The sequence below is a fragment of the Rattus norvegicus genome, chromosome X (assembly GCF_021556685.1).
Source record: "Rattus norvegicus strain SHRSP/BbbUtx chromosome X, alternate assembly SHRSP_T2T, whole genome shotgun sequence".
Lineage (NCBI taxonomy): Eukaryota > Metazoa > Chordata > Mammalia > Rodentia > Muridae > Rattus > Rattus norvegicus.
The window spans coordinates 155530569-155602657 of record NC_141554.1 but is presented as its reverse complement, the minus strand read 5'-3'; positions in this window follow the sequence as shown (position 1 = coordinate 155602657).

Below are 72089 nucleotides of genomic sequence, written 5' to 3'. Positions count from 1 at the left end.
AAATAACAGTACACAAGCTTTATAGCTTGATGTGTTTGGAATTTTCTGGTAAGTTGGGGATTTCCTGGGAACTAGTAAGTACCAATCTAAAACTTTATATCACAAAAATTTGAGAGAGAAGGCAATCTAAATAGAATTAATCTCTGATGTCCACATAGGAGATTTTAGGATGCTTTGGCAGGATTATATCTAAGTTTTATGGTGCTTTCTTTTTTCTGTTCACTTTTGTATATTTTCTTTGCTAAATTATCCTCTTGTTATTTACTTGTGAAATCAGGAAATTTTGTTAGTTGCTATGTTTCCACTAGTTATTAATAGAACAATCCCACATTGTTGGTAATATTTGCAGGATTACATTGATATCTCTTTCTGTTTAATTACCAGAATATTAAACTCTCATTTCTAGATTCAACATTAGTAACATCAAAGTTGTACCCCAGTGACATACTTCCTCCAAGGCCAGACTTCTTAATGTATCCTAACAGCATTCCTAACTGACGACCAACTATTCCAATACTGGAAACGATGGAAAGGATTCTCATTGAAACTACCGTATTCCACTATCTGTTCCGCATAGGCTTATAGCTATATCATAAGGCAAAATGAATGTAGTCTAATTTCAAAAGTCCATATAATCTTTTAAAGCCTCAACAGTATTTAAAAGTCTAAAATGTCTCTGAGACACAAAGAAATCATTTAATTGTAACCCCCTTTTAAATTAAAAAGCAAATTATATTCATCCAAGGCACAATTTTCAAAAAAGGTACATTATTTCAAAAGGGAGGAATAGAGGCATAGTAAGGAAAAAAAACAAAACAAAAAAAACCAAAGCAAGATCAAAACCCAGCAGGAAAATCATCAAATCCTGTGACTCCATGTCTGGTGTCAAAAATTTAGATATTCCACAATGCACATTTCTTTTTGTCTGGTCGTGTTTAACTCTCTGAGTGCAGCTCTTCTTGGCAGGTATCTCATGGTTATGACACCTCCAATATGTCAGGGTCTCCCGTGTATTTCAAGCTTCACTTCCAGAACTTCACACAACATTTTCTCAAGGTCTTCCTGGAGGGATGCACTTACCACACATGTAGATTAGCCATAGTTGCTTTATGAAACCACAGAGGAAGAATCCACTATCTCCCTTACTCTTGTATACTTATACAAAGTCAGTCTAAAGTCAGTACCGTATTGATGATATCATCAAGTTTAGATGCAAGCCTATGCTGGAACCAGTCACCCTTGAAAAACCTCAGTAGCAGTTTGTGCTTGTGGATTTATAGCAGCAGAAATGTTCTTGGGCCTTTCCTTTTCCAAAATTTGAAGCTTGGATTGGTGTAGTCTTTTTTGGGGGTACCTTTCTGCTTTCTAAGTTCCAGATCAGGTTTCCCCCTAATCTCATCTCTTTCAGCTCAAGCCTTTGCTGAAAAAGTAACTTTCTGGTGCTCCTCTTCTCTCCAAACTATACATTTAAAGTTTCTTTGTACTATTTGGTTTTTATTCATTGCAGACATACCCAAGAATGATTATTAACAACCATGTGAACTCAATATTAAACTACCTTGAAATTTTCTTCACCAAAGAAATTAGTCCGTTAATTTAAAATTTAGCCTCAGATAAGTTCTGAGACAAAATATCTAAAAACATAAATAAATAAATAAATAAATAAATAAATAAATAAATAAATAAATAAATAAATAAATAAATAAAAAACCCAGCCACATTCTTAGCCAAAATATCACAAGAAAGGTTCCCTCTAAAACTTTTTGAGCTGGGCCTTCACAGTCTACATAGCTATTAACACTACTGCCTTCTAAGATCCTACTATAATGGCCCATTAAGCTGTGATTATATCATTTAATTACTTTTATAGTTGAGAGTCACAAAGCTATTCACATACCTTCAAAAATCTTCATGGTCCGTTCTTTCACAATAGCCTACTTCCTGGTACCAATTTCTGTATTACTTACTTTTTTCTGTGATAAAACACCATTAGTAAGAGAACTTATATAAGCAAGAGTTTATTTCCAGAGGGATTAGAGTCTATTACCATCATGGACAGGAAGTACAGCAGAAGCTGGGCATTGCAATTGGAGAAGCAAAATGAGAGAACTCACACTACAAGAAAAAAGTAGAGAGGGTGAACTGGGAGTATCTTGAGGTTTTCGAAACCTGAAAACCCACCTCTACACATACTTCCTCTAGAAAATCCACACCTCCCAAGCCTACCCTAACTTTACCCCAACTGGCATTCTTAAATTCAAACATTTGAGTTTATGAGAGACATTCTCATGCAAACTACCACAATAAACCTCCATTATTTTCTCTTTAGCTTTTATAATTTCATACATGAATATTCATAGTTACTGTCTTAGGGCTTACAGATTCAGAGGTTCAGTCCATTAACATCAAGGGAGGAGCATGGCAGCATCAAGGCAGGCATAGTTCAGGAGAAGCTGAGAGTTCTACATCTTCAATTGAAGGTTGCTAACAGAATACTGGCTTCCAGGCAGCTAAAGTGAAGGTCTTAAAGCCCACACCCACTGTGACACACTTCCTCCAGCAACGCCACACCTAATCCAACGGGACCACACATTTGTTTCCCATCTTTATTAACTTGAGTATTTCTTTCTTTCTTTTTTTTTTTTTTATTAACTTGAGTATTTCTTATATACATTTCGAGTATTATTCCCTTTCCCGGTTTCCGGGCAAACATCCCCCTCCCCCTTCCCCTTCCTTATGGGTGTTCCCCTCCCAACCCTCTCCCCATTGCCGCCCTCCCCCCATAGACTAGTTCACTGGGGGTTCAGTCTTAGCAGGACCCAGGGCTTCCCCTTCCACTGGTGCTCTTACTAGGATATTCATTGCTACCTATGGGGTCAGAGTCCAGGGTCAGTCCATGTATAGTCTTTGGGTAGTGGCTTAGTCCCTGGAAGCTCTGGTTGCTTAGCATTGTTGCATTTCTGACAGTGGCTAGACTGTCCTATAAGCCTGTGTGTCAGGAGTGCTGTAGACCTGTTTTCCTCTCTTTCAGTCAGTTATGGGGACAGAGTGTTCTGCTTTCGGGCGTGTAGTTTTCCTCTCTACAGGTCTTCAGCTGTTCCTGTGGGCCTGTGTCTTGAGTTCACCAGGCAGCTTTCTTGCAGCAGAAAAGTTGGTCTTACCTGTGGTCCCGAGGCTCAGGTTCGCTCGTGGGGTGCTGCCCAGGGGCTCTCTGCAGCGGCAGCAACCAGGAAGACCTGTGCCGCCCCTTCCGGGAGCTTCAGTGCACCAGGGTTCCAGATGGTCTTTGGCTTTTTCCTCTGGCGTCCGAGATGTGTGTGCAGGGAGCAGTCTCTTCTGGTTTCCCAGGCTTGTCTGCCTCTCTGAAGGTTTAGCTCTCCCTCCCACGGGATTTGGGTGCAGAGAACTGTTTATCCCGTCTGTTTAACTTGAGTATTTCTTATTTACATTTCGATTGTTATTCCCTTTCCAGGATTCCAGGCCAACATCCCCCTAACCCCTCCCCTTCCATTTCTACAAGGGTGCTCCCCTCCCCATCCTTCCCTCATTACTACCCTCCCCTCAACAATCACGTTCACTGGGGGTTCAGTCTAGGTAAGACCAAGGGCTTCCCCTTCCACTGGTGCCCTTACTAGGATATTCATTGCTACCTATGAGGTTGGAGCCCAGGGTCAGTCCATGTATAGTCTTTGGGTAGTGGCTTAGTCCCTGGAAGCTCTGGTTGCTTAGCATTGTTGTACACATGGGGTCTCAAGCCCCTTCAAGCTCTTCCAGTCCTTTCTCTGATTCCTTCAACAGGAGTCCCGTTCTCAGATCAGTGGTTTGCTGCTGGCATTCACCTGTGTATTTGCTGTATTCTGGCTGTGTCTCTCAGGAGAGATCTACATCCGGTTCCTGTCAGCCTGCATTTCTTTGCTTCATCCATCTTATCTAATTGGGTGGCTGTATATGTGTGGGCCACATGTGGGGCAGGCTCTGAATGGGTGTTCCTTCTGCCTCTGTTCTACACTTTGCCTCCCTATTAGCTCCCAAGGGTATTCTTGTTCCCCTTTTAAAGAAGGAGTGAAGCATTCACATTTTGGTCATCCTTCTTGAATTTCATGTATTCTGTGCATCTAGGGTAATTCAAGCATTTGGGTTAATAGCCAATTATAAATGAGTGCATACCATCTGTGTTTTTCTGTGATTGGGTTACCTCGCTCAGGATGATATTTTCCAACTCCATTCATTTGTCTATGAATTTCATGAAGTCATTGTTTTTGATAGCTGAGTAATATTCCATTGTGTAGATGTACCACATTTCTGTATCCATTCCTCTGTTGAAGGGCATCTGGGTTCTTTCCAGCTTCTGGCTATTATAAATAAGGCTGCTATGAACATAGTGGAGCACGTGTCCTTGTTATATGTTGGAGCATCTTTTGGTATATGCCCAAAAGAGGTATAGCTGGGTCCTCAGGTAGTTCAATGTCCAGCTTTCTGAGGAACCTCCAGACTGATTTCCAGAATGGTTGTACCAGTCTGCAATACCACCAACAATGGAGGGGTGTTCTTCTTTCTCCACATCCTAACCAGCATTTGCTGTCACCTGAGTTTTTGACCTCAGCCATACTCACTGGTGTGAGGTGAAGTCTCAGGGTTGTTTTGATTTACATTTCCCTTATGATAAAAGATGTTGAACATTTCTTTAAGTGTTTCTCAGCCATTTGGCATTCCTCTGCTGTGAATTCTTTGTTTAGCTCTGAACCCCATTTTTTAATAGTGGTATTTGTCCCCCTGTGGTCTAACTTCTTGAGTTCTTTGTAAATTTTGGATATAATCCCTCTATCAGTTGAAGGATTAGTAAAGATCTTTTCCCAATCTGTTGGTTGCCATTTTGTCCTAACAACAGTGTCCTTTGCCTTACAGAAGCTTTGCAGTTTTATGAGATTCCAATTGTCTATTCTTGATCTTAGCCCATAAGCCATTGGTGTTTAGTTCAGGAAATTTTCTCCAGTGGCCATGTGTTCAAGATGCTTCACCACTTTTTCTTCTATTAGTTTGAATGTATCTGGTTTGATGTGGAGGTCCTTGATCCACTTGGACTTAAGCTTTGTACAGGGTGATAAGCATGGATCGATCTGCATTCTTCTACATGCTGACCTCCAGTAGAACCAGCACCATTTGCTGAAAATGCTATCTTTTTTCCATTGGATGGTTTTGGCTCCTTTGTCAAAAACCAAGTGACCATAGGTGTGTTGGTTCATTTCTGGGTCTTCAATTCTATTCCACTGGTCTATCTCTCTATACCATGCAGTTTTTATCACTATTGCTCTGTAATACTGCTTGAGTTCAGGGATAGTGATTCCCCCTGAAGTCCTTTTATTGTTGAGGATAGCTTTAGCTATCCTGGGTTTTTTGTTATTCCAGATGAATTTGCAAATTGTTCTGTCTAACTCTCTGAAGATTTGGATTGGTTTTTTGATGGGGCTTGCCTTCAATCTGTAGATCGCTTTTGGTAAAATGGCCATTTTTACTATATTAATCCTGCCAATCCATGAGCATGGGAGATCTTTCCATCTTCTGAGGTCTTCTTCAATTTCTTTCTTCACAGGCTTGAAATTCTTATCATACAGATCTTTCACTTGCTTGGTTAAAGTCACACCGAGGTATTTCATATTATTTGGGGCTATTATGAAGGGTGTCATTTCCCTAATTTCTTTCTCATCTTGTTTCTCTTTTGTGTAGAGGAAGGCTACTGATTTATTTGAGTTAATTTTATACCCAACCACTTTGCTGAAGGTGTTTATCAGGTTTAGTAGTTCTCTGGTGGAACTTTTGGGATCACTTAAATATACTATCATATCATCTGCAAATAGTGATATTTTGACTTCTTCTTTTCCAATCTGTATCCCCTTGATCTCCTTTTGTTGTCTGATTGCTCTGGCTAGAACTTCAAGAATTATATTGACTAAGTAGGGAGAGGGTGGGCAGCCTTGTCTAGTCCCTGATTTTAGTGGGATTGCTTCAAGTTTCTCTCCACTTAGTTTAATGTTAGCAACTGGTTTGCTGTATATGGCTTTTACTATGTTTAGGTATGGGCCTTGAATTCCTATTCTTTCCGGGACTTTTATCATGAAGGGGTGTTGAATTTTGTCAAATGCTTTCTCAGCATCTAATGAAATGATCATGTGGTTTTTATCTTTCAATTTGTTTATATAGTGTATTATGTTGATGGTTTTCCGTGTATTAAACCATCCCTGCATCCCTTCGATGAAGCCTACTTGATCATAATGGATGATTGTTTGAAGTGTTCTTGGATTCAGTTTGCAAACATTTTATTGTGTACTTTTGCATCAATATTCATAAGGGAAATTGGTCTGAAGTTCTCTTTCTTTGTTGGGTCTTTGTGTGGTTTAGGTATAAGAGTAATTGTGGCTTCATAGAAGGAATTCGGTAGTGCTCCATCTGTTTCAATTTTGTGGAATAATTTGGATAATATTGGTATGAGGTCTTCTATGAAGGTCTGATAGAATTCTGCACTAAACCTGTCTGGACCTGGGCTCTTTTTGGTTGGGAGACCTTTAATGACTGCTTCTATTTCTTTAGGAGTTATGTGATTGTTTAAATGGTTTATCTGTTCCATATTTAAGTTCAGTACCTGTTATCTGTCTAGGAAATTGTCCATTTCCTGTAGATTTTCAAGTTTTGATGAATATAGGCTTTTGTAGTAGAATCTTATGACCTTTTGAATTTCCTCTGATTCTGTTGTTATGTCTCCCTTTTCATTTCTGATTTTGTTAATTTGGACAGACTCTCTGTGTTTTCTCATTAGTCTGGCTAAGGGTCTATCTATCTTGTTGATTTTCTCAAAGAACCACCTTTTGGTTCTTTTGAGTATTTGTATAGTCCTTTTTGTTTCTATTTGGTTGATTTCAGCTCTGAGTTTGATTATTTCCTGCCTTCTACTCCTCCTGGGTGTATTTGCTTCTTTTTGTTCTAGAGCTTTTAGGTGTGCTGTCAAGCTGCTGACATATGCTCTTTCCTGTTTCTTTCTGCAGGCACTCAGCGCTATGAGTTTTCCTCTTAGCACAGCTTTCATTGTGTCCCATAAGTTTGAGTATGTTGTATCTTCATTTTCATTAAATTCTAAAAAGTTTTTAATTTCTTTCTTTATTTCTTCCTTGACCAGGTTATCATTGAGTAGAGCATTGTTCAATTTCCACGTATATGTGGGCATTCTTCCCTTATTGTTATTGAAGACCAGTTTTAGGCCGTGGTGGTCCGATAGCACGCATGGGATTATTTCTATCTTTCTGTACCTGTTGAGGCCCGTTTTTTGACCAATTATATGGTCAATTTTGGAGAAAGTACCATGAGGAGCTGAGAAGAAGGTATATCCTTTTGCTTTAGGATAGAATGTTCTATAAATATCCGTTAAGTCCATTTGGCTCATGACTTCTCTTAGTCTGTCGACATCACTGTTTAATTTCTGTTTCCATGATCTGTCCGTTGATGAGAGTGGGGTGTTGAAATCTCCCACTATTATTGTGTGAGGTGCAATGTGTGTTTTGAGCTTTAGTAAGGTTTCTTTTACATATGTAGTTGCCCTTGTATTTGGGGCATAGATATTTAGGATTGAGAGTTCATCTTGGTGGATTTTTCCTTTGATGAATATGAAGTGTCCTTCCTTATCTTTTTTGATGACTTTTAGTTGGAAATTGATTTTATTTGATATTAGAATGGCTACTCGAGCTTGCTTCTTCTGACCATTTGCTTGGAAAGTTGTTTTCCAGCCTTTCACTCTGAGGTAGTGTCTGTCTTTGTCTCTGAGGTGTGTTTCCTGTAGGCAGCAGAATGCAGGGTCCTCGTTGCGTATCCAGTTTGTTAATCTATGTCTTTTTATTGGGGAGTTGAGGCCATTGATATTGAGAGATATTAAGGAATAGTGATTATTGTTTCCCTTTATATTCATATTTGGATGTGAGGTTATGTTTGTGTGCTTTCATTCTCTTTGTTTTGTTGCCAAGACGATTAGTTTCTTGCTTCTTCTAGGGTATAGCTTGCCTCCTTATGTTGGGCTTTACCATTTATTATCCTTTGTAGTGCTGGATTTGTAGAAAGATATTGTGTAAATTTGGTTTTGTCATGGAATATCTTGATTTCTCCACATATGTTAATTGAGAGTTTTGCTGGATACAGTAACCTGGGCTGGCATTTGTGTTCTCTTAGGGTCTGTATGACATCAGTCCAGGATCTTCTGACCTTCATAGTTTCTGGCGAGAAGTCTGGTGTGATTCTGATAGGTCTCCCTTTATATGTTACTTGACCTTTTTCCCTTACTGCTTTTAATATTCTTTCTTTATTTTGAGCGTTTGGTGTTTTGACAATTATGTGACAGGAGGTGTTTCTTTTCTGGTCCAATCTATTTGGAGTTCTGTAGGCTTCTTGTATGTCTATGGGTATCTCTTTTTTTAGGTTAGGGAAGTTTTCTTCTATGATTTTGTTGAAGATATTTACTGGTCCTTTGAGCTGGGAGTCTTCACTCTCTGCTATACCTATTATCCTTAGGTTTGATCTTCTCATTGAGTCCTGGATTTCCTGTATGTTTTGGACCAGTAGCTTTTTCCGCTTTACATTATCTTTGACAGTTGAGTCAATGATTTCTATGGAATCTTCTGCTCCTGAGATTCTCTCTTCCATCTCTTGTATTCTGTTGGTGAAGCTTGTATCTACAGCTCCTTGTCTCTTCTTTTGGTTTTCTATATCCAGGGTTGTTTCCATGTGTTCTTTCTTGATTGCTTCTATTTCCATTTTTAATTCCTTCAACTGTTTGATTGTGTTTTCCTGGAATTCTTTCAGGGATTTTTGCGATTCCTCTCTGTAGGCTTCTACTTGTTTATTAATGTTTTCCTGTGTTTCCCTAAGTGTGTTCATGTCTTTCTTGAAGTCCTCCAGCATCATGATCAAATATGATTTTGAAACTAGATCTTGCTTTTCTGGTGTGTTTGGATATTCCATGTTTGTTTTGATGGGAGAATTGGGCTCCGATGGTGCCATGTAGTCTTGGTTTCTATTGCTTGGGTTCCTGCGCTTGCCTCTCGCCATCAGATTATCTCTAGTGTTACTTTGTTCTGCTATTTCTGACAGTGGCTAGACTGTCCTATAAGCCTGTGTGTCAGGAGTGCTGTAGACCTGTTTTCCTCTCTTTCAGTCAGTTATGGGGACAGTGTGTTCTACTTTCGGGCGTGTAGTTTTTCCTCTCTACAGGTCTTCAGCTGTTCCTGTGGGCCTGTGTCTTGAGTTCACCAGGCAGCTTTCTTGCAGCAGAAAATTTGGTCTTACCTGTGGTCCCGAGGCTCAGGTTCGCTCGTGGGGTGCTGCCCAGGGGCTCTCTGCAGGGGCAGCAACCAGGAAGACCTGTGCCGCCCCTTCCGGGAGCTTCAGTGCACCAGGGTTCCAGATGGTCTTTGGCTTTTTCCTCTGGCGTCCGAGATGTGTGTGCAGGGAGCAGTCTCTTCTGGTTTCCCAGGCTTGTCTGCCTCTCTGAAGGTTTAGCTCTCCCTCCCACGGGATTTGGGTGCAGAGAACTGTTTATCCGGTCTGTTTCTTTCAGGTTCAGGCGGTGTCTCAGGCAGGTGTCCTGCTGCTCCTGGGCCCTCCCCCACGGGAGCCCAGAGGCCTTATACAGTTTCCTCTTGGGCCAGGGATGTGGGCGGGGGTGAGCAGAGTTGGTGGTCTCTTCCGCTCTGCAGCCTCAGGAGTGCCCACCTGACCAGGCGGTTGGGTCTCTCTCTCACCGGGTCTGGGAGCAGAGAGCTCCATAGTCTTTTCTAAGAGTGTGGGTATTCACCCTCTGAGAGGAGTATTCTAGGTTAGTACCAGTTTCTTTTCTCCATCTACTATGTTCAAACACATGATTTCTCAAGCAATAAAGTCTTATTGTCACATTCTGGGAGGTATCCAAGGGCACTGTCAACAGCCTATATTGTTTAGGAGCGCTCTTAAATTACCTTGAGCAACAACCTGGGTTGCGATTTTCCTTACTAGGTGCTTGGGAGAAAAGTGAAGGGAGAAATGTTGTAATTAAATTATTGTAACTTTAAAAAAACCCTATTTTTAATGATGGTCTTAAACAATTTAACCTCCGTTTCAGTCCTCCATCCACCAGAGATAACAACAACAGCAATAATAATGATAATAATAATAATAATAAGATATAAGAAAATGTACCTTTTTAGAAAGGTTCTTTAGAGAAATTCCTATCTATTTTGTTTGAAAAAACGACAGTTCAATTCTTAAGTTAACAGTGACAACTCGATCTATTCTCAAACATTTCATAGATACATCAATAGTCCAATTCAATAGTAGAGAAAAAAATAAGTCAATAATGATGACACTGCCTAACAGAGACAGCTGAGCCTCAGCCTTGACCTGAGTCAACAGGTCAAGAGAAATGCCAAGAATAGTTTTCAGTCATACCTCTCTCAGGAAAATTAAGATCAACAAAGATGCAAGACCCACAGACATTATACAACTAATTCTATAACCAAGCAAACTCAGCCTCTGTTACTATTTATTGAGTCCTATTTGTACCCTCCAAACATCACATATCCTCCATGGGTCTTACATCAATGCATGTCTTGTTTCAACACGTACATCTATCTCAGCTGACAACTCTCAGAAGTGACAACACAAACTAGAACACACTACAAAAAGATTTTTGGTGCATTTCTCTCTAGAGTCCCAACAAATGCAGCTCAAATACACAATATATGGCAGACCAATACATACATATTGTTAACAAAAGGCTCTTCATCACATGTCCTTTCACGTGTTTACCTTTAAGAGAACATCCTTTCACTGCTGTCTACTGTAACTAAATGTTCCTTCAGGAGTCTGCCCCAGCAAAACACCATCTAATTGACTTTCAAAAAAAACCAACCAACCAAACAAACAAAAAAACAAAAACAAAAACCCTAAGTTTCCCCTTCAAATTATAGGCACCAAAATAAAAATAAACTTTTTATTAACCTTTTTCTTTTATGATTTCATACATGTATATAATGCTTTCTGATTATTCTTGCTACATTCTGTCTTATTTCTCTCACTCTGGTTATATCTCCATATTCTTTACAAGTTTGTTTCCCACTTTCATGTCTTTTGTTTTATATTGTAAACCACAGAGTTCACCAGGTCCATTTGCATGACTTTAGACTTGGAACTGCTCCACAGCATCCTGGTGGGCTTGTTTGTTCCCGCAAAACTGGAGACAATGTTTCCTTTTTTTTCAGACTATGTCCTTTTTTTTTCATACTATGTAAGTAACCATTAGTTCACACCAAAAGGAAGAGAGTCCCTGAATCTTTCTCCAATATCTGCCTGACTTATAAATCCATCTTTTGCAGGCCCATTACGGAGAGCAGATCCACTGTGAGTTCATGATTACATTTTACAACCCTTGTCCTTGTCTTCTGAGTCTTACAGTTTTCTGCCCTCCTTTTCTCAGTGTTCCCTGTACATTAGAGGAGACATAAATATCTTTTTAGTATTAGATCCTCAGCCATCACTTATTCTCTGCATATTTTTGTTATTTAACAAAGGTCTCACTATGTAGTCGACAAGAGTGGACTCAAATTTACAGAATTCTGCTTCTCTCTGCATCCCTAATGATGTGATGAAAGGCTGTACCATGATGCCCAAACATCATCAGTATCATGAACAGTCATGATTCTCTGTGTTTACTACTATTCGCTGAAAAGGTAGGCTTTTTGATCCTTCTGAGAATAGCATGTATCTATGGATATAAAGAAATAACTAGATATACGTTTCACCAAATTTACATTTAACAAAAATTGTATTACCTATTTCCACACTGCAGTCACTGTATCATTCTTAAGCATACATCCCTGGACCCTGAAGTTTACAGTAATATGCACATATTCCCTTCTGCGAAGTGGGCATCCAATCTAATCAGATCGTGGTTGGTTACAACCAGAACTGCCAGGCTAACACCTCTTGCCTTGAGGTTGGTATTGCAATTCAGAGGATTCACAACAGGTTAAGACCATTGATTCCTTTTTCTCCCTAGTAGTCTGCACAACATCTGAGAGTATGAAACCAGTGGGCGGATGCTTTTTAGATGAGCTCCAGCTTGTTTTTGCTATATCTTGCAACCAAGTCATGTGGTTTGTATAGTTGGTTTAGGTACCAGCTTCTAGAAAGCCAAACTGTGACATAGCAGGGATTAGGAAAAATTGGGTGAGTGTGTTTGGGTTCTGTTTTGAAAAACATTTAATTTCTTCTTCATGTATAAAGGAAAAATTTTATGACTCAAAATCCATATATTTTGGCCATTTAATCATTATGATGAATTAGGGATGTTAGCACTATTTCAAAGGTGACTTTTTTCCTATACAGTACATTCAGTAAAGTTTTCTTTTAGCAGACCATTATGCCAGACGTCCTACATATGTCCTACTCAGTATATTAAATACTGCTTATTTTTAAGAAACACAAAGCACATTTGGAAAGTCAGTAGCTTTTAGTCTTTACTTAATGTTTAATATTTACTAGTCATAATCTTATGATAGCAAGCCCTTGTCAATGTATGGGGTGATTTCATTGCTGGTAGGTGCATAATTTTATTAAGAAGAATAAGTCTGTGTCACCCCATTGATTTTTCGCTTCATTGCTTTGATTATGAAGCATCTTTCAATTGCTTACTATATTCAATATTATTTAAGGTTAACCATATATTATTTCAATTTCATAATGTTGTGCATGTCTAAATTTTATTTAGAATATTCCTGTATTCAAAAAAAATTAACGTAGCCAGTTCAGAGATTCAATACAATTCAGGACAGTTTCATGAAATGACAGCTGCAAAGGTTTCAAAATGTTTTAATTTGTATATGTAGACAACAATCTCACAAACATATTTCATTTGATATATATTACAACACTGCATCAACAAATTAAAAGGAACAAAGTGAACTCTGGTCACATTTGTAACTGTTGGAGGTTTTGCAACATCAAAATAAATCATGTCAATCAACAGCTTAGATTTTTCCTTTGGAATGTGATGGCAGCATATAACCGTGAGAATTAGCTCCACTCAGTCTTTCATACTCTGACTTCACAAAACAAAACAAAACAAAACAAAACAAAACAAAACAAAACAAAACAAAACGGGTCATAGGAACTGGTATGGAACCTTGATTCCCTTGACTCCCTTGAAGCTATTGATGCTAATAAACATAAAGGCTTGTTTTCTTCCCACCAACATACTTACTTACTCAGGATAAAGTTAGTTTACCTTTACAGAGATAACGAATCAATGTCATAAGAATTATATCCAGGTTTCCATTTCTGTGATGTCATCCTGTGCATGTGCAGCTACCTTCTGACCTTTAGTGTGCTGTTCCATGACTATTGAACATCAAATAATTCACAATAAGATACCCTTCTGCATAATGTTTCTTTCATAACTAATGATTTCTGTGTTAGCTAGAGACCTAGCACCATGTTTGAAGCCTGACTTTTTAAGTTTGGAGGCAAGGTGCTTAGATCTTTTAAATTTCCATCTTAATGGGCAGTTGGAGCTGAATCGTTGCTATAGTACTGGAATTTGTTGATGCTGGTAATGAGTTACACTGTGAACACCCATGAGAATGCAAGAGTTTTGCACTTACAGCATTGTTAGCTCTTTCTCCACCAATTACAGAAATATTTTCAATCAAATTGCATAGCTGTCTCTATCAAATTTTATACACACCAGGAAGCAAAGCATCCTAAAATAAAGTGGTGCTTTTTAAATATATATTCCTGGAATTCTGTCCTAATTTTGTAACCATTTAATTAATACCTGTAACAAAATTACTTTCAGGAGAAATGGATCTTAGATACCACTAGTTGTCTTAATTAAGATTACTTTTGCTGTGATGAAACACAATGACCATAGCAACTTGGGGAGGAAGGGGTTTATTTGACTTATATTTCCATATCCATATTCCATATATGTTCATCATGTAAGTCACCACTGAAATTCAAGTAGGGCAGGAACTCAGAGAAAGAACTTGGAGGCAGGAGCAGATGCTGAGGAGGTCATGGAGGATGATGCTTACTGGCTTCCTGCCCATGGCTTATTCAGCTTTCTCTCTTAAAGACCCCACCAGCCCAGGGTGACTTCACCCACAAAGGTTGAGCTCTCACTCATCAATCACTAATTAAAAAAGTGTATTATGGGCTTCCCTACAGTTCAATCTTTTTTTTTTTTTATTAACTTGAGTATTTCTTATTTACATTTCGAGTGTTATTCCCTTTCCCAGTTTCCGGGCAAACATCACCCTAATCCCTCCCCTCCCCTTCGTTATGGGTGTTCCCCTCCCCATCCTCCCCACATTGCCGCCCTCCCCGCAACAATCACGTTCACTGGGGGTTCAGTCTTAGCAGGACCCAGGGCTTCCCCTTCCACTGGTGATCTTACTAGAATATTCATTGCTACCTATGAGGTCAGAGTCCAGGGTCAGTCCATGTATAGTCTTTAGGTAGTGGCTTAGTCCCTGGAAGCTCTGGTTGCTTGGCATTGTTGTTCATAAGGGGTCTCGAACTCCTTGAAGCTCTTCCAGTTCTTTCTCTGATTCCTTCAACGGGGGTCCCATTCTCAGTTCAGTGGTTGGCTGCTGGCATTCGCCTATGTATTTGCTGTATTCTGGCTGTGTCTCTCAGGAGCGATCTACATCCTGCTCCTGTCGGCTTGCACTTCTTTGCTTCATCCATCTTGTCTAATTGGATGGCTGTATATGTATGGGCCACATGTGGGGCAGGCTCTGAATGGGTGTTCCTTCTGTGTCTGTTTTAATCTTTGCCCCTCTCTTCCCTGCCAAGGGTATTCTTGTTCCCCTTTTAAAGAAGAAGTGAAGCATTCACATTTTGATCATCCGTCTTGAGTTTCATTTGTTCTAGGTATCTAGGGTAATTCAAGCATTTGGGCTAATAGCCACTTATCAATGAGTGCATACCATGTATGTCTTTCTGTGAGTGGGTTACCTCACTCAGGATGATATTTTCCAGTTCCAACCATTTGCCTACGAATTTCATAAACTCGTTTTTGATAGCTGAGTAATATTCCATTGTGTAGATGTACCACATTTTCTGTATGCATTCCTCTGTTGAAGGGCATCTGGGTTCTTTCCATTTTCTGGCTATTATAAATAAGGCTGCTATGAACATAGTGGAGCACGTGTCTTTTTTATATGTTGGGGCATCTTTTGGGTTTATGCCCAAGGGAGGTATAGCTGAGTCCTCAGGCAGTTCAATGTCCGATTTTCTGAGGAACCTCCAGACTGATTTCCAGAATGGTTTTACCAGTCTGCAATCCCACCAACAATGGAGGAGTGTTCCTCTTTCTCCACATCCTCGCCAGCATTTGCTGTCACCTGAGTTTTTGATCTTAGCCATTCTCACTGGTGTGAGGTGAAATCTCAGGGTTGTTTTGATTTGCATTTCCCTTATGACTAAAGATGTTGAACATTTCTTTAGGTGTTTCTCAGCCATTCGGCATTCCTCAGCTGTGAATTCTTTGTTTAGCTCTGAACCCCATTTTTTAATAGGGTTATTTGTTTCCCTGCGGTCTAACTTTTTGAGTTCTTTGTATATTTTGGATATAAGGCCTCTATCTGTTGTAGGATTGGTAAGGATCTTTTCCCAATCTGTTGGTTGCCGTTTTGTCCTAACCACAGTGTTCTTTGCCTTATAGAAGCTTTGCAGTTTTATGAGATCCCATTTGTCGATTCTTGATCTTAGAGCATAAGCCATTGGTGTTTTGTTCAGGAAATTTTTTCCAGTGCCCATGTGTTCCAGATGCTTCCCTAGTTCTTCTTCTATTAGTTTGAGTGTATCTGGTTTGATGTGGAGCTCCTTTATCCCTTTGGACTTAAGCTTTGTACAGGGTGATAAACATGGATCGATCTGCATTCTTCTACATGTTGACCTCCAGTTGAACCAGCACCATTTGCTGAAAATGCTATCTTTTTTCCATTGGATGGTTTTGGCTCTTTTGTCAAAAATCAAGTGCCCATAGGTGTGTTGGTTCATTTCTGGGTCTTCAATTCTGTTCCATTGGTCTATCTGTCTGTCTCTGTACCAATATCATGCAGTTTTTATCACTATTGCTCTGTAATACTGCTTGAGTTCAGGGACAGTGATTCCTCCAGAAGTCCTTTTATTGTTCAGGATAGTTTTAGCTATCCTGGGTTTTTTGTTATTCCAGATGAATTTGGAAATTGTTCTGTCTAACTCTTTGAAGAATTGGATTGGTATTTTGATGGGGATTGCATTGAATCTGTAGATCGCTTTTGGTAGAATGGTCATTTTTACTATATTAATCCTGCCAATCCATGAGGATGGGAGATCTTTCCATTTTCTGAGGTCTTCTTCAATTTCTTTCTTCAGAGTCTTGAAGTTCTACAGATCTGAAGTTGTACAGATCTTTTACTTGCTTGGTTAAAGTCACACCGAGGTACTTTTATTATTTGGGTCTATTATGAAGGATGTCGTTTCCCTAATTTCTTTCTCGGCTTGTTTCTCTTCTGTGTAGAGGAAGGCTACTGATTTATTTGAGTTAATTTTATACCCAGCCACTTTGCTGAAGTTGTTTATCAGCTTTAGTAGTTCTCTGGTGGAACTTCTTAGTTGAGAATCTATTTTCTCAGAAGGCGTCAACTTGTTCCAAGTTGACATAATACTAGCCAGTACACTGTTCTAACTCCTCACATATGAATTTATGATTTTGTAGTTGAAGAGTCAAAAACTTTCAAATATTTTAGTACCAAGTAAATTAAAGAAATTTAAAGATGAAAGATAAACAAGTCAGAAACTATGGAAGAGTGCCTAGAGCCTCTATTAAGAATTTAAACACCTCTCAACCATATAAACTCTTCTTTTGACTTGTAAGTAGAAAACATACATTTAATAACTTTCTAGTTTTCAAATCATAATTACATTATTTCCATCTTGCTCTCTTCCTTTTCCAACATGCACTACCCTCACAAGTCATAACCACTTTTTCCTATAAGAATTCCAAATCCAATTGGCTTTTCAATATCAAAACGAGCTGCTCTTAATTCTCAAAACTACTTGGTAGTATAACTCGTAGTATCACCATTTAGCAAATGACAAAATCAGGGTTCAGAATGGTCACCTAGAAAACAATAGTCAGCAAATGGAAAAATTGGATTCAAGCCCAGGCCTCTAGCTTTAAATTCTTACATTACTTTCATTTATTAAACTGAACACTCCCTTTTATCTTAACTACATGAAAGAAATAAACTTCAGTATTTGACATACGAAGGTTTGCTTTTGAGTACCAGTTTTTTTGTTTTCTTTTTGTAGAATTCATTTGAATATTGTGATATTTAAAAGTCTGATGAACAGAAATAACAATATAGCAACTCCAGGTACAGTGAACTTGCTACAGTTTCAAAAGAATTTTTTTTAAAAATATGATTTGTGGCCTTCAGTTATGATTTTATGCCATCAACCTCAATATACTGGCATTTATACCACTTTAGAAATCATAACAAAAATTCTATCCTGAAAATGAAATTCTACAAATATGGCTGATAAAATAACTATTTTTTTTGTATTTTTTTTCCTTTATTAATTTGAGTATTTCTTTTTTTTATTAACTTGAGTATTTCTTTTTTTTTACTGTTATTTTTTTTAATTAACTTGAGTATTTCTTATATACATTTCGAGTGTTATTCCCTTTCCCGCTTTCCGGGCAAACATCCCCCTCCCCCCTCCCCTTCCTTATGGGTGTTCCCCTCCCAACCCTCCCCCCATTGCCGCCCTCCCCCCATAGACTAGTTCACTGGGGGTTCAGTCTTAGCAGGACCCAGGGCTTCCCCTTCCACTGGTGCTCTTACTAGGATATTCATTGCTACCTATGAGGTCAGAGTCCAGGGTCAGTCCATGTATAGTCTTTAGGTAGTGGCTTAGTCCCTGGAAGCTCTGGTTGCTTGGCATTGTTGTACTTTTGGGGTCTCGAGCCCATTCAAGCTCTTCCAGTTCTTTCTCTGATTCCTTCAATAGGGGACCTATTCTCAGTTCAGTGGTTTGCTGCTGGCATTCGCCTCTGTATTTGCTGTATTCTGGCTGTGTCTCTCAAGAGCAATCTACATCCGCCTCCTGTCGGTCTGCACTTCTTTGCTTCATCCATCTTGTCTAATTGGGTGGCTGTATATGTATGGGCCACATGTGGGGCAGGCTCTGAATGGGTGTTCCTTCAGTCTCTGTTTTAATCTTTGCCTCTCCCTTCCCTGCCAAGGGTATTCTTTTTCCTCATTTAAAGAAGGAGTGAAGCATTCACATTTTGATCATCCGTCTTGAGTTTCGTTTGTTCTAGGGATCTAGGGTAATTCAAGCATTTGGGCTAATAGCCACTTATCAATGAGTGCATACCATGTATGTCTTTCTGTGATTGGGTTAGCTCACTCAGGATGATATTTTCCAGTTCCAACCATTTGCCTACGAATTTCATAAACTCGTTGTTTTTGATAGCTGAGTAATATTCCATTGTGTAGATGTACCACATTTTCTGTATCCATTCCTCTGTTGAAGGGCATCTGGGTTCTTTCCATTTTCTGGCTATTATAAATAAGGCTGCGATGAACATAGTGGAGCACGTGTCTCTTTTATATGTTGAGGCATCTTTTGGGTATATGCCCAAGAGAGGTATAGCTGGATCCTCAGGCAGTTCAATGTCCAATTTTCTGAGGAACCTCCAGACTGATTTCCAGAATGGTTTTACCAGTCTGCAATCCCACCAACAATGGAGGAGTGTTCCTCTTTCTGCACATCCTCACCAGCATCTGCTGTCACCTGAGGTTTTGATCTTAGCCATTCTCACTGGTGTGAGGTGAAATCTCAGGGTTGTTTTGATTTGCATTTCCCTTATGACTAAAGATGTTGAACATTTCTTTAGGTGTTTCTCAGCCATTCGGCATTCCTCAGATGTGAATTCTTTGTTTAGCTCTGAACCCCATTTTTTAATAGGGTTATTTGTTTCCCTGCGGTCTAACTTCTTGAGTTCTTTGTATATTTTGGATATAAGGCCTCTATCTGTTGTAGGATTGGTAAAGATCTTTTCCCAATCTGTTGGTTGCCGTTTTGTCCTAACCACAGTGTCCTTTGCCTTACAGAAGCTTTGCAGTTTTATGAGATCCCATTTGTCGATTCTTGATCTTAGAGCATAAGCCATTGGTGTTTTGTTCAGGAAATTTTTTCCAGTGCCCATGTGTTCCAGATGCTTCCCTAGTTTTTCTTCTATTAGTTTGAGTGTGTCTGGTTTGATGTGGAGGTCCTTGATCCACTTGGACTTAAGCTTTGTACAGGGTGATAAGCATGGATCGATCTGCATTCTTCTACATGTTGCCCTCCAGTTGAACCAGCACCATTTGCTGAAAATGCTATCTTTTTTCCATTGGATGGTTTTGGCTCCTTTGTCAAAAATCAAGTGACCATAGGTGTGTGGGTTCATTTCTGGGTCTTCAATTCCATTCCATTGGTCTGTCTGTCTCTGTACCAATACCATGCAGTTTTTATCACTATTGCTCTGTAATACTGCTTGAGTTCAGGGATAGTGATTCCCCCTGAAGTCCTTTTATTGTTGAGGATAGCTTTACCTATCCTGGGTTTTTGTTACTCCAGATGAATTTGCAAATTGTTCTGTCTAACTCTTTGAAGAATTGGATTGGTATTTTGATGGGGATTGCATTGAATCTGTAGATTGCTTTTGGTAAAATGGCCATTTTTACTATATTATTCCTGCCAATCCATGAGTATGGGAGATCTTTCCATCTTCTGAGGTCTTCTTGAATTTCTTTCTTCAGAGTCTTGAAGTTGTTATTGTACAGATCTTTTACTTGCTTGGTTAAAGTCACTCCGAGGTACTTTATATTATTTGGGTCTATTATGAAGGGTGTCGTTTCCCTAATTTCTTTCTCGGCTTGTTTCTCTTTTGTATAGAGGAAGGCAACTGATTTATTTGAGTTAATTTTATACCCAGCCACTTTGCTGAAGTTGTTTATCAGCTTTAGTAGTTCTCTGGTGGAACTTTTGGGATCACTTAAATATACTATCATGTCATCTGCAAATAGTGATATTTTGACCTCTTCTTTTCCGATCTGTATCCCTTTGATCTCCTTTTTTTGTCTGATTGCTCTGGCTAGAACTTCAAGAACTATATTGAATAAGTAGGGAGAGAGTGGGCAGCCTTGTCTAGTCCCTGATTTTAGTGGGATTGCTTCAAGTTTCTCTCCATTTAGTTTAATGTTAGCAACTGGTTTGCTGTATATGGCTTTTACTATGTTTAGGTATGGGCCTTGAATTCCTATTCTTTCCAGGACTTTTATCATGAAGGGGTGTTGAATTTTGTCAAATGCTTTCTCAGCATCTAATGAAATGATCATGTGGTTCTGTTCTTTCAGTTTGTTTATATAATGGATCACGTTGATTGTTTTCCGTATATTAAACCATCCCTGCATGCCTGGGATGAAGCGTACTTGATCATGGTGGATGATTGTTTTGATGTGCTCTTGAATTCGGTTTGCCAGAATTTTATTGATTATTTTTGTGTCGATATTCATAAGGGAAATTGGTCTGAAGTTCTCTTTCTTTGTTGTGTCTTTGTGTGGTTTAGGTATAAGAGTAATTGTGGCTTCGTAGAAGGAATTCGGTAGGGCTCCATCTGTTTCAATTTTGTGGAATAGTTTGGATAATATTGGTATGAGGTCTTCTATGAAGGTTTGATAGAATTCTGCACTAAACCCGTCTGGACCTGGGCTCTTTTTGGTTGGGAGACCTTTAATAACTGCTTCTATTTCCTTAGGAGTTATGGGGTTGTTTAAGTGGTTTATGTGTTCCTGATTTAACTTCGATACCTGGTATCTGTCTACGAAATTGTCCATTTCCTGAAGATTTTCAAATTTTGTTGAATTTAGTTTTTTATAGTAAGATCTGATGATTTTTTGAATTTCCTCCGAATCTGTAGTTATGTCTCCCTTTTCATTTCTGATTTTGTTAATTTGGACACACTCTCTGTGTCCTCTCGTTAGTCTGGCTAAGGGTTTATCTATCTTGTTGATTTTCTCAAAGAACCAACTTTTGGTTCTGTTGATTCTTTCTATGGTCCTTTTTGTTTCTACTTGGTTGATTTCAGCTCTGAGTTTGATTATTTCCTGCCTTCTACTCCTCCTGGGTGTATTTGCTTCTTTTTGTTCTAGAGCTTTTAGGTGTGCTGTCAAGCTGTTGACATATGCTCTTTCCTGTTTCTTTCTGCAGGCACTCAGCGCTATGAGTTTTCCTCTTAGCACAGCTTTCATTGTGTCCCATAAGTTTGAGTATGTTGTATCTTCATTTTCATTAAATTCTAAAAAGTTTTTAATTTCTTTCTTTATTTCTTCCTTGACCAGGTTATCATTGAGTAGAGCATTGTTCAATTTCCACGTATATGTGGGCATTCTTCCCTTATTGTTATTGAAGACCAGTTTTAGGCCGTGGTGGTCCGATAGCACGCATGGGATTATTTCTATCTTTCTGTACCTGTTGAGGTCCGTTTTTTGACCAATTATATGGTCAATTTTGGAGAAAGTACCATGAGGAGCTGAGAAGAAGGTATATCCTTTTGCTTTAGGATAGAATGTTCTATAAATATCCGTTAAGTCCATTTGGCTCATGACTTCTCTTAGTCTGTCGACATCACTGTTTAATTTCTGTTTCCATGATCTGTCCATTGATGAGAGTGGTGTGTTGAAATCTCCCACTATTATTGTGTGAGGTGCAATGTGTGTTTTGAGCTTTAGTAAGGATTCTTTTACGTATGTAGGTGCCCTTGTATTTGGGGCATAGATATTTAGGATTGAGAGTTCATCTTGGTGGATTTTTCCTTTGATGAATATGAAGTGTCCTTCCTTATCTTTTTTGATGACTTTTAGTTGGAAATTGATTTTATTTGATATTAGAATGGCTACTCCAGCTTGCTTCTTCTGACCATTTGCTTGGAAAGTTGTTTTCCAGCCTTTCACTCTGAGGTAGTGTCTGTCTTTGTCTCTGAGGTGTGTTTCCTGTAGGCAGCAGAATGCAGGGTCCTCGTTGCGTATCCAGTTTGTTAATCTATGTCTTTTTATTGGGGAGTTGAGGCCATTGATATTGAGAGATATTAAGGAATAGTGATTATTGTTTCCCTTTATATTCATATTTGGATGTGAGGTTATGTTTGTGTGCTTTCATTCTCTTTGTTTTGTTGCCAAGACGATTAGTTTCTTGCTTCTTCTAGGGTATAGCTTGCCTCCTTATGTTGGGCTTTACCATTTATTATCCTTTGTAGTGCTGGATTTGTAGAAAGATATTGTGTAAATTTGGTTTTGTCATGAAATATCTTGGTTTCTCCACATATGTTAATTGAGAGTTTTGCTGGATACAGTAACCTGGGCTAGCATTTGTTTTCTCTTAGGGTCTCTATGACATCAGTCCAGGATCTTCTGGCCTTCATAGTTTCTGGCGAGAAGTCTGGTGTGATTCTGATTGGTCTCCCTTTATATGTTACTTGACCTTTTTCCCTTACTGCTTTTAATATTCTTTCTTTATTTTGAGCGTTTGGTGTTTTGACAATTATGTGACGGGAGGTGTTTCTTTTCTGGTCCAATCTATTTGGAGTTCTGTAGGGTTCTTGTATGTCTATGGGTATCTCTTTTTTTAGGTTAGGGAAGTTTTCTTCTATGATTTTGTTGAAGATATTTACTGGTCCTTTGAGCTGGGAGTCTTCACTCTCTTCTATACCTATTATCCTTAGGTTTGATCTTCTCATTGAGTCCTGGATTTCCTGTATGTTTTGGACCAGTAGCTTTTTCCGCTTTACATTATCTTTGACAGTTGAGTCAATGATTTCTATGGAATCTTCTGCTCCTGAGATTCTCTCTTCCATCTCTTGTATTCTGTTGGTGAAGCTTGTATCTACAGCTCCTTGTCTCTTCTTTTGGTTTTCTATATCCAGGGTTGTTTCCATGTGTTCTTTCTTGTTTGCTTCTATTTCCATTTTTAATTCCTTCAACTGTTTGTGTTTTTCTGGAATTCTTTCAGGGATTTTTGCGATTCCTCTCTGTAGGCTTCTACTTGTTTATTAATGTTTTCCTGTGTTTCCCTAAGTGTGTTCATGTCTTTCTTGAAGTCCTCCAGTATCATGATCAAATATGATTTTGAAACTAGATCTTGCTTTTCTGGTGTGTTTGGATATTCCATGTTTGTTTTGGTGGGAGAATTGGGCTCCGATGGTGGCATGTAGTCTTGGTTTCTGTTGCTTGGTTTCCTGCGCTTGCCTCTCGCCATCAGATTATCTCTAGTGTTACTTTGTTCTGCTATTTCTGACAGTGGCTAGACTGTCCTATAAGCCTGTGTGTCAGGAGTGCTGTAGACCTGTTTTCCTCTCTTTCAGTCAGTTATGGGGACAGAGTGTTCTGCTTTCGGGCGTGTAGTTTTTCCTCTCTACAGGTCTTCAGCTTTTCCTGTGGGCCTGTGTCTTGAGTTCACCAAGCAGCTTTCTTGCAGCAGAAAATTTGTTCTTATCTGTGGTCCCGCGGGTCAAGTTCGCTCGTGGGGTGCTACCCAGTGGCTCTCTGCAGAGGCAGCAACCAGGAAGACCTGTGCCGCCCCTTCCGGGAGCTTCAGTGCACCAGGGTTCCAGATGGTCTTTGGCTTTTTCCTCTGGCGTCCGAGATGTGTGTGCAGGGAGCAGTCTCTTCTGGTTTCCCACGCTTGTCTGCCTCTCTGAAGGTTTAGCTCTCCCTCCCACGGGATTTGGGTGCAGAGAACTGTTTATCTGGTCTGTTTCTTTCAGGTTCCGGTGGTGTCTCAGGCAGGTGTCCTGCCGCTCCTGGGCCCTCCCCCAAGGGAGCCCAGAGGCCTTATACAGTTTCTTCTTGGGCCAGGGAAGTGGGCAGGGGTGAGCAGTGTTGGAGGTCTCTTCTGCTCTGCAGCCTCAGGAGTGCCCACCTGACCAGGCGGTTGGGTCTCTCTCTCACCGGGTCTGGGAGCAGAGAGCTGCTGCGGGCTGGGATCTGCGGGTGTGGGACTTCCGGTAAACACAGAACGTGCCTGGTCCTAGAGAAATTCTGCTTCCGTGTGTCCCAAGCTCACCAGGCAGCTTTCTTGCAGCAGAAAATTTGGTCTTACCTGTGGTCCCGAGGCTCAGGTTCGCTCGTGGGGTGCTGCCCAGGGGCTCTCTGCAGCGGCAGCAACCAGGAAGACCTGTGCCGCCCCTTCCGGGAGCTTCAGTGCACCAGGGTTCCAGATGGTCTTTGGCTTTTTCGTCTGGCATCCGAGATGTGTGTGCAGAGAGCAGTCTCTTCTGGTTTCCCAGGCTTGTCTGCCTCGCTGAAGGTTCAGCTCTCCCTCCCAAGGGATTTGGGTGCAGAGAACTGTTTATCCTGTCTGTTTCCTTCTGGTTCTGGTGGTGTCTCAGGCACAGGGGTCCTGCCGCTCCTGGGCCCTCCCCCACGGGAGCCCAGAGGCCTTATACAGTTTCCTCTTGGGCCAGGGATGTGGGTAGGGGTGAGCAGAGTTGGTGGTCTCTTCCGCTCTGCAGCCTCAGGAGTGCCCACCTGACCAGGCGGTTGGGTCTCTCTCTCACCGGGTCTGGGAGCAGAGAGCTGCTGCGGGCCGGGATCCGCGGGTCTAAAATAGCTATTTTTAAACTCAAAAATGTCCTGCAACCTATATATACAAAGAATAGTAATATTTTATTTAAAAAATATGATATATGCCTCTGGAATTTATGATTTGGTATAAGGAACTAATGATTACATTTCATTATATATATAAAATTGGCTAAGTTTTAAAGTTCACTCATAATTATTTTTCATGCTTTTATGGAGTTTACTTAATTTTTGGATAATTTATTTTCTGAGATATTTTCTTACCACTCAATTTAAACATAATTTCTTTTTGTTCGTATCAAACACACTTTGAACGCAGAATAAGATATTAATTTCATAAAACATACTTGATTTGAAATAATATTTAAATGTATAAAGAATAAACAGTGTAGGTAAAATTGAATTGTTTATTATATTCTATTTTGTGGCATTTAGATCAAAAATTCTGGCAGCTCTAATGCTAAATGTTTGGAAAAAGTGTACCTTTGGATTATAAGGCAGTATGTGTAAGACCCTCTTCTGATTTTGCTGGCTTGGAATTATTCAGTTTTTGTGTTTTTTTTGGTATAGTTATTGTTCTCATCTTAGAGTTTTTCTTCTAGTGTTGTCTGTAGGACTGAATTACAGGAAATATATTGTTCATATTGGTTTTTGTCATAGCATATCTTTTTTTATCTCATCTGTGGTGATTGAAAGTTTTGCTGGTTATATTACTCTGAGCAGGCATCTGTGGTCTCCTAAGGCAGGAGTTGGAACAGTGGGAAAATATTGTAGAACTTGAAAATTACCTCGAAACAGCCAAAAGCTAACATGTGTGAAAAAGTTATATACTTAACATTGTTTTTTTCCAGGATAGAACAGTTAGTTACTTTAGAAAGTCATATTTTTAAGTACAAATAGAAAATGTTTTAATGTCCAGAGTATTATAGCATTGGAAACACATAACTTTATGAAGTATTGAACTCGATATCACTGTAGGAGCAAAGGCAGAGAAAATATTACCATAGGATGAAGGACTGCAGAGGGGATTCCTCCTGTGTTTATGGCACTTTTTTATATGGAGACTGTCTTATAAGTCTCTGTTTCAAAGCATAAATACTTAGCTCACCATAGAGAAGTAGTTTGAAAAGTTTGCCTATAATGTTTAAGAGTAATATCAACTCCACTCCACTCACTCCAGATCTACATCCCCATTTACATTCAGAAAAAGGCAGAATTCCAGGGATATCAAGCAAACATGGCATATCAAGTAACAGTAAGACTAAGCACCTCATTAAGGCTGTATGAGGCAACCATTAGGGAAAGGGTCCAAAAAGCCAGCAAAACAGTCAAAGACAGCCTCTTGCTCCCACTGTTAATAGTCCCACTAGAAGACAAAACTCCACAACAATAACATATGAACAGGACCTAGGTCAGAACCATACAAGCTCCCCAATTATTGGTTCAGTCTCAGTGAGTCCCTCTGAGTCCCTGTGAGCCCTGCTTATTTCACCCTGTGAGGAGTGTTCTTGTGGTGTCCTTGAACCCTCTGGCTTCTTCAATCCTTCTTCCCACTCTTCCACAGGATTTTTCAAGCTTAGCCTAATGTTTGGCTGTGGGTCTCTGCCTCTGCTCCCATCAGTTGCTAGATGAAATCTCTCTGATGGTGATTATTCTAGGTTCTGGTCATGTTTGTCTGTCTGGATCTGGACCTCACTAAGGATGATTTTTCCAGTTTTATCAATTTGCCTGAAATTTTTATGTTTTTTCCCACTGAGTAATATTCCATTGTATAAATATACCAAATTTTCTTTATCTATTCTTCAATTAGGAAATCACGATGTTTCAGGAAATTCATAACAATCATAAAAAAATAAAAATAAACTAAAGGCAGTATCACTATCCTAGATTTCAGGTTATACTACAGAGCTATAACAGTAAAAATAACATGGTACATATTTAAAAACAGATTCATTCAACAATGGAAGAGAATGCATGACCAACATACAAACTCAAACTCCTACAATCTCCTGACTTTTATTTATATGTTAAACCCTGTTTAAAAAATTAAGGACCTTAACCTAACATCTGATGTGTTGAATCTGTTAGAAAAATGTAGAGAATACACTTTATTCTTTAGACAGAGGAGAGAACTTTATGAACAGGAGGATCCCACCAGCAGAGACCATCTTTTAGCAAATGAGACTACATGAAGCTAAAAGGATTCTGTACAGCAAAGGACAGAATGCTTTAGTGAAGAGAAAGTCTAGAGAATGGATAAAATATTGACCAATTGTACATCATAAATAGGATTAATCTCTGAAATGCAGATGTATGAAACTAAACAGAGTTCTCAAAAATGAAAACAAATAACTGAAAATCACCAAAAATATTCAGTATCTTTAGCCTTCAGGGAAATACAAATTAAAACTACTTACCCTGTCAGAATGGCCAAGATCAATAAAATAACAATGGAACATGCTGAGAATACAAACTTGTACAGCTACTGTGGAAATCAGGAAGCTGGGATTATATCTCCATCGAGGTCAAGCTATACCACTCTTGGACATACACCTAAAGAATTTTAATTCATCTACGTAGATACTTGCTCAACCATGTTCAATGTCACTCTATTCATAATAGACAGAAACTGGAAATAGCTTAGTTGCTCATCAACTGATGAATGGGTATGTAAATGTGATACATTTAAAAATAAAATAGAAAATTTTATGATTTTTTATTAAAGAACTCTAATATGTATGTAAACATCTTTTACAATGAAAAATAAGAAATTGTGTAAAAGCTTTGAGGACTTAAATATAAAAGGTTTATAGACAATTCCCAGCTTTGCACTTTTCAAATAGTAAGTATAGTCATTGCTTACACAACGGAGTTGAAAACTTATTGGCATAAAACCCCACAGTGAATACTTTGAGATTTATACATGATGATCAAAAGCTAAAAATAACTAACATGTTCCTTGAAAAGTCAATAGTAAATAAAACAGGGATAAATACATACAAAGAATTGAAAAATTAATTAGCTACCAAGTACAAAAAAATTGGATAACTTTAGGTGCTTAATGTGAAATTAAAGATAACCATCTGGAAAAAAAATCCATGCCATATAATTCTAAGAATATAATGTTCTGCACAAAGAATAAAATGAACAATAGGAATGGAAAAATGATTCCGTTGCTGCTAGGGGTCAGAAACATTAGAGAATGAGTAAATCCATAAAATACAAGGGGTTTGTAAAGCCTCCAAAATTCTGCTTTAAGCTATCATGCTTCTGATAAATTATGTGCATTTTCAAAAATTATCAAATGGAGAGAATACATTTAACTATAAGCCTTTGTGTTTGTGTTAATGTTATCACTGTTTGCTCACTAGCTGCAACAGATATGTTACGTTCACTGGAGATGTCACTAGTAAGAGAAACTTTGTACAGAGAAGATGGGTATGTTGGAACGCTTTCTGTGTGCCATGTGTTCCAACGTTTCAGAAAACGTTGACAAGACAAAAAACAGCTTAAATCATGATCTTGCCCTTTCTCTGAGCAGGGATTCTGGGACAAGCTGAGCTGAGTTTTCAGCTCAGGGTCACAGAAAACTATAATGAAACAATGTTTGGAATGTGTCTTACCTGAAGCTATAGGTTTCTTCCAAATTGTTATGGAAAATTGGCAAAATTGCCATGCTACTATAAAAATCAAGACATTCTGCTTCGAGACCAGCAAAATGGTTTGTTTTAGCCAATTTCAGTTTCTGTCCTCTATACTATCATTTGAAATTCTAAACTAATTAGGTCAAGCCAAGCAAGAATAAACTCTGTTTTATTTTCTCAAAGATGATCGTTTAGTCTCCCTTTACAATCCCTTCATTTTTATCCAATAAATTGCCATAATACCAAGACATTCTGATACTTTAACTACATACTGTCGGTGAGAAGCAGATGACTGTCATTAATACTGAGGATACTACACAGGGAGGTAGCTCTCCAGGGATCACTAAAGGTGTGTTTTCCAAAGTACTACTCTTTGGGGAGAAAAAAGTTTGAGAAAGATCAAAGTGGGTAGGTAAAACATTTCTCCTTCCTGCTGGTTGCACTTTACTGTGGTAATTTACTATGTTCCTTATATTTCAAGATTTTGCTGTATTTTGAAATGTTAAGAATAAATCCTCGTAAGGCAGCCATGGGGATACACACCCTTAATCAACAGCAGCTCCAAGGAATTATAAATAATTAGAAAATTCAAGGTCCTCCTCAGCTACTTAGTATGTTTAAGCCTAGCCTAGGGGGCATGAAACTCTGTCTCAAAAAAACATGAATGAAAATATATATCATCAGCATTTGTTGACTGATACAATTTTATTTCTAATCTTTGAATTTTAAGTTACTCACAAAATTATACATATTTATGAGGTACACTGTAACCTTTCAGCATATGTATACATTATACAATTTTAAATAAAGATATGCATATTTATCTTCACAAGCATTAATCATTCTTTATTCAGCAAAACTCTGAAAATTCCCTTTTCTTAGTTTTTAGAAATATACTATACATGACCATTATCTAAGCTCACCCTCTTGTTCTAAGTAACTCAGTACCTGTGCATCAAACTTTATTCAGCTCTCTGCAAACTGTGCAGCTTTTAGTAACCACAATTGACTCCTAAGTTCTATGTGATCAACAATTTTCCTCCTCTGTTTTCTCATGCTATTATTTTTTAACTCTTGTGGTTCTAGTGGCTGGTAAATGAAGACATTGTACATGTTATACTACTCCTACATCTTCAGGCCCCCTCTCCCATTTTATTTTAATCTTTTTTCCTAAATTTTACTATGATGTCTCACTGTGTTACCTAGACTAAATTTGAACATTTGATCCTCTTATTTTTACCTCCCATGGAAAAGAACTATAAGTGTGCATTCCCACACCCAAAACGATATGAAATCTTTTGAATTTGACATAATTTGTGAACTCATTTAGCACTGTAATCTTTGTAGGCGACTTCACTTAATGGTTTCAGTTCCATCCATGCAGGATTTCAAATGTCCTTTTAAAAATCACTGAGTGATATTATATTCTATATCTGCATCATGTTTTTTTCATCCATTGTTTAGTTGGTTGCTACCCAGGCTGATAACATTTCTTTGCTATCATAAATAGTTCTGCAATGAATGTAGGACAGGTACCTCTTTAACATATGATTTGACTTTCTTTGTCTAATATGGTAATTCAATTTATCTTTTAGCTAGCTTTCGTATATTTTTTGTGTGCTAATTTAAATTTCTAAGCATAGTATCTAAGTTTAGTTTTTCCCCATTTAAACACAAGCATTTTGTCATTTGTAATTTTAACATTGCTAGCAATATGTAATCTTCCAATAATTAGTATTTTATACTCATGTGCTTTTATGATTTATGTATTTTATATTATTGTAGTTTTACTTCTGTGAAGTATTATTACACTACTGTATGATTTAATCAAATTTATACATTGAAATTGGGATTATTGTTAGAATTTTTTCAATTTAAAATAGGGTAACACTGAACATTCTTTATTATGCCCTCTGATAAACTGTGCTAAAATTTCTCTTGCGTATATTCTCCAGGGTTAAGTTGTTGGCTTATAAAATATGTAATATTCAGTGCTGTAAATATTTTGATAATAGTTGCACATATTTTATTGTGTATAAACTATAGGTTGCCATTGACAAACAACCCTATGGAATCTTGATATTCTGAATCTTCTTTTTGTCTGATTTGGTAGTCAGATGTTTATATTTCAAAGTATTCTCAATTCCATTATCTGCTATCATATTTGTACAATTCTTGAGATCAATGGCTTCCTCTGACTTGCATGCTTCTCTTATAATTTGTTTTCTCTTATTCTGAATTCTATATTTCCATAGTATAATTTCATATGACATTTTAAATATTTTCACTCACATTCACTATTTTCTTTATTCTAAAAAGCTTCTTATATCCAAAAGTTTCTTAATCAAGCTGTTTTTCATCTTTCTTAAGGTTTTTTTTTTCTGTATCTTAGAAGACCTTAATAGCACTCTTAGTTAGAGCTGGATATTGCTGTCCTCTGAGAGTCTCTGCCAACAGCTGACCAGTACAGATGCAGATGCTTGTAGCCAACCATCAGACTGAGCCCAGGGACCTCAGTGGCAGAGTTAGGTGAAAGGCTGAAGGACCTGAAAAAGATTACAACCCCATAGAAAGAACAACAATATCAACTAATCGGATTCCCCAGAGCTCCCAGAGACTAAACCACCAACCAAAGAGTTCACATGGACACACCCATAGCTCCAGCTGCATATGTAGGAGAGGATGACTTTGTTGGGCACCAATGGGAGCAGAAGCCTTGGTCCTATGGAGGCTTGATGCCAAAGCATAGGCAGATGCTAGAGTGGTGAAGCACGAGTGGGTTGGAGGGTAGGTACCCTGTTAGAGGTAAAGGGGAGGAGGGATGTGATGAGCGGTTTTCAGAGGGGAGAATGAGAAGGGGAAATAAATTACATAATCAGCCAACCAACCAAAAGGAAAAAAAGTCTCTTACTCTAAATTGCAGTGCTATTCTTAGGTCCTGAATAGCTGAGGGTATTCCCACGTGGCTGGAATAAGGAATTGACTATTTAAAAAAGTTTTGTTATTGCTTTTTAGTACTTCTAATTGGTACAAACTTACACACATGATTTCCTATGATCTTAATATTCTTTTGATTTAAAAACATCTTTGGTCAATTTTTATGCTTTTCACAAATCATTAATTCAGCTGTATTCATTATTTCATCTCTAAACACAAAGTTTATCTTATAAATATGAGCACCTTGAACACTTCATCATATCAAATTATGGGTTCTCACAACATATATAATTGTCACGTATGATTTGTTTCTTTTCAAAATGAGTTAGTGTCCTATTTGCTCATGGGACAAAGAGCTGGTTTATAAAGAAACCATAGCCTGCTTCCCTGGTACAGAATTGGCCAGATATCTCATCTTGTCTCCTGTAACTTGTAGGAGCATGAGAAGCATAGAAAACAACAGATATAAATGTGCAACTGACTTGCCCACAGAACAATTCCTCCTCTCTATTGGCAGCTGACCTTGAGACGTTTAGCTTACTGATTGGTTTTATTCTTTCTGAACCATAATATTCTTTCACTGTTTCATTGGGAAACATCAGTGCTTAAAATGTTGCATTGTTTAAAATTTATTTACAGCATAAATATATTTCAGTAGAAAATCCTTAATAGTTAGTGCATCATATTTACCAAAGTAAAATTTATATTCCGGTTGTTATACATTTATGTGTTTACAACAACTCATAAATAAGCTGCACTGCCTTGGTGATTGCCAGAGTTTGATTTGTTTTTGGTAATAGATAAAGATATGTGAGAACAGGCTTAATGGTATGTCATATATGTAAAGATGAGATGAAGCACAAAATTGAGCATCTCTTTGTATCATGCAACATGTCTGCCATTATACTTAAGACATTCTTTGTTAGCACTTTAATTTAATAATGTAGCATCCACTATCAAAGATTACCCAACTCTTTTCTTTATATTTGTTGACTCATCTTCTGTGCTCATCTGCAAATGTTCCTTTGTATTAGAAGTTAGTAATAGATAATTATATAATACATTTATAGCTTCAGCTAGTCAACTGAAAAACATTATGTAAACATAAATAACTCTGATAAGGGGCTGTATATGGATAACTGCTATCAGAGCAAGTATAACATGATTAGGTGTCAATTTGGTGAAAAAGAATGTAACCAGGACTGATGGAAAGTAACAATGTATTCATCTACGCATTCTTTCTTTATTTTCTTTTTTATTGGATATTTCTTATTTACATTTCAAATGTTATTCCCTTGCCCAGTTTCCCAACCCTAAGCTCCCTATCCCATCCCATATAAGGGTGTTCCCCCTCCCCAACCACACCCCTTTACCCCCCCTTGACATTCCCTTACACTGGGGTTCCAACCTTGGCAGAACCAAGGGCTTCTCCTCCCATTGGTGCCCAACAAGGCCATCTTTTGCTACATATGCAGCTGGAGCCATGGGTCTGTCCATATGTAGTCTTTGGGTAGTGGTTTAGTTCTGGTTGGTTGGTATTGTTGTTCTTATGGGGTTGCAAGCCCCTTTAACTCCTTCAATCCTCACTTTACTTCCTCCAATAGGGACCCCGTTCTCAGTTCAATGGTAGCATTTGCTTCTGTATTTGTCATACTCTAGCTGACCCTCTTAGGAGATATCTATATCCAGTTCCTGACAGCATGCACTTATTTGCTTCATCAAAATTATCTAGTTTTGGTGGCTGTATGAATATATGGGGTGTATACCCAGGTGGGGCAGGATCTGAATGGTTATTTCTTCAGTCTCTGCTCCAAACTTTGTCTCCATATCCCCTCCTGTGAATATTTTTGTTCCCCTTTTTAAGAAGGAGTGAAGCATACACACTTTGGTTGTCCTTCTTCTTGAGGTTCATGTGGTCTGTGGATTGTACCTTGGGTAATCCAAGATTTTGGGCTAATATCCACTTATCAGTGAGTACATACCATGTGTGTTTTTCTGTGATTGGGTTACCTCTCTCAGGATGACATTTTCTAGTTCCAGCCATTTGCCTATGAATTTCATAAAGTCATTGTTTTTGATAGCTGAGTAATATTCCATTGTGTAGATGTACCACATTCTCTGTATCCATTCCTCTGTTAAAGGGCATCTGGGTTCTTTCCAGCTTCTGGCTATTATAAATAAGGCTGCTATGAACATAGTGGAGCACGTGTCTTTTTTATATGTTGGGGCATCTTTTGGGTTTATGCCCAAGGGAGGTATAGCTGGATACTCAGGCAGTTCAATGTCCGATTTTCTGAGGAACCTCCAGACTGATTTCCAGAATGGTTTTACCAGTCTGCAATCCCACCAACAATGGAGGAGTGTTCCTCTTTCTCCACATCCTCGCCAGCATCTGCTGTCACCTGAGTTTTTGATCTTAGCCATTCTCACTGGTGTGAGGTGAAATCTCAGGGTTGTTTTGATTTGCATTTCCCTTATGACTAAAGATGTTGAACATTTCTTTAGGTGTTTCTCAGCCATTCGGCATTCCTCAGCTGTGAATTCTTTGTTTAGCTCTGAACCCCATTTTTTAATAGGGTTATTTGTTTCCCTGTGGTCTAACTTCTTGAGTTCTTTGTATATTTTGGATATAAGGCCTCTATCTGTTGTAGGATTGGTAAAGATCTTTTCCCAATCTGTTGGTTGCCGTTTTGTCCTAACCACAGTGTCCTTTCCCTTATAGAAGCTTTGCAGTTTTATGAAGTCCCATTTGTCAATTCTTGATCTTAGAGGATAAGCCATTGGTGTTTTGTTCAGGAAATTTTCCCCAATGACCATATGTTCGAGGCTGTTCCCCACTTTTTCTTCTATTAGTTTGATTGTATCTGGTTTGGTGTGAAGATCCTTGATCAACTTGAATTTGAGCTTTGTAAAGGGCAGTAAGAATGGATTGATTTGCATTCTTCTACATGGTGACCTCCAGTTGAACCAGCCATATTTGTTGAAAATGCTATCTTTTTCCACTGGATGCTTTCTTTACCAAAATTTGATTAGATGCTTTTGTTAATTTTTAGATAAAATGTGTATTTCCTCTATTCTTCTAAAATATATTTATATCATTTTTTCAATAGTTGTCATATGTCTTTTTAATTTTTACTTTAATAATCAATAATTCTTCATTGACTTAAATTAGATTTGAATTAACTTTTTCACTTTCAAATTTCCTTTTGCAAAAAGGACAATAAAGTCTACCATATAGCATGGCCATGACATCAGAATGATAGTTTTCATTACATGAAATTAAATTCTTCTTATTTTTATGGACTTGGAATAGTGCTATTGTTGTGGTAACCTCTCTAATCCAAATAAGCCCATGCAATGAAAACACAACTCAATTAATATGAATACAAGCTGTGCATCTAGATTGGGCAGATCCACCACCGCACTACTCTATTCCCCAGCTATGAGATTGCAGATGATCCCATTACAGATGATTCTAAGTGAGGACTAAAACAGAAACTAAAGAGTACTCTTGGTATTTCCTCATGGTAAGCATGCACATTACTGATGGGCTACATTTATTTTTGCATTTTAGGTTTTAAGCCAGAGTCTTATCATATTCTTCAAGTTGATCTGAATCTTATGATCCTTCTCCCTCAGCTTCCAGAATAGTTTGGTCTAGACACATGTAGCATCACAGCTAGCTAAGATTTGAGAGATACAGAAAAAAAGAACAAATCCCAGAATGGAAACTTCTTTTTTTCCCAACCACTGAATCAAAAATTCTCTATTCTAAATTCTCTTTTTGGGCTTTAATTTTCAGATTCCATAATCAATGTTAATATCTGTGTACCCTCATAGAGATAAAAGCAAGCATTCATAAAAATGTTTTGGAAGCATATTCAGCAATATTTACACAGAAAGAGTGAGAATGGTTGAGGGAAAGGGAAATATGTTTTTAAAGGCTGTGCAGCCCCAGAATCTGCTATATTTCAAATACTTAACAACATTTTATATTCTCATCTCTTTGCAATGTGTATTGCAGTATACAAACTGAGAGAATTGGCCTTCCTTGTTTTCATGTATTTGTTTATATTTATTTTATTGTGTGTGTGTGTGTGTGTGTGTGTGTGTGTGTGTGTGTGTGTGTGCTGTGTCTTCATCCATATATGTACACCATATAGGGTCCTATGGAGGCAAGGAGTCAGACATTATGGAATTGGAATTAGAGATGGTTATAAGCACCACGTGGGTGCTCCGAACTGAACCTGAGTCTTCTGTATGATTCATAAGTGCTCATTGCAACTGATTAATTTGTCTAGCTTGTTTACTTTCTTTTGAATTTTAGGCTAATAACACAGGCCATATGTCTGAATGGAATAAATATATTCTCTGCATGTAATCAAATGATTGAAAACTTTTCATTGGAGAGAGAAATATAGCTGAAGTTCATAAAAATATTAATTTCACTTGTACTTGGATTCTAATACTTTCCCATATGATAGGTTTTAGAATGAAATAAAAGATTGAAAAAGAAAAATGAAAATCTAGTGATCCATTTAATACAGAATACAGGCATAACTACAAGAAACCAAGACAGAGTCTTTGGCCTCAGACTTTTCTAAAACATGGAATTGTTCTTGTATTATTCTTTCATGCTTCTTTTGGGTGTAGAAACAGGAGTGAGTTTATTTCAGATTATTCATTACAACTGGATGTTGTTATTTATCTCAATGGAAAGATATGTTTTTGCTGTATGCAGGTTTTCTTCCATATGAAGCTTTCCCTCTATATGTGGATTATCCTTTTTATTGTACAATTTACTCATCTTCTTAGCCCTCAGAGTATAAACTGTGTGATACTCTGAATAGGTTACTACAGGATACTTTAGTTTGCCACATGAATCTGCTCCATTTTTCCAGGTTGCATCTCTTCTATAGTGGTAAACAATCAACTTATAGTTTCTTATTTTATGTGCTGGCACATTTTCTACTTTGTCCTTTAGAAAAATAAGCATATTCATTGTCTTAAACTTCTAATTGATAATTGACAAATTTGTGGCCTATCTGAGTCTGGTTCTAGTATTTCTTTTTCTGTTGTTTTTTTCTGTCTTTTAAAATGTGTCATATGCATATACATATGCATGTGGAATAGAACAAAGTAAGTATGATTATAAAATAAATGTTATAGGTAGGAATTTTGTGTTTTATGTAGCTCTAAATACTGTTTGTTTCTGTTTCTTTTATTTGTGTTTCCTTCTAATTATTTTTCATTTAACCTAGAATTCCTTGAATATTTTTGCATGCAAGTCTTAAATTATTATCTTAATATTTTACTAGACATCTGTTGATATGAGATGATCTATTGGAAAAGAGATGTCTGTTTTGCTAGATATTTGTTGATGTATACTAACCTGTCAGTAAAGGGATGCATTCTCCTATTTTATGATAAAATTCTCAGAATTTGTCGGAGGTTTGGTCACTTGTTTCTTTGAGGACAATATCTCTTGTAGTCAGGTTTGTTGTGTCTGTGACAGAATAGCTGAGAAAACAACTTAAAAGAACAGGATATCTGTCAGTGACTGAATTCATCTATTGTGGTCTAACTCTTCAACAAAGGAATCTCCTGTCAGGGCAGTTCACATTTCTTACAGTATATTGTCCTCATTTCTTTCTCTGCCTTACACGAGAGTCAAAGCTAGAGGGAGTGTAGTTATCTAATTATCTTTGTCCAAGGTCGGATAGCACATAGTAAAGTATTTTCCCTTAAAGAACAGGCCTTTGTTATGGTGAACCCTGTGGTTTTATTTGAAAATGGTTAGTTAAACCATGAAGGCAGTTTTCTTTGATCAAGTGTAAGAACCTGGCTGCACTTTAAAGATGAAACTTGTCAAAGTGTGGGGATATCTGTAAAATTGGATTCGCAGGGTTTTTTTTTATAATTCTCAGGACATTCTCACTCAGCCTCTAAAAATTCTAGATGTATGTATACTTCTGGTCTAAAAAGTGATTCAGATAATGTAACTCAGAGAACAGATGGCAAAAGTGGAGAGCTTTGAAAATTATTCCCAAGCCTTTTAGATAATCAAGAATTTTACCTCCTAGCCAGCTTGACTTCAAAACTGTTAAGAACTATTGAGTTCCTTTAACCTTCCACTTAGTCTCCCTTTCTGTTCTAAACAAAGATGTCTATAGTGACTCTCCTATTCTCATCTAATCATTTTATGCTGTAAGGGTTTGGATGGTTTCACAGGTAAAATTGTGAAAAGTGATTATGCTCCAGGACACATGCTTCATGAATTATATCCATTCTAATAACGTTCTAATCCTCCATATGATTTAGGTTTCTTTTCCAGGTCTGTGGATGGCACTGAGCTCTCATTCATACTAAGCAAGTAATTGATTTATCATTGAGTTACCACAGTAGTTTACAATTTGGATTTCTTTCTTTTTTTCCATTTTTGCTTTTCTTCTATTTTTCTTTTATTGAAAATAGATTCTTTTTTTTTCATACAGTAATGGTTATCACAGTTCTCTTTCCCATTGCTCTTCCAAGTTCCTCCCCAACCTCACTCTTATCTGCATCTACTCCCTTCCTGTCTCTTATTAGGAAAGAACAAAATTGTAAAATAAAGTATCATAATATAAAACAAAAACTATCACATTGATGTTGGGCAAGGCCAAGCAACACAGAAAAAGATCCCCGCAAGAAGGTACAAGAACCACTCATTTACACACTCCCATAAAAACATTAAACTGGAAGCCACAATGCATATGCAGAGGACTTGACTTAGACCCATGTAGGTTCTGTGCTTGCTGCTTCAGTCCTTGTGAGTTCATATGTTCCTTGTTCACTTGACTTAGATGGCCTTGATCTCCTTATGTCCTCTATCCCTTCTGACTCTTAAACTCATTTCTTCTATTCCAATGGTGTTTCCTGAGCTCTGAGGGGAGTGATTTGATTAAAAAAATCACATTTATAGCTGATCTTTCCAAGTTCTTTCCTTCTCTGCATTATATCTGGCTCTGGGCTTTTGTATTTGTTCCTATCTGCTATAGGAGGAAGCTGCTCTAATAACGGGATAATGTACTGATGGATCTCTGAGTATAGCAGAATATCCTTAGGAGTTATTTTTACCACTACTTTAAAAAAGACCTGTAGTATTTGGTTTTTAAAAGATAAAATGTAATTTAAAAGATAAAATTTAGCATACATGTTATATAACAGTGGAGTCAACTGTACTTTTAATACTTCTAATTTACTTTTAGAGGGATTAAATATTTGCACATAAGAAGAATATGAGTTATTCATGTCGAGAAGGCACGTTGTGCTTAGTATGACATAATTCCAATCATGTTAATGCTTAGTTCTTGAATTTTTTTATACATATCTGTCAATAGTTTTAAAGTAAGTTCTTGTCAGGAGACTGAAAAAAAGCATTTGGCATTTTTATATTGAGTCTATATTGCATTAATATTTGTATTTGGTAATTCCATAAAGGAATATTTTCATAAGACCTAATAGTTCTGTCAAATACATAATTTATGAGCATTGTCATAACTTTCATTGAAAAGGAGCATCAGTAGTATGTTTTCATATCATTTTGTATATTTATTTGAAAAATTGATAATGAATTCATGTTACTTCCTTAAACTGATAGAATGTGGAACTGCGAAGAGTTAAATGTGGAAAGCTGACTATGCAAGCAATCAAAAATTAAACTGTCAATGCAAGCAAGAGAGATAATTCACTCACACCTGAGAAAAGGCAGAGAACATTCTTTTTGCCTATTTACAATTGACTCTTTGTTGTTTTATCCTTCATTTAACCACTGTGCCCTGTTTTCCCTTTAACACTGGAGGTAAGTAAGGAGAATGTATGTGAAAATGAAATTAGGACATTAAAATGGTAAATTGAAAGTATTTCTATATATTATCCAATTATTTTTAAAATTTGCTAAAATTCATTACAGAACATTCCATATTTACTTTATTTTTAAGACAGCAATTTAAATTTTGATTAGCATTTGTTACTTTTATAAGATAATTAGGTTCATTTTGTTATTCATATATGTATATCGTATATTTATTACCTTTGATCCCCTATTACCACATTCTTCTTTATTCTGCCACTGTTCACACACCTCTACCTCTAATGCCTCCTGCTACTTTCCTGTATATTTTTGATTGCTTCCATTTTCGTTAATTATTATTGTCATACACATACAAATACAGAAATTCAGCTTACTGAGTTCATTTAGCTTTGTTAATATGTATATGTGTTTAGGGTTGACCATGTGGTATAGGATAACAATTTAGTGGCTTCTTCCCTGGGGAAGACTAATTCTCCTTCTCTCAGTAGGCATTAAGTGACTATAGCATTCCATCTAGGTCTGGGGCCTTGTGAGATATCTCCCAACCTTCCTTTGTGTGTTCACTGGTATTGTCTTTGTCCAGGTCTTGTTTAGGTGGCCATGGTTTTGAGATTTCATGTGGGCACTTTTTCTGTCATGTCTAGAAGACTAATTCTCACAGTAGATATACTGATTCTTTGGCTCTTATGATTTTTCTGCATTTTCTTCAGCAATATTCTCCAGATCTTAGACATTGCATTCTTGAAGTCTTCCATCCCCTTTGCCTTTTACAATCTTTCTATCTTCTTTTCCAGAGAGTTCCCTAAGCCTTGAGAGGAGTGATTTGTTGGAGACATCCCATTTAGAACATAATGCTACAGGATCGTTTATTGTCTGCACATTTGCTGGTTGGGTGCCTCCTACAGGCGGAAGCTGCTCTGCTGATGACTGAGTAAGGCAGTGATCAATTAGTATGGAGGAATATAATTAGCAGTCCTTTGTCTTGTTATGTATTTGGCAAATATTTCATATTTTCTCTTCCTGATATGGTGACTTTTTCTTTGTTCTTCCCATTTCCGTTAACATTTCCTTTGCAAGAATCTCAATCTCATTTCACTATATCTTTTCAGACTTCATGAATATATTCTTGTTCTTCAATATCTCCCTTGTTATTGCGACCCTTATATTGCTGTTAGAGTAATCTTTTGGGAAGCATTTTTTAAGGACATCAGTATGTATACAATGATATATGACAATATATATTCTAAATTTATCATACATTTTTCTTATGCTCCAAAATAGCCTGTAACAATCATACCTTTTTTGTATATGTGAACTTACTAAACTCAGCTGTTGCTGCCCAAGTGTGCATAATTGGGGCCATCCATCTGGAGCATGGGAATCTTATCAGTAGTTAAATACTTAAAAACTATAATTCTCCATCCTATATAATGTATCTACTGTCAAGAGCTTCTCATTAAGTAGCGGGGACCGGAGATCATCAACTACATCTATGTAAGATGTTTTTCTGGGTTGATCTTGCAAAGATAACTGCTGTGGACTTATGATGTTGATAACCACTTCGCCTGTTTTCTTCTACATTTGTGTAGCAGTGTTATTGTTTTTGATATCATTACTTGTTTATTCCTGCTGATAATCAGTAGCCACCTTCCATAATACAACATCCACATACTCAGGCAGCCTTGCTGGGAAACAGATTTCACAGGCAGGTACAGGTTTAGGGGCAGTCCTTATTCCAATTGTGGGGGACCCTTTTGGAGACTAAGATGAATGTCTGCTGCATATGTGTCTGGGGCCTCAGTCCAGCCCATGTATGACCTTTGGTTGGTGGCTCAGTCTCTAAGAGCTCCAAGGTAATTCTTCCATCAGAGTCCCATCCATCCATCCATCCATCCATCCATCCATCCATCCATCCATCCATTCATCCATCCAATGTTTGGCTGTGAGTATCTGCATTTGTATCAGTCAGCTATTGGGTGGAGCCTCTGAGAGGACAGTTACACTAAGTTCCTGTCTGCAAGCATAGCAGAGTATCATTAGTAGTGTCAGGCATTGGTGCTTGCCTATGGGATGTGTCTAAAGTTTGAATGGTTATTCATTAGCCATTCTTTCAGTCTTTGGTTCATATTTGCCCCTGCATTGCTTTTGGACAGGACAAATTTTGGATCAAATGTTTTGTGAGTGGGTTGGTGTCCTTATCCTTCCACTGGGGGTCCTGCCTGGCCACAGGAGGTGGGTGGCCTCTTTAGGTTCAATGTCCCCACTGTTGGGCAACTCTGCTAAGGTCACTGGTATCAAACCCCTGGAGCCTTCCTTATCACTGGTCCCTGGGACTTAATAGAGATTACCCTCATCCCCTCCCTCTCTCCACAGCTACAGATTTCCATTCATTCTTTGGCCCTCAAGCCCTCTCTCCTCTCTTTCCCCATACCTCATCCTCACTCCCCACTCCACTATCCCCTCAACCACCCTGTGCCCTCACTCCATCTGCCTTCTGTGACTATTTTATTCTCCCTTCTAAGTGAGATTAAACATCCTCGCTTAGGCATTCTTAATTGTTCTGCTTCTTTGGGTTTCTGGGGTCAATCATGGGTATCCTGTATTTATGTCTAATATCCATTTATCACTGAGTACATACCATACATGTTCTTTGGGTCTAGGTTACCTCACTCAGGATAATATTTTTGAGTTCCAATCATTTGTCTATGAAGTTCACAATGTCCTTCTTTTAATAGCTGTATAGTATTTCATTGTAAAAATTAATCACATTTTCTTTTCTTTCTTTTTTTATTAGATATATTTCTTTACTTACACTTCAAATGTTATTCCCTTTCCCTGTTTCCTGTCCATAAGCCTGCATCCCCTCCCCCTACCCAATACAGGTGTTCCCCCACCCACCTCCTTACTGCCCTCCCCCCTCAACATTCCCCTGCACTGGAGGTCCAACCTTTGCAGGACCAAGGGCTTCCCCTTCCACTGGTGCCCCAACAAGGTTATTCTCTGCTACCTATGCAGTTGGAGCCCTGGGACAGTCCATGTTTAGTCTTTTGGTAGTGGTTTAGTCCCCAGAAGTTGTGGTTAACCACATTTTCTTTTTTTTTATTAGATATATTTCTTTATTTACATTTCAAATGTTATTCCTTTTCCAAGTTTCCTGTCCATAAACCTCCATCCCCTGCCCTCCCCCATATGGGTATTCCCCCCAACCATCCCCCTTGCTGCCCCCCCACATTCCCCTGAACTGAGGGTACAACCAGGGCAGGACCAAGGGCTTCCCCTTCCACTGGTGCCCCAACAAGCTATTCTCTGCTGCATATGGAGTTGGAGCCCTGGGTCAGTCCATGTACAGTTTTTCAGTAGTGGTTTAGTCCCTGGAACCTCTGGTTGGTTAACCACATTTTCTATATCCATTCTTCAGTTGCAAATATCCGTTGATGAACGTGGCTATTTCTATAGCACCATGCAGTTTTTTTTATTACTTTTTCTCTGTAGTATGGCTTGAGGTCAGGGATAGTGATAACTCTAGAAGGTCTTTTATTGTTTAGTAATCTATTTGAAGACCCAGAAATAAAACCACACACCTATAGACACTTGAGTTTTGACAAAGACTTCATGTACTTTTTAACCTGTTATCTTCTACGGGCTTCATTGTTTTAAAATTCAGCTTCAAAAGTTTCTGCTTCTCTAAAACAGACATAGACTTTTCTCTCCTGTTTACATGTACACAACACACACACACACACACACACAAATCACAAGCACATGCAAATATACACATACACACAAATGCACAGACACAAACATACACACAAACACATACTAATTCACACAGACACACACAAACACACATACAAAAAGACACATACAAACACACAGTCACACATATAAACACACACAAATACATACAGAAACAAACACTTCTTGTTTACTATTATATTTGAGGATAAGTGGTACTATCCTTTCTATTGTAGTAAAGTAGCTAGCTTGCTTTGTCACATGTATATGTAGTTGCCCACTTGTATAGAAACATGTGCAACACATACAGGATGTCCATTATTGTGCAATGCCATTACTACACAATACATAACATTTAAAAATACAATCCAAATAGAGAAAATAACATTATTCTATGGGATTTAATACCTTACTATATATTCTACATTTTATGCCTTTCCTTGTTATATTTATTAACTCTTGAACATGCTACATTATATAATATGTATCCTTTCATTTTAGCCAACTGACACCCAGATTCTCAGCACTAGTCCTTGATGTCAGCTTTTTTCCCATTAAACTAAATTTGTTTGGAGGGTAGACTATTATTGTGGTTGAGTACAAGTATATTTCAATACATGGACCATATGTGGCTTGTCTCTCTTGTACATAAAATTTAATTATAATACAGACACATTTATTTACTTAGTTTTTAACTATAGTTATTTTTGTTCTCCAGTGCTTGAACTTCAATAGTACCAATAGAGATATCTAAGTATCAATTGTTTAGGTTTTTTGTGGAACTTGTTTGATGTTTGGATGAATTTGCCAGTGACATATGAAGCTGCTCACAATAAGAAAAAGATGAATCATTTATGGTAACATTCAAGAAATGTCATCTCCATAACAGAAACTGTGATTACGGCATAGAAACTTCCTACCTCTACACTGCTTGTCATAGGACATGGGTCAGGAAACAACGTAAAAAAGACTAGAATAGTGAGATGGCAGTCAGCAGAGCAGTTGGTTCACAAGTGTGAGAAACAAAGTTAGGATGCCTGGCACTTATATAAAAATAAAAGTGCTAGGAAGTTAGGAGGAGTATCCTGGGGCTTTGCTTGTTATCCAGTGTAGTCTACTTGGTAAGCACTGTGTTCAGTGACAAATTCTGTCTGAAAAAATATGGTGAATGTGAGAGTCAAAAAAGGAAGTGTTTAAAAAGTGGAGAATGGTAGGATACAGGAGACGTGAAAGCAGAAAGAATGGATACAGAGAGAGCTCTAGAGGATAGGGAAGACTATAGGGAGAGAAAGTGTAAACACGGGTAAATTTTGGAGTGTACACACTTACTTTTTATTGTATTGTAGTGTTTAGATTTTTCTTTTACTAAGATGATGTAGTGTTTTGTAGAGAAATGATATTGGACCTGCCATGAATAAAGCATAAACACTTTAACATCTGATTGTCCACTTTAAAATTATTCAATATAAGGTCATTATAACAATAACAAAAATTACATGGCTTTCATGTTAATATTTTACTTGACATAGCTCAGGGAACCATACTGGAAGAAGACACAGCATCTAAGAGCCATAGGGCATTTAGAACATTAACACAACAATAGAACAAAGCCCATAAGAACTCACAGAGACTGAGCAGCATGTACACATACAGGACTGACATGTGTGGGTCTTCACTGGGTCCTCTGTGAATATATTATGTCTTCCAATTTATATTTTATGAACTGCTAAGTGTGTGAATGAGTGGGTCTCTTGTTATTGTGCCTTCATTTGGGCTCATTTTCTTCTTTTGGTTTCCAATTTTGATGTGATGTTTTCTCGTTATCTTATTATACTTTATTTTGTTATGTTTTGTTATCTTTTAGAAGCCTCTTCTGCTTTAATGAAAGAGTGGATTCATATGGAAGGTAAGGAAATAGGAGGACTAGAGGGAGAGAGTAACCATGAACAGGCTATATTATGTGAGTAAAGAATCTATTCTGAACAAAACACAAAGCTACATTTTTTCTTTAAACAGAAATTATGAATGCCTCAAGAACCTCAGCAATACTTTTGTGTTACAGTCTGATAATTGGTCTCCTAAAAGCAAGGATTTGTTGAAAGAAACCATCTATGAGAAGATGGTAGAGGTATCTCAACTCTATTTCCTGTTTCTTTTGAGCCCAAAGCTATAGTACATTACCCATCCCCACTACAGTCAGTTGGAGACATTTGCTGTAATTGGGGACAATGAATATGGATTAAAGTGACTGACCTTACATTCATCCTAGACGTGGCACATTAAATTCACTTTTGTCTATGTTAAAACTGTTTAGTGAAATACTAGAGACTTTACTCTTCATTGACAAAAGGGAACATTCAAAATTAGTTTATCAAAGTCTTATAGTTTGAAGTTGTGTATTACTATGATTCAGGTATAGTGAATGGATCAATATATACCAGTCAGAAGAGGCAGTGTTGTTTATTTAGAGGGGGGAAAAGAGGCTTATTCTTATGCAGTGGCTAGGAAATAACTCAACAGTTAAAAAACTGTGAATCTTATTTTTCTAATCACTTGATTATATTACTTTATACTACTAGTAGATTTTAGTAGTATACTAGTAGATTTTAAAATGGACTGTAGCAAGAATGCCATTAGTTTAAGCTGTTATTAATATGTGTGTTTTATGATTTTGAAATCTGTTTGCAAGAAAAAATATATTAAATTTGTTCCTATTCTCTTTTAAGCATCCTGATCATAGATATTCCACACTAAGATAATACTCTTACAAAATTCCTGGATCTATTTACATATCAAATGAATTTAAATAAACATAAAACCTCAGACAGTGAAAATCAGATCAAGGTTTCAGAGTCAGATGAGTTCATTTTGTGCACAATAATTTTACAGAACACACACTTACATGAAAATAAGCTTTAAGGGGTATGTGTGTGTATTTGTGTGTGGTTTGTGTGTGTGTGTGTGTGTGTGTGTGTGTGTGTGTGTGAAAAGAACTTAGACCTAGCTAAGGTTAGATGAGATAGACATTTTCTATAGGGAAATCTTCATTTTTGCTTAGATGAAAATAACTACCATTAGTGTCTGTTTCAGAATATCACCCTCTCATGATGAAAATCATCCTCAATTTGCGTGCATGTGTGTGTGTGTTTGTGTGTTTGTGTGTGTGTGTATGTGTGCATGCGTGTTCTACATACATATGTGGAACAATCTTGAGCATCTTCTGCCTTAATGTAAAAAATGTCCATATGTTTACTGTACTTAAATTCTAACAAAAAGAAAATAGTTAAATCGTTGAATTGTTAGAAGCTAACAATTGTGGGATTTAAATTTACTATACTGAATTCATGGATTATAATTTAAAAATATAAATATATCCAGGATTTTCTTAGCCTGCAAACAAACTTTTTTGGCTGCCATAGAGTGTTCTCTTATCACTGTGTTCAAGCGTTTTCTTCCCTGGAGTGTAGGATGCTGCTTTTTTTCTGCTGATGTAAATAGTAAATGCTGTGGTGTCACCTTGGTGTTGACAGAGTGATCAATCACAGACTCACCTTGCAGAGGGGTCTTCCCTTACTTGGTGACAGGACACATATCTCTGAATGCATATTGTTTTTAAAAAGTTAGAGGCTGACCTCTAGAATCCTAGGAATATGCTAATGAAGGTTCCTGTACTCTCCTGTTTTCTTTCACTTCTTGTCTCCCAAAGAAAACACATAGATCATCAAGAGCAGCAGCCCTAATCCTCAGTTTTGAAGACAGGAAAAGTCATAACTGATTTTATAATCAAATGCTGAACAGATCAGCTCTTTATCTGTTTCAGGGGGAGTTTTTATTATAACTTTGTTAACCCCATACCTTTATGTCTACCACTAAACTTTTGGTATTCTAATCATATATTTATTGTCAGATTCTTTTATGAAAATAATTATCTTCCCATGTGATTTTTATATTATGTCTAAGGAATGCACACCATACCCAATGTGCTTTAACATTCTCTAATATTTTGTCGAATCAATGGTCAAATGCCACTCTTTAGTGTTAAGTGTTCCTGAAGCCACTGTGAACATTTGTTTGACTTTAGTATTTCCACAGAACACAGTGAATACACTTTGACTATTATTATCATTTCAATTTATATCCATCATTTAATGCCTCTGTTTCCTGGATCTATCAGTCTTCTCATGGGCCAACATATTACATTGTTTTTGATATCGTTTAGTCCCATGCCAAGGATGTATATGAAGTTGGTAGTATTCAGCAATAAGTAATGAGTACAATTGAATATAGCCTATCTTTACAATTAGTAAGTATAATGGAAGTTTAGAAAAAGAGCTTGGATTTGGACTGTCCCATATTCAAGTTATAACCCTCCTACATATCTGTCTTATGACCTTAGACAAGTGTTTCTTGTTACATTTGCTTATTCTTATGTGAAACATAGATGTTAACAGAAAATGTCTAATAGAGATATTGAGACGGTTTGATGAAAAGTAGATATGGCATACCACATTGTGGTTAAGATACACTAAATGCTCATCTATTTTTTTTCTGTTTTTTCATACACTTTTATCCAGTTAATAACACCAAGTTTCTATGTAAATTGTATTTGTAGGAGGGCAATTTATTTTTGCTATCAAGCTGAAGATCCAGTCTAAACTAGAAAAAAAATATCCAGGACATATTCATGGTACATGTAACCTTTAATCCATGCAGAAATAAGACTTTTACACATTAATGTTCAAGTACAAATAAACCTGAGGTTCTTAATATTTGCTCTTGGCAATTATAGAATGACAAGACAGGTTGGTTACACTAAAAAAACTTGCATAAAATGTCTAACCACACTTCTTAGTCAATTTCAAAATAAATTGCTGTATATTATGCTTGGGAGCATTTCATTTTCAAGAGTTTTTCTGCAGCAGTATTTTCTTTACATATGCATACAACCATAGATAATTGCAGGTTAACAGCTTGTAGAGGAGGACACCATGAATCACAAAACCAAGAAGAAGCCTCTTGGTACTTTAAAATAAATTTTGAAGACTGTCTTGTCTTACTGATAAAACTATAATTACACTTTACATTCTTCGGAGGATTACTCAGAATTTGGTCTCTTTTTGTATAGAATTGTTGTCCTTGAAGATAGGTTATTACAAAAAGGCAATCCTGGCTTTCTACACCAGATAACTTTCCTGAGATGGGCTGTTAGATCTTTGCATTTTATCTTTGTTCTGTTCTGGCTTCCATTTGTAAAGAGTAAAAAAAAAATCTGCAAATTAGTTAACACAAGTATAGCTGCATTTTGAAAATTTTGCCTACCTAGTTGATGAAAAACAATATTCAAAAATGTTAGTTGGGGTTTTGGGGTGAGATATGATACAAGAATTCGCAGAAAAACTTCCAATAAAAGCTAGTGAGTTTTGCACCCTAAACATCAAAATATAAAGTATCTAAAACTATGTTAGTAAGAAAAACCATCTAAAGAAAATAACCAAAGGCACAGTAAAATTTGAATGAACTTCAATATAAACTCTTCACAGAAAGAGTATAGGTTATTATTTCTCAGCATGTATATATGTGTTACTGTTTTATTTTGAAGAACTTTGTGACATTTGGGGAAGAAGTTTAATTTTCAGGTATCAAGCTTATTATTTACTTTTGGTTAAGAATCACATATACATATAAATCTCTCCTAAACAAAATGAAGCCGGCGGTGATTTAAAGTTCTTTTGCTTCTGTGGAGCAGTGGGAGAAAATATGGTAAACTAGGACTTGGAATATGAGGACAGCAGGGAAATATTGTAGAATTTTCTTCTGAAAAATTTCAGAATGCAGGAAAATACAAAGAGGACATTATAGATATCCAATAAGCATTGAATGAATGAACTTTTGGCTCATTAGAGAAGTCATGAAAAGATAGTTGCATAACATTTATAAAATAGATGATATTGGGGAAGGAAACACTGATAATCCAACTGTTGAAATGTGCTAATGAATGTCTTCTATTTGTTTTGATGCAGTTCTTTCCACTTCAAAAAAACTCATCAAAACTGTTTGTGAGGACTCTCCCACCATGTTATTTCTTCTTTTAACTTTTCTGTTTTCTTATTTCTATAATCTTCCCTATCACAATTATTTCATAAATGCCTTTAATCCATTTCAGATATCTCAATTAAAATGCATCTTCTTTTGAGTCTATTTTTGGGGTTTCAAAAACATGTTCTGATATCCTTCTGAGTCAGGTAATGATATACTTCTGTGCTGTTCCAGAAAAATGGAGAATTATTAATGTCTTATGGAACTGTGGTACATATAGAATAACCTGTACAGGATGGATTGCAGAGCTGTATTTAAAGGATGGCTACAAGGAGGGAAATAGCTAACAGGTACTTAAATGAATATAATATATGTGATTTCACAAAATGTGTGTCCTCCGTTATTTCTAGAGAAACAGGTACTAGGTACTGGAGAAATTGTGTATAGGAAAGTCAAGGAAGTGGTATTTGGTATTATTTAATTACTTATTCTCTCTCTCTCTCTCTCTCTTTGAGGAAGTTGGAGTCTTGAATCCAGGGACACAGTGATATTAGCCAATTTTTCTACCATTAACCCATCACATAAAGAAATAATGAGCCTTAGGGGACAAAAGAAGAATTTCAATAACAAAAGTCACTAATGGATATTTAAGAATTTGAATATATTTATTTTTATTACTATGAAATTTGAAAGTCTATTTAGTAATCTAAGCTACTTCCTTATTCTGATCCTTGGGAACTCATTGAAATACATAATGATGAGAGTAATTATTAACAGTAGAATTGTCAGTCCAACCCCAACATATATGAACACACAAGATGTATTGACTTATTCAGATCCAAGTATTTACTCTGAAAACATGCAAATAGCTTTTGCATTGCAAATGAATAAATAATTGTTTACTATATTTTAAGTAAATACAGTAGACAGTAGATAAGAAAATTAATTGTGACTCTCGAAACTGTATTTATCACTCAACTATTTAAGACATGACACCATTTTATAAATCAGTTTTCTTTTTAATAATATAAGTGACAATGCATTTTCTCTGAGTTTTGGCAAATACATATGTTTTTCAACAAATGCATCAATTCAGGCAAAGGTTAATTTTACTTAGGATTTATAGTAGTAATCACCAATAGCATATCAGTTAGCTGCTCCAGCATCTTGTATCACATCATTAATCTGTAAAGATAATAGTTTCCATTCAGTATTGATAATTTTAGATTATATTTTAAGTGATCCGTTTTAGGGATAAAACAGGCCATTTCTCCTTTTGAGATTCTGCCCATATGTATTACATGAAAGAGGACATCTGATTTTGAAATAATCTCCTGTTTTGATGTTTCCCCTTTAACACAGTTTGAAGTACAATTCTTGGATTTATGTTGTTATTAATTTTCTATAATTTGAGACTGATGAAACTTTAAAATATCAAATAATTTAGATATATTTACATTTAAATCAATTTTTCATGAGTGGGTCAAATCAAGTAGATATCATAGAAAATATAAAGGTAGTCTGTTTATGTAGCCAGTAGGAAAGGTAGAATCCTGTGTACTTTTCAAATATGTTCAATGATTTCTGCCAATGCAGTTATGTACAAAGGATTTTAAATCTAAAACATAGGGAAACAAACAGTTTTACTTATTTGAAAATTTATTCCTTCTCAAAGTGATGATATATTATATATTATGTACTAAAAACTGAAGAGTAATCAAAGAAACAAAACTATTTTATGGTGCCAGACATTCTATTGAATAGAAAAATATGTGGTGACTGGTGACATTTAAAATGTTATCACAATTTGATGTTTATTTGGCATTGTTTCTATTAATGTCTCACTCATAAAGCAGATTTTTTTCTGCTTTAAATAATTTTAAGGATACCAGTTCTGGTTGTATGTGCCTTAATTCCAGTATTGAAGACATTAAGGCAAAAGAATGGTGAGTTTGAGGCCAGATTGGATTGCATATCAAGACTCTATAAAACTAGTAAATATAAACATAATGAACAAAGCAGTAATAATGTTATTCTATTAAAAATTGGATATCAGTTGCCAAACTAAAATGGATTCCTCATACTTAGTAGGAGAGAATGATTTAAATATGAAAGTAAGCAGAGGGAAAATTATTATTCCTTTTGTGTTAGCCACCAATTTTTCTATGAATTCTGCAAAAAGATATATTCAGGCTTTATTACAAATTTAAACCAGTTTTTAAAAATTAATTAATTCTAGGAAGCGCAAGACCCTGGGTTCAGTCCCCAGCTCCGAAAAAAAGAACCAAAAAAAATTTTAATTAATTAATTGATTTTACACTTCAGATTTTATTCCCCTCCTGGTCCACCCCCCAACTGTTCCACATCTCACATCTCCTGCCCCTTCCCCCCTGTCTCCAGGATGTCCCCAACCCCACCCCACCAGACCTCTAAACTCCCTGGAACTTCCAGTCTATTGAGGGTTAGGTACATCTTCTCTGACTGAACCCAGACCCAGGAGTCCTCTGCTTTATATGTGTTGGGGGCCTCATATCAGCTATTGTATGTTGCCTGGTTGGTGATCCAGTGTCTGAGAGATCTCAGGGGTCCAGGATAATTGAGACTGCTGGTCTTTCTACAGGATTGCCCTCCTCCTCAGCTTCCTCCAGTTTTTCCCTAATTCAACAACAGGGATCAGCAGCTTTTGTCCATTGATTGGGTGCAAATATCTGCATCTGACTCTCTCAGCTGCTTATTGGGTCTTTCAGAGGGCAGTCATGTTAAGATCCTTTCTGTGAATGACCCATAGTCTCAGTAATGGTGTCAGACCTTGGGGCCTCCACTTGAGTTGGATCCCACTTTGGGCCCATCGCTGAACCTTCTTTTTCTCAGGTTCTTCTCCATTTCCATCCCTGCAGTTCTTTCAGACAGGAAAAATCATGGGTCAGGGTATTGGGTGTGCAATAGCAACTGCATCCCACACTTGATGCCCTGTCTTTCTTCTGGAGGTGGACTCTATAAATTCCCTCTCCCCACTGTAGGGAATTAAACTCCATGTAAAAACCTTTCTTGGAGCACCCTGGGTTTCAACAAAGAGAAATATGAAAATATTAGCCCCAAATGCTTGGCTATTTGATATTAGGTTATTCTTTCTAAGATGAATCTACATGAAATGATGAAATTCACTTCTACTGCACAAATATTTCTGAGATGAGCAGCAACCTGTACAGAGGGCCAGTTTATATTCTTGTTAAAAGTTGGTTTCACTCATGTTTCAATTAAAAACTTATGTTAACTCCTATGTCCCAGAGGGAAGTGATAGCATCCCCACAGCCTTAGATGGACAATGCAAATATATGGGTAACATAGATAACATCTAAATCCAACCAAGAGCTGGAGAGAAGGAGGGTCACTTTTATAGAGATCAAGTTGTTACACTGATAATTTTCTCAGAAGGGCACCTTACTATTCATTTGAAAGAGCACACACTATACATTGGCACTTGGAATTTCATGAGATTTAAAGCTGAAGTAAAGTGGTCAAGCAGTTCATTATATAGTATCCTGTCTTATGATTACTACTACTATGATAAAGCACCATGACAAAAATCAATATGAGGAGCAAAGAGTTTATTTTGAATTGCAATCCCAGGTAATAGTCCATCACTGAGTGAAGTCAACTCAGAATTTCAAGCAGGACAGGGGCATGGAGGCAAGAATTGAGGCAGAAGCTAAGGACTATCAGCCCAAGAGTGGCACCACCCACAATGGGCTGGGCATGACCATGTCAATCACTGATTAAGAACATGTACTACAGGTCAGTTTTAGAGGCATTTTTTTCAATTGAGGCTCCTTCTTCTCAGATAATCTTTAGCTTATGTCAAACTGATATAAAACTAGACAGCACAGGTCACATCTACTTAGAACACAAATGTGAACTGAGTAGAGACTGCTTCAAAACATGACAAAAATAATATTGTTGTCAAGTCACAGTCATATAAATGGCAATCATTGTTATAATATGTGTGAAGTTATGTTGATGAATCATTTCACAGTTAGTTTTAATTGTCAGATTTTTGTTTCAAGTGGTAAAAGTTGACAAGTTAAAGGCTTTATTATCACTTTACTTCTTCACTCTTTACTGGAAGACAATAATTTAAAAATCACACAATAGATTTCAATTATTTTTTTCTTCTGGAGAGAACTTGATGGTTTGTATAAATGTTTAAACTTAAAATCAAAAATAAAATAAAAGTAAGTTCCTCATATGTATTTTTCTGCAAAATAAACTGATTTTCTTCCAATACTTCCAGCAATTGCAAGACTACTACTTCTTTATACAGAGAATCTAAAAATTTTGCAGTTTTTCTTTCTCCCTGAAGAAACTTCCTTTTACACAATAGAGAAAATATCTGCCTCTTTCTATTTTTCTTTCTTATTATAATGGAATTGATTTGCACTGAAATAATTAAATAAAAAATCAGTTTCTAATATACCATTATACACTTATAGATTTCTTTTCATATATTAATTTATTAATTTTATTTTTAGTAGATTCAGGTCTGGCACTTCTTCTAAACATCAGTGTGAGAAGGACATTGTTAACAAGGGCAAATAGCACACTATAAAGATTCAAAATATTAGAGTTTATGATGGTGGATGATTATTTACCACTAAAAGTTACCTGTTAGAGAAGAAGGAAGGAACCATGTCCATTAATGGAAATATAGTCAGTGCAGGAGGCAGTGGATATGTAGAAATGCTCCGTTTATTTTGACTATAGCACTATGTGAACCATAGGAACTAGTAAGATAGTTAATAACCCTGAACTCTAGCTAAGGAATTTATAATCTGTCCTATAGGAAAATATTTCTGCAAATAAATCATTCGTGTTTTCAAGGTTAGAATAGTCCCAAGCATGAAACAACACTGGTTGATAAAGATGGAAGAAAAAGGAATGAGGACGCATCGTTGGGAAGAGTATGTCACTAGCTCCTCAGAACCTTTCAACATACTGTATCTTTTCATAAGAACATCTGGTAATGCTTATCTCATGACTTGTGGAGTTCTGCTATTCACATCATGGCTACATATAGTACTTTCTTTTGGGATCTTCAATCAAAGGTATTTACTGAGGTGAGACTGAACTACTTCCCCAGTGTTTGCTAGTTATTGTACTGCGTCAGCAAGAACTAGAACACACTGCATCTATATACATCTGCTAGAGCATCAGCAAACTATGGGTATTCACACTACTCAGTTTCCTAGAACATTTAAAATTAAGGTTAAAAATATTGTCTGTTGCTCTATTTAAATGTTTTAATTGTCTTAAGATGCTTAATGACCTGAATACTAAAGTACCTGAAGACCACTGGGGAAGAATGTGTCTTTGTTGTATGTTAGAGCATCTTTTGGGTATATGCCCAAGAGAGGTATAGCTGGATCCTCAGGCAGTTCAATGTCCAATTTTCTGAGGATCCTCCAGACTGATTCCCAGAATGGTTTTACCAGTCTGCAATCCCACCAACAATGCAGGAGTGTTCCTCTTTCTCCTCATCCTCGCCAGCATCTGCTGTCACCTGAGTTTTTGATCTTAGCCATTTTCACTGGTGTGAGGTGAAATCTCAGGGTTGTTTTGATTTGCATTTCCCTGATGACTAAGAATGTTGAAATTTACTTTTTTAATTATTGGATATTTTCTTTATTTACATTTCAAATGTTATCCTCTTTCCAGGTTTCCCTTCCTGAAACCCCTATCCCCTTTCTCTCCCCTGTTACTATGAGGGTGTTCTCTGCCACCCACATACTCACTCCCTCCTGCCTTTTCCTTGGGTGCTTTTCAGCCATTAGAGATTTTTCAGATTCAAGAACTTTGCTGATTCAAGAAGTATGCTACTGCTACTATTCCAATCCCTATTACTTCCTGATTCCTTGGTAACATGATTGTGATTTACATGATTTTGTTAACTGTTTCTTCTATATTTTCCTTTCCATTAAAGATAGACTTTGTGCTATGAGAAACTTAGAAACCTATTCTTAAAATTATAAACTTGAAATTATCTTCAAGTATAATGTATAAAGAAAGAAACTTTGAGTAAAAGAAAATCACAAGAAACACTAACAATCACATCTACTTGTAGGGTTAATACTGAGATAATAATAGATATATTAGTTTACTTAACAATGAATACACAAACATCAAAACTTTACATTGTTTTCATTAAATATATGTAGTTATTATTTAGTCAAACTAAATAAAATAATAAAGTATTTAATATGAGATACTGGCTACTAAGAAGCTTTGGTTTTTCTCCCTCTCTTGGATGTTCTTTCTTGCTTTTACCTCATTACTGGGAAACACAAATGAATTAATTCTTTAGTAGATAAGATTGTATTAACAGTGAAAATAATCTAGGTCATGTTGCAGAGGACAAGCAGACATCAGCAACTTAAAATTGTGATTGATTCCTTGCCTCTGCTGCACACCCATCCTAACTCACTGGGTTTTGTGCTCAGAAACATTAAGTTATGATTAACCTATTTTTCTCCTTCAGTTTTGATGTCTTTACATATCTATACAAAGTATTTTGGTCATATTCCCCTCATGATCCTCTGTTATCCACTTCACATACCTGTATATACCATTTCTTCCAATCTAGCATCATCTCCCCTTTAATTGCTGGGTTTTCTTTTGTGTGAATCTTATGTCAGTAGCTACAGCTACTGTGTATGTATAGCAGTTTGCTACGACCAGGTGATAGAAAACACAGGATTTCATAACATTACTTTTCACAATCCAGCTCTTAATTTTTTTCTAACCCCTCTTCATGATGTTCCCTGAACTATATAGTAGATGATGTAGATGTCTTATTTAATTCTGAGTACTCAACAATCCCTTATTCTCATGCCTTGAATTAGTTATGAATCTCTGAATTATCCATAGCCCATTTGAAAAAGAAACTTCTTTGATCAAGGCTAAGAACATAGATGTAAGCATAAATATTTAGTAGGCACTTTAACTGTATGTCCATTTAGCAAAGCATCAATGGCAGATTTCCACCTAAGGCCCATGGAATCCTTAGACATATGCATTTGGCTAGACTTACAGTATCTAACATGTATTTTATCCAGTGAAGCAGGCCTCAAATTCAATCAGAAGGATAATACTTATCCCTAAGCCTGAAATAGCCATGGCATATCTTGCTTGGCAGGTTACTATTATTGCAAATGGCAGTCAGAGCTGGGAAAGACAGTGAATGAATTTTCTCCTTTAACAGCCCACAGAACAATTTCTGACACTATGAATGATAGTCAGCATGGTGAGTGAGGGGTTATCCAGCTCAATTCCTGCTCGATTTCTGTATGTTCTAGATTCAATATGTGTGGTATTCTCAACAGCAGGGTCTTACCATCTAGCTCCTTTCTTGCTTCCTCACCTCAACAGACTCCGATTTAAACACAGAAATCTAAACGTTTGACAGTAGGTTCTACATATGTAAGAACACAAAGCACATTTTTCAGTATATTTTATTTTATTGTTTTATGTATAAAATGGCAACCTGAACCTCTATGTAGTAGAGAAATCAGTCGTTAGAAATTAAGTCCACAAGTGGTTAGATTTTTTTCTGTTTTCTGGGAGATGTGTATTAATCAGTTTTACAATACTGTGTTTCCTATATCAAAGATATTTTACTTGCATGCATAAGCTCCTTAAATATTCTTAAATATTTTGTCTGATAAAATACATAATCCCAATAATGAAAATGCACAGTTTATCACAAGAAATTTGATGTACTGATAAAGAATATTACTTCTTCAGTATGAACATAATGAAAATATATAAGCCCCTGATTTTTTAGTTCACAAACAGATCATTTTAATTAAAAGAAAGAATAAGGCAAGTAGTAGTTATCAAATTTTCAGTTCCATAATTAGCTGCTAACTTTATAACATTAAGGAATTAATATCAATATTTAGTCAAATGTAATGTGAGTGAAGAATTCAAATTTTTAATCTAGACAGTTAAGACTTCTATGTCAATGAAATTACTATTTGAAATTTCTATATTTTTATGTTAAATCAGACTATAAGAATGAACAAATTTTTATCTTAAAACTATCTTTATTGTCTTATGGTATATACAGCACATATATGTGTGCTGCTTTACTTTAAATTTTAAATTCAAAAGTTAATTTTCAGTTAATAGCTTCAAGTTAAAATCACATATTTTATTTTATGTTTGAGATATTCCCTGAGATTTTTTCATTCTGCTGCTGTCTTTTAAACTATTTTATATCATTCTGCTGCTGTCTTTTAAAATTTTTATATCAGTTTAAAAAATATATCAGTATATTATACCTGTACAACCTGAGGCTTATATAAATGTGCAAAACAGAGTTACGAAAGAACCAAATCTAATGATACGAAAGAACAGATTCACCTTTTAATGCATGCATTTCTATTGATTTTCTGGTCCTTTTCATTATTTCTACAACTCTTTGGACTGGTTTGATATTTTTTTAAATATTAGTTTATTTATATTATGATACAAGTACACTGTAGCTGTCTTCAGACACACCAGATCCCATTACAGATGGTTGTAAGCCACAGTGTGGTTTCTGGGAATTGAACTCAGGACCCTGGGAGAGCAGTCACTGCTCTTAACCACTGAGCCATCTCTCCAGCCCCCAGATTGATATTTTATAACTTTTTGTAAATTGTGTTTATTTGTTTGTTTGTTTGTTTATTATTTATGTGTATGCTTGTTTGGAGGGGTGTTACAAAGGCCCACATCGGGCTAAAGGAGGATAGTGGATCACCTGGAACTAGAATTTCCAGAAGTCATGAGTCACCCATGATGTGGGTGCTGGGAATTGAACTTGGGTCTTCAGGAAGAATAGCCAGGACTCATAAGCACTGAGTTATTGCTTCAGTCATCTCTTCTAAATTCTGTGTTAGATAATTAACTTATGAATTTCATATCTCTTCTACAATACTCATTCAATGTAATATTTTCTTTTTTTAATTGGATATACTGTTTTTTTTTACATTTCAAATGTTATTCCCTTTCCCGGTTTCCTGTCCATAAGCCCTATATCCCCTCCAACTCCCCTTCTTCTATCAGGGTGCTCCCCTCCCTATATACCCCCTTCCCCCTCCCCCCCGACATTTTCCTACACTGGGGGTCTAACCTTGGCAGGACGAAAGTGCTTCTCCTTCCTCTGGTGCCCAATAAGGCCATCCTCTGCTCCATATGCAGCTGGAGCCATGGGTCAGTCCATGTATAGTCTTTGGGTAGTGGTTTAGTCCCTGGGAGCTTCATGAAATTCATAGGCGAATGGGTGGAACTAGAAAATATCATCCAGTGCAAGGTAACCCAATCACAAAAACAAACAAACAAAAACAAAACAAACAAACAAACAAACAAAAAACCCAAACATGTTGGGCACTGACCGATAAGTGGATAATAAGTGGATATTAGCCCAGAAGCTCACATTACCCAAGACACAATCCACAGACCACATGAAGATCAAGAAAAAGGACGACCAAAGTGTGGATGCTTCACTCCTTCTTAAAAGGGGGAAGTAAAATACTCATAAGAGGGAATATGGAGACAAAGTTTGGAACAGAGTCTGAAAGAATGACCATTCAGATCCTGCCCCACGTGGGTATACACCCCATATATATGCCACCAAAACCAGATAATATTGATGAAACTAAGAAGTGCATGCTGACAGGAGCCTGATATAGCTGTCTCCTGCGAGGCTCAGCCAGAGCATGACAAATATAGAGGTGAATGCTAGCAGCCAATCATTGAACTGAGAACAGGGTCCCCATTGGAGGAGTTAAAGTATTGAAGGACCTGAAGGGTCTTGCAACCCCATAAGAACAACAATACCAACCAACCAGAGTTCCCAGGGACTAAACCACTGCCCAAAGACTACACATGGACAGGCCCATGGCTCTAGCTACATATTTCGCAGAGGATGGCCTTGCTGGGCACCAATGGGAGTAGAAGTCCTTCGTCCTGCCAAGGCTAGATCCCCCAGTGTATGTGAATGCCAGAGTAGGGAAGCGTGAAGGGGAGTTGGTTGTGGAGGGGGAACATCCTCATAGAAGAAGGGGAAGGGAGATAGAATAGGGAACTTATGGTCGGGAAACCGGGAAAGGGATAACATTTGAAATGTAAATAAAAATATCCAATAAAATGTAAAAAAAAATAAATAATTGATCTTAGGAAAAAAATTAGACACAATCCCAGATTAGATAAATATGATGAATATAGAAAATATAATGGCAGAATTACTTAGAAAACAGTATAAATAAAATAAGAATTAAGCTTGCAATTTTTAGAGATGAAAAAATAAAAATCTTTGAAATAAAACATTAAAAATGAATATAATTCTTCAGGCACTTAAAACCATCCCGATGTTGTGATCCCGATATTATGACTCTAAACCATGGACAGAAAAAAAGTAAGCATACACTAGCCAAAGTGCTGTGCTCTTATTTTCATATAATCACACTTCTCTACTTTCTGTTTTGCTTATCTATGTGTTTGGAGTTTCATTCAAATAATTTTACTTCATACAAATATTCTCCCTTTGCTTTCTTTGGACACTTTCAGTTTTTTGTCTTATATGTGTGTCCTCGAACCATTGAAAGTTAATTTAATTTTATTTTACAATTTGTAGTTCTTTTGTCCATTGGCAGTTTTGTTTTATTGTTCAGATTTGCAACTTCTTATTCTCTATATTAGCCTCCTGTCTGATATACAACTGGTAAAGATTTTCTCCCTTATGTTGGGATGCTCTTTTAGTGATACCTTCTTTGCCTTACAAATGCTTTTTAATTTTGTGTATTGCCTTATGACAATACTTAGGACTCTTTCCTATGCTACTGGGGTCCTATCCAGAAACTTATATTTTAAAGAGTTTTCTCTATATTTTCTTCTATTTAATTGATCTTTACCCTATAGCACTTGCTCACACTACATGCAATTTGGCCCAGGCTGCATATGCTTTCCAGAGGTGATCAAATATACAGAGTGAAAGGTTAATTTCAGGGAAATTTCTATCAATGAAGCTATGGGAAGACTAGTCAATGGTGTGGCTCACATGTCTTTACTTAACCACTTATTCATGATCTGTAAGTAAGTTGAATAAACTCACATATTTACTGATTCAGACTCTGATGGTGTTGTACTTTGGTCTGTGGTGGGAAATAATGTTTAGATATTTCTAGGGGAAAGTTTAAGAAATGAAATATATTACATTTGACAGTGTCTTAAAAATACTGGTTGCTTAAGATATCATTATGATATGCTGCCTTTGTCAAGCTCATAATGATGACTGTGTTAAGTGGACACAAAGAAGTACCACTAAAAATCAAGACAAAAAAGGGAGGGGGAGGGGGGAAGAGTACCATTAAGTTGCCACATTAAACTATTTCAGCTCACCTGATACATTCTTGTTTGGCATCAATACCTCCCATTTTGGTTTCTTCTAAGAGATAACAAAACACAACAAAAAATATAATACAATAAAACAAAAACATCACGTTGAAGGTCTACAAAGCAAACTAACAGAAAGAAAAAAAGGCCCAAGAGCAAGCACAAGAATCAGAGACCTACTTGTTCACACACTCAGGAAAGCCATAAATAAACTATCTGGAAACACATATACATGCAGAAGACCTGATGTAGATCCATGCACATCCTATGCCTACGGCTCCAATTTCTGTGGGTTCTTATGACTTTGCACAGTAAATTCCGAGAGCCTTATTCTCCCGGTATCTTCCATCCACTATGATCATCATATGCCATATGCCTCTTCTTCCATGGAGTTCCCCAAGCTCTGAAGGGTGGTATTTAGTGGAAACATGCCATTTAGAGTTTAATATTCTATGTGTTCTCTCTCTCTCTCTCTCTCTCTCTCTCTCTCTCTCTCTCTCTCTCACACACACACACACACACACACACACACACACACATTCACTTGTGCTATGGTTCTCTGTATTTGCTCTCATTTGCTGCAGAAGGAAGCTTTTGTGATTATGGCAGAGCAAGGCACTGATCTATGAATACAGAAAAATATCATTGAGTTCTGAATATCACAGAATATAATTAGAGTCATTTTATCATTACATTAAGACCAGTAGTAATAGATTTTACCCTAGCTCCCTGGGTTATCTAGTCTCTGGTTTGAGGTTACTCAAACAGTGGCAGGCTTGGACTCAATCTCATTGTTTAGCCCTTAAGTCAAATCATAAAATGGTTGGCTACTGCTTTATTCCACTACTGCCCTTGCATATTTTGCAAATAGGATAGCATTTTTGATCAGACCTTTTGTGACTGTGTTGGTGTTTATGTTTTTCTTTTGGTAGCTTGCAGAATACCTTTCCTGCAAAAGACACTAGAACATAGGGGTGCAGGATTTATGTAGGCACCAGCTAATTTTTCCATGTTGAATGAGATATGTGGTTTTCCTCTTCAGCAATGTGATCTTGCTTTTGGTTTGTAAAAAGTTACATATTGCTTTGGCAACAACCTGAGTTTTGGGGGAATTTCAGAAAACCAGTTGGGACTGTGTCCCTCACTATTTGGAGACTTCATTAAAATTGCCATCATATGTATTAGGAGGTTACCACTGCATTCAGTTTCCTTGCCACACATTAAATGCTCCTCAATCCTAACTGTGTTTTCCTGCATTCTCTCCCTCAACCCCATTTCCCATCCTCCTCCCTGCCCGAGCCTCCCTTCTTTGTCCCAAAAGCCCAAGTATACAAGTAAATACATTATTGATTTCACAAACCTACCTAAAATCATCTATTTGTCTGAAACATAACAATTTTCCAGATGAATACACAGCTTTGAGGTTGAGAAACTCAACTGAAAACTGTTCACCAAGTAATTATCAGTTATATTGTCTGTTTCATCTATTCTATGAAAATCGTCAGGATGAACAGCAGTTTTAAAATAAAGTATAGGTAGAGAACATCAAAAAGACAGTTGAATAGGTAAAGAGAACCCTTCATTTATTTTCTATTCTGTTGCCTTGACACATGTTCCTTAGAATTTCTAATGTAACATGATTTGCTCTAGTCATAAACCTTTGAAATTGTATGAAAAAGAAAAAAGTTGTAATCAACACTTCAGAATATATTTAAAAGTAAAAGAAGGATATTTTCTAAAATAAATGGGAAAAATTAAAGTAAATATTACATAAGTAAGTAATCAACTCATACTTTATCTTAATTTATATTCTGATTTAATTTTTCATTTGAATTTAATTTTGTTTAGGAATACAATTAAGTGATAAAATTTTTGATACATTTTTGATACATAAGTGCTGAATACAGACTTTTACAATAAGTGTTCATTTACCTAGTTTGCTATTTAGAATTTAAGAGAAACTTTTTTTATAATTCTCTCTCTCTCTCTCATATATATGTGTGTGTGTGTATATATATATATATATATATATATATGTATATATATATATATTGCATATAATTTGTCAGGGTGCTTGTAATTTATTCAAAAATTTTAGGTAACTATCCATATTTTAATATATCTATTCCATTTGAATTATATTTAGGAAAGTCATATAGACCTTTATACAGTGTTCATTCTACCTAATTTTTAAAATTCTAAAGTAGGATTCTTTTCTAATGTTCTTAAAACTTTAGACTATATCACACTGCCCTAAGAAAAATTTTGCTTATCTCTATGAAAGTGTTTATGTGCTTAAGATACTTTAAATATTGCACCAAGCATTAAAATTTCACGTATACTTCTTTCACTTCTTCATCAGTGTTTGTTTCTAAAAGTAAATAATTATATAAAAGCAGGGACAATTCCTGATTTAACTTACAATGTTTTCCAGGTGCTAACATAAAATGTGGCAAAGATTGAAAGCATATAATAAATATTGAATAATAAATGAAAAAATGAATATGTAAATGTAATAATATATAACAATAATATATGAGTCTTCATTTTTCTATTTCTAATGTGGAAAATCAATACCTAATTCAAATGAGTATTCTAATAATTTATCTGGGCATAATAAAAGTAATTAATCAAATGTAAGTATTGTATATGATTAATAGTACTCAACAACCTCTTTATATAAAGAATCACAAACAGAAGTCAAAATAAAATACAGAAACATGAAGTTTCTATCAGTTTTAAAGCATGCATAAATATGCTAAGTGGAAATGTATCTTCGTCCCAAAGAAAGGAATAAATGAATGACACTAAGGACAAGAAAAACGAAGACTAAATAACAAATAGCACGAGGTAGTTTTTTGTCATACTTGTTCTATGATTCGATTGCCTATTTGCAATCTTGTTTATTTGCATTTCCCATATAGAAAGTTAACTTCAACTTATCTATTTTCTAAATCAAATCTCACAAAAATTTAAATACTTAAAAATTGAAAAACATGGGCACATTCTGAGTTTCTTATTTTTATAAAGAAATATGCCACATAATATATTTGGGCGGATTGTATAGTATTTATAAGCTTGAGTAGGTACACGCTTTATACAATGTCTTTTTAAAATATATTTCAAATTCACCATGTTTATAAATATGTGATTATTTGTGGTAGATAAGTGAATTGACATTAGAATATCTATTTTAATAAAACTACAGAGAAGTTGCCTACATTTCAGATAAGATTTGTCCCCATAAAATGTTTATGTCTTTCATCAATGTAACCAAAAATGCTTTAGAACTAATATATCTTTCTTTGATTGCTCCATATAGTATACAGAAACCTCCAAATTTAACAAATATTTGCTCAGAATGTGTAGATTTTATTGGATTTTTTTTAAATAGATGAATATCTGTTTATCTAGTTGTAAATAAAGAATTCCATGGGAAATTCTATTTCTATTGTAGAGAATATTTAATATATACAGAATATTGCCATTAAAAATCTCAGAGGAAATTTTAGAGCTAAGGGAAAAATTCAAAATCTATGCTTTTAAAATTATACTACCGAATGACAACTGATGCTAAGTCTATCAAAAGTATAAACATTTTCTGCACTCTCCATATTGCTTTGTAGAAGAAAAGCAAGAGAATACCCTTAGTATTATGTTTTAAAAAGTGAAATGTCATTTTATTCTATGTAAAATGGCAAAATTATTCTTATGGCTTTACCTATTATTAAGAGTGCACTACTAAAATTACAACCGTAAACAGTGTGCATTAATTGCTAACAGAAAAATCTCAGAAATCAAATCAATCAATCAATCAATCAGTAAATAAATAAATGCCTTTCACTGCTATACTTCATTACTTTTGCTAATGAAAGCAACATTTACATTTCTTAAGAAATATATCATAAAACTGGGTTGTTCAAGAATTATATTGCATTAGATCACCACTAACATAAAAAAGTAAATGGATGTAAAATTCATCCAGCAAAATTACTTTTATTAGATTAAAAAATAGATTAAGAAAATGACTAAGGGTATTTGTATATGTTTCAGTCAGATGCTGGGTAAAACCTCTCAGAAGACAGTGGTGCTAGGCTCCTATCTGTAAGCATAGCAGAGTATCATGAATAGTGTCAGGGATTGGTTGCTTGCCTATGGAATGAGTTTTAACTTGGACCTGTTATTGGTTGGCCATTCCCTCAGTCTCTGATTTATCCTCCCTGCCTGTGTCTGTGTTTCTTGTAGGCAGGATACATTTTGGGTTGAAAGTTTTATGGGAGGCTTGGTGTCCCTATCCTGCCCACTGAGGGTCCTGCCTGGCTACAGGAGGTGGCCTCTTCAGATTTCATGTCCTCACTCTTAGGAATCTTGGCTAATGTCACCCACATTGACTCCTTTGGGCCTTCCCACATCCCAGTTCTCTGGACTTCGTAGAGATTCCCCCAACCCCAATCCCAGCAGCTGCAGATTTCTATTCATTCTCCTGGCTCTCTGACACTTTCTTCCCACATCTGATCCTGCTCCCATCCAGTCCCTTCCCATACCATTTCCTACCCTGTGCCCTCACTCCATCTTCCTCCTATGACTATTTTATTCTCCCTTCTAAGTGAGATTAAAACATCCTTGCTTAGGCCTTTCTTCTTGTTCAATTTCTTTGGGTCTGTGGAGTGTATCATGGGTATTCTGTACTTTATGGCTAATATGCACTTATCACTGAGTGCATACTATGCATGTCCTTTTGGGTCTGAGTTACCGCACACAGAATATTTTATAGTTTCAATCATTTGCCTGCAAAATTCATGATGTCTGTTTAGTAGCTGAATAGTATTCCATTGTGAAAATCATCCACATTTTCTGTGCCATATATCAGTTAAGAGATATTTGACCTGTTTCCACTTTCTATCTACTACAAATAAAGCTTCTAAGAACACAGTGAAGCATATGTCATTGCGGTACAGTGAAATAAATATCTTTTGGGTAATGTCCAGAAGCAGTATATCTGGGTCTTCGGGTTAAACTATATCCACTTTTCTGAGAAACTGCCAGATTTATGAAGATACCCACAACCAAGTACTGAGACAGATGTGAGGGACTCTTATGGAAGAGTTAGGGGAAAGACTGAAGACCCTGAAGGGGATAGGAACTCTGCAGGAAGACCAAGAGTCAGCTAACCTGGGCCCTGGTAGCTCTGAAACAGAACCACCAACCAAAGAGGTTAGACCAAGGCCCCAGGACTTATGTAACAGATGGTATCTCAGTCTCCATGTGGATCCCCCAGCAACTGTAGTGGGGGCAGTCCCTAAAGCTGTAGCTTGACACTGGAATCCTTTCTCAAACAGGACTGCCTTGTCTGGCCTCAGTGGGAGAGGATAAATCTTATCCTGCAGAGACTTGATGATGCACGGTCGGAGATGTCTAGAGAGACCCCTCTTCCTAGAAGAGATAGGGGGAATGGGGAGAGGTATTCTCTGAGGGGGGACTGGGATGTGGCATTGTTTTGGAGATAGATGATAGATAGATATATAGATAGATAGATAGATAGATAGATAGATAGATAGATAGATAGATAGATAGACAGACAGACAGATCAAATAGGACTAAGGAATAACATTAAACTATATTTCTATTTAAACACAAAAGAATACAAAATTAAAACATATGGTTTAGTAAATATTCAAATCTAAAACAACTGTTAGATTTCCTAGATACATGTATTAAATAAATAATTACTTTATTTATTCTGGGACAACTACTATAATGGTATGAAATTTATATGTACATTAGAGATTCTGACATGTAGTATCCATTTTTAATCTGAAAAAATCTATACACTCATATGAATTCCCTAGTACATTATCCCAAAACATTTAAAATTATAGCCAGTATGCTAAACTCTTCAATGAAATTAAAGAGAAACAAATAATTAATTGTTGCATAAATTGGATAAGTAGACATAATATTGACATAGAAATGAGAAACACTCTGAAAAGATCAAAGTTGATATTATTCATCCTATTTAATTTCAAATCAAGCAGATCAAAATTTACTGGCAGAAGGAGACATGAAAAAACTGATAAAGACTATGAGAGTGCATATTGAATTTTATTGTAATGTGAGTATGTGTGGATGAAAAATATGTCATGGCATATATTAAATATGATCAATTTATGATTTGTGAACATTATACAAAACAAACTATAAGGAAATAATCAAAGGATTATTTTTACTAGCAATCTATTTTTAAAAAGGAGAAACAAGGATTTATTTTCATAGCTATTTAAACTCAGTCAGGGTAATATTTCAGATCCTCCAATGGTCTCTAAATTAAAAAAAATAGATCATCAAAGGCAAATGAGATGATATTATACACAGAAAATATTTTTACTAATTACAAAAGCCACAGTCAATACATGCTAGCAATTTCTCTTTTATTTTTAATATGGCAAACCCACAATTTGTTGGCAAAAGTAGAATGAAATCAACACTCCCATTGTTTACTTGTCATCTTTGAATGGGAATTCCATTTAGAGCCTGGGAAATCCCAAGCTAATAATTGACATAAATATGTCAAATGTGGTTACTATTTTCATTCTAGGGCAATTAGTGAAAGAAATGCAAATTGTCCACTAATGAAGACATCTGCAAACCAGTGCTCTTGGGAGCTTTGACAATTCTCTGCTAAATATATACACACAGCTCATATTTCCAAAATATTTGAATAATTATCAAACCATGAACAAAAGTCAGTAAAGAGTGAAATTATTATATTTGGATCATTTGGAGATGCTAAAAAGGAATAAAACATAAAATGAACATCATATATTACACATATTTGAAAAACTGTCAAATGTCCATGAGGAGTTTAAACAAAAACAAATTGAAGACAATATATTGGTTAGAAATCTCATAGATTATTACTCATTCTCATGAACATAAAAACATTATCAGTAAAACAGTAATTACCAAATACTTGCTCCACTGTTTCACAAGTACTGTTCTAGATGCCTTAGCCCTTATATCTTTCTGCTCTTACCTCATGTTTACATGTCCCTTCAGCAGTTTTGCTCAGTCCCCTCTGCTAAGATATTATCTTACCCCTTCACTTAGATTCACCATCCCCAATCTCTAAGTCTGTAGTACACATTATAACATTATCCCCACCCACTGTTAACATAAAGAACAGTTAGTGCTATAATGTCTCTACAACATCATTGTCTTTTCACCACAATTCAACTCCAGAAACTTTTTCATGTTTCAAAACCAATATGTTATAACTAGTAAATTCTATGTTCACATTTCTACCCCTCAACCCCTGACATCTTCACCTAGATTGGCCTTCTTGGTAAGATTAACTTCTCTAGATAATTTATACAAATAGAGTCATAGAAAGTTTGTCTTTCTGTGACTATATTTTTTTCATCAAAATTCCCTAAAAAGTGCTTCATTATGCAATGTCTCATAACTTATGAATTTTAAACTCTGAGTAATATTGTTTGATCTTTACCGTATTATATTAATTGCTTATTGACAATAGGGTAAATTATTCTACAAACATAGCACAAATGCATATACACAGTTCCTTAGTTTTAATTTTGTCTCAACAGTTCCCACTTTCACTGATATATTTAAATTTCTATTATAAAATAGAAAAACACTAAAATTTATACATTACCATATAGTAATGATATCAGCATATAATGTAATAATAATTCAAAACCAAGACATGGAACTTTGCCAGGATTATCATGAATAATCTAATCACTTATTGTTAATTGTTTTTAGGCTTATTTATTTTATTTTATGTTTTAATTATTTGCCTGCATGTATGTACATGTATCATGTGTGTACCTGGGGCCCTCAGAAGTCAGAAGTAGACACTAAATACCCTACAAATAAAGTTATGAATGCTTGTAAGCCATCATATGGATATTGGGAACTGGACAAGAAGAACAAGTGCTTTTACCTGCAGAGGTACCTTTCCTACCCCACAAATAAAAATTAAATAGAAAATATTACTTTGATTTTCATTAAGTCATTGTTTTTGATAGCTGAGTAGTAGTCCATTGTGTAGATGTACCACATTTTCTGTATCCATTCCTCTGTTGAAGGGCATCTGGGTTCTTTCCAGCTTCTGGCTATTATAAATAAGGCTGCTATGAACACGGAGGAGCACGTGTCTTTGTTATATGTTGGGGCATCTTTTGGGTACATGCCCAAGAGAGGTATAGCTGGGTCCTCAGGTTGTGCAATGTCTAAATTTCTGAGGAACCTCCAAATTGATTTCCAAAGTGGTTGCATCAGTTTGCAATCCCACAAACAATAGATGAGTGTTCCTCTTTCTCTACATTCTCACCAGCATTTGTTGTCACCTGAGATTTGATCTTAGCCATTCTGATGGGTCTGAAGGGGAATCTCAGGGTTGTTTTGATTTGTATTTCCATGCTGTCTAAGAATGTTGAACATTTCTTTAGGTACTTCTCAGCATTTTGATATTCCTCAGTTGAGAATTCTTTGTTTAGCTCTGTACCCATTTTTAATATGATTATTTGACTCTCTGAGGTCTAACTTCTTGAGTTCTTTGTATATTTTGGATATTAGCCCTCTATCCAATGTAGGATTAGTAATCATCTTTTCTCAATCTGTTGATTGCCATTTTGTCCTAATGAAAGTGTCCTTTGCCTTACAAAAGCTTTGCAATTTCATCAGCTCCCACTTGACATTTCTTGATGTTAGAGCATAAGCCATTGATTTTTTTTCAAAGAAAAAGTCCTCTTTACCCGTGAGTTCATGGCTCTTGCCTACTTCTTTTTATATTAGTTTGAGTGTATCTGTTTTATGTGGAGGTCCTTGATCCACTTGGACTTTAGCTTTGTATAGGGCAATAAGAATGGATCGATCTGCAATCTTCTACATGATCACCTCCAGTTGAACGAGCACCATTTGTAGGAAATACTATCTTTTCTCCCCTGGATGATTTTAGCTCCTCTGTCAAAGGTCAAGTGACCATAGATACGTGGGTTCTTTTCTGGGTCTTCAATTCTATTCCACTTATCTACCTGCCTGTCTTTGTACCAATACCATACAGTTTTTATCACTATTGCTCTGTAATTCTGCTTGAGGTCAGGGATGGTGATTTCCCCAAAAGTTCTTTAATTGTTCAGGATAGTTTTAGCTATACTAGGTTTTTTGTTATTCCAAATGAATTTGCAAGTTGCTCTTTCTTACTCTATGAAGAATTGAGTTGGAATATTGATGGGGATTGAATTGAGTCTGTAGATTGCTTTGGGCAAGATGGCCATCTTTACTATATTGATCCTGCCAACCCATGAGCATGGGAGGTCTTTCCATCTTCTGAGATTTTCAATTTCTTTCTTCAGAGGCTTGAAGTTTTTTCATGCAAATTTTTCACTTGCTTGGTTAGAGTCACACAGAGGTATTTACTATTATCTGAGGCTATTGTGAAGGGTATCATTTCTCTAATTTGTTTCTCAGCCTGTTTATCCTTTGAGTAGAGGAAGACTACTTATGTGTTTGGGTTAATTTTATACCCAGCCACTTTGATCAAGTTGTTTATCAGGTTTAGGAGTTCTCTGGTGGAACTTTTGGGGTCACTTGAGTATACAATCATATCATCTGCAAATAGTGATGTTTTGACTTCTTCTACTCAAATTTGTATCCCTTTGACCTTCTTTTGTTATCTTATTGCTCTGGCTAGGACTTTGAGTATTATATTTATAAGTAGGGAGAGAGTAGGCAGCCTTGTCTAGTCTGTAATTTTAGTGGGATTGCTTCAAGTCTCTATCCATGTAGTTTGATGTTAGCTACTGGTTTACTATATATTGCTTTTATTAGGTTTAGGCATGGGCCTTGAATTTCTGATCTTTCCAAGGCTTTTATGATGAAGGGGTGTTGGGTTTTGTTAAATGCTTTCTCAGCATCTAATGAAATGATCATGTGTTTTCTTTTTTCTTTGAGTTTGTTCTTATAGTGGATTACATTGTTGATGGATTTCCTTATAATGAACCATCCCTGCATCCTTGGTATGAAGTCTCCTTGATCATGATGGATGATTGTTTTGATGTGTTCTTGGATTAGGTTTTTGATAATTTAATTGAGTATTTTTGGGTCAATATTCATAAGGGAAATTGGTCTCAATTTCTCTTTCATTGTTGGGTCTTTGTGTAGTGTAGGTATAAGAGTAATTGTGGCCTCATAGAAGGAATTGGGTAATGCTCCTTCTCTTTCTATTGTCTGGAATAGTTTGGACAGTATTGGTATGAGGTCTTCTATGTAGGTTTGTAGAATTTTAACTAATTCCATCTGGTCCTGGACTTTTTTGTTTTGGAGACTTTTAATAACTGCTTCTATTTCCTTAGGAGTTATGGGACTGTTTAGATGATTTATTTGATCCTGAGTAACTTTGGTCTCTGATATCTGTCTAGAAAATTGTACATCCTGATTTTCCAGTTTTGTTGAATATAAGCTTTGTAGTAGGATCTGATAATTTTTTTTAATTTCCTCAGACTTTGTTGTTATGTCTCCCTTTTCCTTTCCGATATTCTTAATTTAAATGCACTTTCTGCCCTCTTGTTAGTCTGGCTATGAATTTATCTATATTGTTAATTTTCTCAAAGAACCAGCTCCTGGTTTTATTGATTCTTTGTATACTTCGTTTTGTTTCTACTTGGTTGATTTCAGCCCTTAGTTTGATTATTTCCTGCCTTCTACTCCTTTTGGGTGTATTTGCCTCCTTTTGTTCTAGAGCTTTTAGGTGTGCTGTCAAGCTGCTGAAGTATGTTCCCTCATGTTTCTTTTTGGATGTACCCAGAGCTATGTGTTTGCCTTGTAGCAGTGCTTTCTTTGTGTCCCATTAGTTTGGATATGTTGTGCCTTCATTTACATTGAATCCCAAGAAGTCTATAGTTTCTTTATTTCTTCTTTGACCAAATTATCATTGGGTAGTGCATTGTTTAACTTACACATATATGTGGGCTTTCTGTTGTTATTTTTGTTATTGAAGATCAGCCTTATTCTCTGGTGATCTGATGGTGTGAATGGGATTTTTAAGTCTTTTTGTATCTGTTGAAGCCTGTTTTGTGACTGATTATATGGTCAATTTTGGAGAAGGTATGATGAGCTGTTGAGATTAAGTTATATTCTTTTTTTTTAGGATGGAATGCTCTATAAATATCAGTTAAAGCCATTTGTTTCATAACTTCTGTTAGTTTCTCTATGTCTCTGTTTATTTTCTGTTTCCATGATCTGTCCATTGATGAGACTGGGGTGTTTAAACCTCCCACTAATATTGTGTGAGGTGCAATATGTGCTTTGAGCTTTAGTAAGGTTCCTTTTATGAATGTAGGTGCCCTTGCATTTGGAGCGTTCATATTCAGGGCTGAGAATGCATCTTGGTGGATTTTTGCTTTGGTGAATATGAAGTGTCCTTCCTTGTCTTTTTACAACTTTTGGTTGAAAGGCAATTTTATTCGATATTAGAATGGCTACTCCAGCATGCTTCTTCAGACCATTTGCTTGGAAAGTTGTTTTCTAGCCTTTCACTCTGAGGTAGTGCCTGTCTTTGTCACTGATGTATGTTTCCTGTATGCAGCAAAATGCTGGGTCCACTTTATGTATCTACACTGTTAGTCTTTTTATTGAGGAATTGAGTCCATTCATGTTAAGAGGTAGTAATAGTGATTATTGTTTCCTGTTATCTTTGTTGTTAGAGGTAGAAATATATTTGTGTGTCTCTCTTCTTTTCGGTTT